The sequence below is a fragment of the Camellia sinensis genome, chromosome 12 (genome assembly GCF_055761805.1).
Source record: "Camellia sinensis isolate YWXY chromosome 12, ASM5576180v1, whole genome shotgun sequence".
Classification (NCBI taxonomy): Eukaryota; Viridiplantae; Streptophyta; class Magnoliopsida; order Ericales; family Theaceae; genus Camellia; species Camellia sinensis.
This window is the reverse complement of record NC_138972.1, coordinates 156790919-156863007: the sequence shown is the minus strand read 5'-3', so window position 1 is coordinate 156863007 and position 72089 is coordinate 156790919. Positions and strand designations below refer to the sequence as shown.

At 36.7% G+C, this 72089-nt stretch overlaps 3 protein-coding genes across 5 annotated transcripts; 2 read left to right on the top strand and 1 right to left on the bottom strand.

The window, feature by feature from the left end:
• Positions 1 to 33635: 33635 nt before the first annotated feature.
• On the top strand, positions 33636 to 35249 carry LOC145803998 (uncharacterized). Its single transcript, XM_082897405.1, has 4 exons — positions 33636 to 33670; positions 33846 to 34293; positions 34696 to 34938; positions 35007 to 35249. The coding sequence occupies exons 1-4, from the start codon at positions 33636 to 33638 to the stop codon at positions 35247 to 35249; spliced, it is 969 nt and encodes a 322-aa protein (XP_082753531.1).
• Positions 35250 to 50185: 14936 nt separating this feature from the next.
• On the top strand, positions 50186 to 52919 carry LOC114294414 (DNA topoisomerase 2). 3 transcript variants are annotated; one of them, XM_082900216.1, is made up of 3 exons: positions 50199 to 50392; positions 51712 to 51849; positions 51969 to 52919. In XM_082900216.1, the coding sequence occupies exons 1-3, from the start codon at positions 50377 to 50379 to the stop codon at positions 52187 to 52189; spliced, it is 375 nt and encodes a 124-aa protein (XP_082756342.1). In that variant the 5' UTR covers positions 50199 to 50376; the 3' UTR covers positions 52190 to 52919. The 3 variants fall into 3 exon arrangements, 2 of the variants coding, with proteins under 2 accessions (XP_082756342.1, XP_028094345.2); XR_014347570.1 differs by lacking the exon at positions 51712 to 51849 and having other exon boundaries at positions 50186 to 50392; positions 51969 to 52166; XM_028238544.2 differs by lacking the exon at positions 50199 to 50392 and having other exon boundaries at positions 50821 to 51849.
• A 4448-nt stretch (positions 52920 to 57367) lies between these two features.
• LOC114299342 (agamous-like MADS-box protein AGL62) lies at positions 57368 to 57985 on the bottom strand. The gene has a single exon (XM_028244061.2). The coding sequence runs from the start codon at positions 57983 to 57985 to the stop codon at positions 57368 to 57370; it is 618 nt and encodes a 205-aa protein (XP_028099862.2).
• Between the last annotated feature and the right edge of the window lie 14104 nt (positions 57986 to 72089).

Sequence of the window (72089 nt, the reverse complement as noted above, 5' to 3'; positions counted from 1 at the left end):
GTTGTGGTCTTATGCCTAGTCAATGGGCTATTGCATTGAACATGCTTGTCTTGGTCTTCATGCCTTAGTTTGTCATTATGGCCACTGTTTTGGGCATGGCTGAGGTCTGTCCACATTCGGTTTAAGTCCATTGAGTGTTGTGTATGCAATGTTACATTGCATTGTGTATGCCATGTTGTTTGCATTGTGTATGCCATATTGTTGTTTGCATGCTCATGTTATTTGCATGCTTATGTTGCATTGCATTATGACTAGCATATTTGTTCCTTGCATGTTGTTTGCATACTTGTTCCTTGCATGTTGCTTGCATGCTTGTTTTATTGTATTGCATGTTTGCATGTTTGAGTTGCATTGCATGTTTGCATGCTTGATGTTGCATTGCATTGTGTATGCCACGTTGCTTTGCATTTTGTTTGGATTAAGTGTTAGTCCAAAGACGAGAAACGAGAGACGTTTCATACTTAGAGTGATGAAACATGCCTTAATTCTCGGTCGCCGACGCTCTTGATCATACATGATAGAGTTCAAGGCTTTATGTGTTTATGTGTGCATTCATTTCATATTGAATTGTGCAATTTGGCTTCTCGGCCATCATGCATTGAAATGCGCGATTGGTGGCCCGAGGGTCGAGAACCACAATCCCTTGAGCTCATGAAATGATAGGGAGGGTGGTTGTGCACACATACCTTGCAAATACATTACCATGCCCTTTCTTGCGCTCTGTTGCAGCAAACTGGAGAAGTGCAGCAACAACTGGTCGGCCAACCAGAAAAACTAGCTGGCCGACCACTTTTTCTGGTCTGCAGCAATGGAAAGTGGTCGGCCAGTGGCTGGAAACACCCCTAGGTGGTCGGCCATGCTCCTACAGGTTCCCAAGGTGAGTTAGAAGCTATCTGGAGCTTGGTGCAAAGTTCTAAGAACAAATGAGAACAGAGGCAAGTTAGGGCATCGCGACAGATTTCCGAACGAGGCGACCGAGCATGCATGCACTCCTTATCCCGAGGACCTCTGTTTACTGTTTTCCTTAGCTTGTTTGTGCTTTGGTTCTGTACTTCAGTAGTTAATGCATTTAGCTGCTTATTTGTGTTGTAATAACTAGTTAGTTAACTTGTTAGTTAATTAGCTTTGTTTTGTACTTAATTAGTTAGCTTGTTAGTTAATTAATTTTGTTTTGTAATAATTAGTTTAATTAGCTTAGATTAGCTAGTTAGCTTTTTATTCGGACCCTCCGTCGAGAGGGCCAATGTTGTAATAAGCGTGCGTGTGTTTGATACATGTCTTCCAACCCCCATTTCTTTCTCCCTTTTACTTATCCGCCTTCAGTAGTTAGTTTTAGGGCATTTTTCATTTAGCATCCTTATGCTCGCATGTTTGCACCCATTTATCTCTATTGCATGCACCGGGCTCAGCGCATCATACTAACTGCATTGTATTTCAATACATTTAGTTGAATACGTGTTCAACAGCATGTTACCAAGTTGCATTTCACATGATATCTTAGAATAGACGAGCCTATCTTGGTTGCATTTTCGCATGTGTCGCATTAGCCATCTTAACATGAACTACGATCATGCATGATTTCTAACTAGTTCTCTGTTTTGGCTCGGAGTACACTGTGAGTGTTTACGCTTTGGCATACTGCATGTGTGTAAGTGTTGCCATGTTAGCATGCTTGCCATGAGGCTAACTGCTTAAGAGTTTAACTGCATGAATGCCTGTGGATGAAGGTTGGATTGCTTGAATTGGAACAATTCATCAAAATCCTCGTCTTAGCCTACTTGCGAGTAGCAAACTTTAAACCATTTTCAAACAAACGAACATGCAATGTTTTGTTCCAACTTAGGCGATCTAGTCTATACTTGTATGCTGTGCGCATCACATAGTAATTCTAGGTTAATAACTAGAATAAGAACACATGTGTTTTAAAAAAAACAACAAATCATGTTAGTAAAGGCCGATCTTTAATCGGGCGAGCGGGGGTGCTCATTGCATGACCTTCCCCTCTCGTACCTAAGTTCTCGAGCCGAGGCAACTTTGGTGATGACGGACACGTGGCCTTAGGCACGAGTTAGGGTTTCCTAAATTTCCCAAAATAAAACATTTAGGTGGCGACTCTGTATCTGGCAAAGCAGTCCATGTTTGGCACTTCTTTATAAAAATCAGTTTTCCAAAACGATTTGCCGGATTTGGACTCTTTGGTGATTTGTGTAAAAATCAGTTTTCCAAAACTTCTTGCGCTCGAGCGAGCTTTGTGTAATCTGTTCTTCGCTCGAGCGAGGCTTTCTACGCTCGAGCGAGCCATGTGAAAATGTTTCTTCGCTCGAGCAAGGCTTCTTGCGCTCGAGCGTGCGTTTGCGTTGGGTGGTAGACCTGAAGTTTCTCATTCTACGCTCGAGCGAGGCGACCTTGGTGTGTCTGGTCACTCGAGCGAGAACTCCTTCGCTCGAGCGAGCCTGTGTATATCAGATTATAGTAGTGATGTTTTACATCACTTTTTGATTTCATTTCTTTCCCAAAACCCTAATCCGGCTGTCTCTCTCTCTAAAACTCACATTCTCCCTAAGATTTCATCTAGATCCGTTGTGTTCTTGACCCTAGTGTCTTTGAGAATAAGGTAGAGGGCTTCAAGAGCTTTGTTTTGATCCAAGAAGTAATTGATTTTGTCATTTTTGAAGTTCCACCTTGTTCCTTGGGTTTCTACACTTGAGGTTGGGAGTTTCTACACTCTAATATGATTTTTAGCTTAGTTATTTGCTATTATGAATAGATGATGAGATTTGGTTGTGGTTTGGACAAATCTAGGATTTGGGTGTGAAATGAAAAGAGGGGTTTTGATGAACATGAGGTAAATGAGTTTGAGGCTTGAATATATGATCATGTTGTGCCAAAATAGTTGATTTTGGTGTTTGGGTTGATATTTGGAAAGAGGGAGATTTTGCCCTAGTTTTGATTAAATTATTATTTTGTATAAATAATTGGAAATTTGCATTGAAAATGTGAAATTGGAAGGTTATGGATATAGATGGTGATATTGGATATGTATTATCTCACCTAAGTAAGTTTTGAATAAAATATTTATTTTGAGATTGAACATCTCTTTAGAGATAATTGTATTGGGCTATTGGTGGAGGATAGCTATGATTGTTGTAGAAATTGCATGAGGATTAGGCGATTCAATGCTAATCAAATGTTGGTTGTCATTGCATATGACTATGTTTATAAATACATTGTATATGTATGTTTATTGGGAGAAGAAAGGGGATTTACTCCATATATGATTATGCTTATAAATACATTGCATATGTATATTTGTTTGGGAGGAGGAAGGGGATGGACTCCATTGAAAACGAGTTGGCCAGTGTGTCCTGGGTAAAAGACCCGAAATTTCACATACAAGTGGGTGCTGATTCCTTCGGACGAAATATCTGTAAAATGGCAAGATTTGAAGTGTTCATGTGTGTCACGCCCTAAAAAAAAAAAAAAAACCCATAATATCATACATTCTAGATACCGAAAGGAGATATAATATTACAATCATCAGAGTATTCTTACAAGATGTATTACATATTGACTACAAAAGTAAACGCCCTATGGGCATACAACTTTCCAAGTTAGCACTTGGTTACAGAAAGAGAGTACTAACTCTATACAAAGAAGCCCTTGGCTTGATATACATGTAATACAACAAACAACAAAAGGTAGTCTGACAGCCTCAAGCCTCCCAAACTACGTCCTTGGAGGTGGCATAATGCCTGTACCTGAAAATGATGTCCCTTATAGGGTGAGCCAACGCCCAGTAAAGATATGCTAAACATAGTATGAACGATAATTAAAATGTTAGCAATTGATAAATGTTTAACTCTTACACCACAACTTATGACCCATTTCGATCCCATGACTAATATGCACATGTTCTATTCCAGTTTCCATTTCTTATCAAATTCTCAATTCAAAATTATAACTCAGAACTTGGCCAATCAAATTAAATGAGATCACATCTCATGTCAACGGTATTTCTATTTCAGGTGAAATAATGACTTATTTTAAACATTTCATACTTCATAGTAGATACACATTTTGGTGCTGTATCAAAGTCTAACAAAAACATTTCTATACTTCTCAAATGATATACATTTTAGTGCTATATCAAATCAAACAAATACTTCCATACTTTTCAAATGATATACATTTTAGTGTTATATCAAATCAAACAAACACTTCCATATTTCATAAAAGATACACATTTTAGTGCTGTATCAATCTCAAACAAAAACACTTCTATACTTCACAAGTGATACACATTTTAGTGCTGTGTCCATCTCAAACAAAAAAATCCGGTTTAGAGGTCCATCCCCCATCTTCCAATAAACTATGGAGTACATCCCCCATCTCCTCCCACACAAAACAATGGATATAAGCAATTATCATATACAAATTCAATCAATCAATACAAAAATTTGATGTATTATACCAACCGCCATATTCAATAGCATACTCAATTGATTAGTTTTAGGTTGCCTAATCGTCATGCATTGTCTACAACAATCAAGACTACCCTCCACCGGTAGCCCAAAGCAATTATTTCTAAAAACAAAATAAATGCACTAACAGATAAGTTGTCAAAGAATGCACAAGTGGGTGATTATTAAATCCAACACCGCCATTCTAACTCATAGTGAGCCTATTTCATTTTCCTCATCTCAATTTCATATTTCCACGACAAGTGACATTAATTACACTAACAACCCAAATATACCCAAACATGGCATTTTCCCCATTTTCTCAATCTTGACCCTAAGGGTCCAAATATTACCAACAACATCAATATACTCATTTTAAAACCCAAATACACATTTATGGTTCAAAGGAAACAAAACTCCTCTTTTCGAAATCACACATTTGAAACCCTAACTTCCAAAATCCAAAACCATTTATACAAAAGCTCAAAATCTAGGTCAAAGCCCATAAAAATGAGTAGGAATCCCTATCTCAAAAGATGAAACCCAAAGGAGGTGATGGAGAAAATGAAATTGCTCCAAACTTCGAGATCCACGGATCAAAATGTAGCCCTCGACGATCAACACACTTTTTACAAAGGCCGAAGGGTAGGAGAACACTCTAACTAGATCAATCCCTAGAGAGAATGTGGGTTTTTATTGAGAGAAGCTCTCCAATGGATGTTTTCGAAAAGTAAGAGAGAGAATGGAAAGTGAAAAGTGATTCAAAAAGGTGAGATCCCAAAGTGATATACAACAGGTCCGCTCATGCGGATAATAGGACGCTCGAGCGTAAAGCACAAAAACTGGACCCGCTCGAGCGCAAGAAGACCCGCTCGAGCGCTAAGACACAGAAACAAAATACACCCGCTCGAGCGCTGAAGCAAGTCCGCTCGAGCGTAGATTCTTCCTCCCCAGTATTTTCACAGACCAAGAACACCCGCTTGAGCGCAAAGAAGCCCGCTCGGGCGTAAAGGAATCCGCTCGAGTGCGAAAAACACAATTGCAGTATTTTTGCAGAGGCACGAAATGCTGAGAGCATGCAAACTCCGCTCGAGCGGACCACCAACAAGAACAACTCCGCTCGAGCGTAAGAAGTCCCGCTCGAGCGTACCACCAAAAACCTGGGCAACAAGGAATGGGACCAAGGCTCAACCAACCTGTAACAACTCTGCCCGAAACACCCTAAAACTCAAATATAAAGTATTGAAGGACGGAAACAAGATACAATCAACAGTCAATACTACAGATCCCAAGTCCAGAACACTGTACATAAAGGGGTAGAACACGGGATCACTATAGAGGGAGTTGATCTAGGATTTTTGAGTGAAAAAAATCAAAAATTGAAGTAAAAATGCACTGCTGTGAATTGATATACGCGAGGCTCGCTCGAGCGCAAGAGTTGTCGCTCAAGCGACCATACACAATAAGTGTTCTCGCTTGAGTGAAAGAAGCGTCGCTCGAGCGCATAATACAAACTTTCAAAAGTTTTACAGATAGAAGACCGTCGCTCAAGCGCAAGAGTTCTTGCTCAAGTGAACAACGACACCATCCCAGTATCTCTGTAGGCCTGAGAAAATACTGGAAGATCACAAAGCTCACTCGAGCTCAAGAAGCCTCGCTCGAGCAAAGAAGGCAAAATCTGGGCAACAACAATCTAGACCAACTAGCAACCAACCTATTCCAAACACTCCCAAGACATTCCAAAACTCAAACTCAAAGGGTGAAAGGAGGGAAAAGACATAAATAACAACATTAAACCACGAGACTCGAGTTCGGAATACAACAAAGGTCTGGTCAAAATCGGAATCGCTATTGGAAATTTGAGAGCTCATTTTTGGTGGTGGTGGGTATGACATGACAACATGGCGTTTTTGATAATTATTCCCAAATGTGACACACTAATGTGACAGATTGAGTCCACAAAGCCTAAACATCATTTCAAATTAGGTAAATTATAAATACACCTATTGAAATTTTCTTAAAAAACAAATCGCCCTTGTAATTTTAGAACATACTTTTCACCTCCTGAGATTTATAATTTCATAACAAATCATCTAATTTATTAATAAATCATCAAATTAATTAATAATTTTTAATGATATTATAAATATATTTTAATTAATAATTTAGATAATTTAGTACACTTTCCCTAATGTGACAATGTGGCTGGTATGATGTGACACCTAAAAAAATAAAAACTCTTTAGTGTACTTTTTCCTAATGTGACAACGTGGCGGATATGATCTGACACTTCAAAAAAAATAAAAACTCTTTAGTGTACTTTTCTCAAACGTGACAACGTGACAGGTATGATGTGACACTCTAAAAAAAATATACTCCAATCTGGCAAGTATTAATGTGACACTTCAACAATGTGACACAACAAAAAAATAAAAAACTCCTTAGTGTAATTTTTCTAAATGCGACAACGTGGCAGATATGATGTAACACTCAAAAACTCTTACTCCAAAAAAAAATAAAAACTCTTTAGTGTACTTTTTCTTAATGTGACAACGTGGCGGGTATGATGTCACATTTCAAAAAAAAAATAAAACTCTTTAGTATACTTTTCCCAAATGTGACAACGTGGCAGGTAATATGTAACACTTTAAAAAAATTTAAAACTCCTTTGTGTACTTTTCTCAAACGTGACAACGTGGCAGGTATGATATGACACTCTAAAAAAAATTAAAAACTCCTTAGTGTATTTTTTTCAAACATGACAAGTGACACTCCAACGTGACAGGTATGATGTGACACTTTGAAAAAATTAAAAACTCTTTAGTGCAATTTTCCCAAATGTGACACTCTAACATGACGGATCGGGTAATGAAGGGGGAGAGTGGTCTGTGTGTCACATGCAATGCATCAACCCATAAAGTAAAAAGTATAACAACCTTAGTGTACTTTTGTGTTGTGTGTCACCCAACCACGCTCATAACGTGGTAAGTTTGAAGCATACCCCGAATAAAAACCTTACATAAAGTAGCCCTTGATTAACCCAATGACACTCGTGTCTTTTCCACAATAGAGAAGACCAAATGGATCAGAAGAAAAAAATTGGGACCAAATGGAATACAAGATCAACATTGTCACGTGACACATAACAATTTATCTTGTATTTATGGGATTTAATGTAAATAAATTTAATGATTAAATTCACAAAAACTCTATAACTATTATTTTCTAACGGGTATTATATTAAATATAATTTATTTGACGTGTCATGTTGATGTGATTTAGAATTTTCTTAATACTCAATTTAAAATTACGTATTAATATATTTAGTAATCCTTCAGAAACATCTAAATTGAGTCCACAAAGCCTAAACATCATTTCAAATTAGGTAAATTATAAATACACCTATTGAAATTTGCTTAAAAAACAAACCGCCCTTGTAATTTTAGAACATACATTTCACCTCCTGAGATTCATAATTTCATAACAAATCGTCAATTTTATTAATAAATCATCAAATAAATTAATAATTTTTAATAATATTATAAATGTATTTTAATTAATAATTTAGATAATTTAGTATACTTTTCCTAAATGTGACAACGTGGCGGGTACGATGTGACACTTCAAAAAAAATAAACACTCTTTAGTGTATTTTTCTCCAATGTGACAACGTGGCGGGTGTGATGTGACACTTCAAAAAAAAATAAAAACTCCTTAGCGTACTTTCCTCAAACGTGACAACCTGGCGGGTATGATGTGACACTCTAAAAAAAATATACTCCGATGTGCTCTAATGTGACAGATCGGGTAATGAAGGGGGAGAGTGGTCTGTGTGTCTTGTGTAATGCATCAACCCACAAAGCAAGAAGTATAAAAAGCCTTAGTGTGCTTTTGTGTTGTGTGTCACCCACCTACGCGCATAACGTGGTAAGTTTTAAGCATACACAGAATAAAAACCTTACATAAAGTAACCCTTGATTAACCCAATGGTACTTGTGTCTTTTCCACAATAGAGAGGACCAAATGGATCATAAGAAAAAAATTGGGACCAAATGGAATAGAAGATCAACATTGTCACGTGACACATATCGATTTGTCTTTTATTTATGGGATTTAATGTAAATAAATTTAATGATTAAATTCCCAAAAAATTCTATAACAATTATTTCATAACGGGTATTATATTAAATATAATTTATTTGATGTGTCAAGTTGATGTGATTTAGAATTTTCATAATACTCAATTTAAAATTACATATCAATATATTTAGTAATCCTTCAAAAACATCTAAATTGAGTCCACAAAGCCTAAACATCATTTCAAATTAGGTAAATTATAAATGCATCTATTGAAATTTGCTTAAAAAACAAATCGCCCTTGTAATTTTAGAACATATATTTCACCTTCTGAGATTTATATTTTCGTAATAAATCATCTATTTTATTAATAAATCATCAAATCAATTAATATTTTTTAATGTTATTATAAATATATTTCAATTAATAATATAGATAATTTATACTTCTCCTAAATGTGACAACGTGGCGGGTATGACGTAACACTTAAAAAAAATAAAAACTCTTTATTGTACTTTTCTTTAATGTGATAACGTGGCGGGTATGATGTGACACTTTAAAAAAATAAAAACTCCTTAGTATACTTTTCTCAAACGTGACAACGTGGCGGGTATGATGTGATACTCTAAAAACATTATACTTCAATGTGGCAGATATTAATGTGACACTCAAACTATGTGACACTCAAAAAAAATTAAAAACTCTTTAGTGTACTTTTACTAAATGTGATAACATGGTAGGTATGATGTGACACTAAAAAACTTTTACTAAAAAAAAAAAAAAATCTTTAGTGTGCTTTTTCCTAATGTGACAACGTGGCGGGTATGATGTGACACTTCAAAAAATAAAATAAAAACTCTTTAGTATACTTTTTCCTAATGTGACAACATGGTGGGTATGATGTGACATTTTAAAAAAATAAAACTTCTTAGTTTAATTTTCTCAAACGTGACAATGTGGCGGGTATGATGTGACACTCTAAAAAAAAATTAAAAAACTCCTTAGTGTATTTTTCTCAAACGTGGCGTGTGACATTCCAACGTGACGAGTATGATGTGACACTTTAAAAAAATTAAATTTTTTTTACTTTTCCTAAATGTGACACTCTAACGTGACAGATCGGGTAATGAAGGGGGAGAGCGGTCTGTGTGTCACGTGCAATGCATCAACCCACAAAGAAAAAAGTATAACAGCCTTAGTGTACTTTCGTGTTGTGTGTCACCCAACCACGCTCATAACGTAGTAAGTTTTAAGCATACACCGAATAAAAATGTTACATAAAGTAGCCCATGATTAACCCAATGGCACTTGTGTCTTTTCTACAATAAAGAGAACCAGATGGATCAGAAGAAAAAAATTGGGACCAAATGGAATACAAGATCAACATTGTCACCTGGCGCACATCAATTTATCTTGTATTTATGGGATTTAATGTAAATAAATTTAATGACTAAATTCACAAAAACTCTATAACTATTATTTTATAATGGGTATTATATTAAATATAACTTATTTGATGTGTCACGTTGATGTGATTTATAATTTTCTTAATACTCAATTTAAAATTACGTATTAATATATTTAGTAATCCTTCAAAAACATCTAAATTGAGTCCACAAAGCCTAAACATCATTTCAAATTAGGTAAATTATAAATACACCTATTGAAATTTGCTTAAAAAACAAACTGCCCTTGTAAGTTTAGAACATACGTTTCACCTCCAAATATTCATAATTTCAAAACAAATCGTCAATTTTATTAATAAATCATCAAATAAATTAATAATTTTTAATGACATTATAAATATATTTTAATTGATAATTTAGATAATGTAGTATACTTTTCCAAAATGTGACAACGTGGCAGGTACGATGTGACATTTGAAAAAAAATAAAAACTCTTTAGTGTGTTTTTCTCCAATGTGACAACGTGGCGGGTATGATGTGACACTTAAAAAAAAAATAAAAACTCCTTAGCGTACTTTTCTCAAACGTGACAATGTGACATGTATGATGTGACATTCTAAAAAAATATATACTCCAATGTGCTCTAACGTGACGGATCGAGTAATGAAGGGGGAGAGTGGTTTGTGTGTCATGTACAATGCATCAACCCACAAAGCAAGAAGTATAAAAAGCCTTAGTGTGCTTTTGTGTTTTGTGTCACCCAACCACGCGCATAACGTAGTAAGTTTTAAGCATACACCGAATAAAAACCTTACATAAAGTAGTCCATGATTAACCCAATGGCACTTGTGTCTTTTCCACAATAGAGAGGACCAAATGAATCACAAGAAAAAAATTAGGACCAAATGGAATACTAGATCAACATTGTCACATGACACACAACAATTTATCTTGTATTTATGGGATTTAATGTACATAAATTTAATGATTAAATTCACAAAAATTCTATAACTATTATTTTATAACGGGTATTATATTAAATATAATTGATTTGATGTGCCACGTTGATGCCATTTAAAATTTTCTTAATACTCAATTTAAAATTACGTATTAATATATTTAGTAATCCTTCAAAAACATCTAAATTGAGTCCACAAATCCTAAACATCATTTCAAATTAGGTAAATTATAAATACACCTATTGAGATTTGCTTAAAAAACAAACTGCCCTTGTAAGTTTAGAACATACGTTTCGCCTCCTGATATTTATAATTTCAAAACAAATCGTCAATTTTATTAGTAAATCATCAAATAAATTAATAATTTTTATTGATATTATAAATATATTTTAATTAATAATTTAGATAATTTATTCTACTTTTCCTAAATGTGACAACGCGGTAGGTACGATGTGACACTTCAAAAAAAATAAAAACTCTTTAGTGTACTTTTCTTTAATGTGACAATGTGGTGGGTATGATGTGGCACTTCAAAAAAAAAAATAAAAACTCCTTAGTGTACTTTTCTCAAACCAATTTATCTGTTTGATAAATTTATTATCTGTTTAGAAATAATTGTTTTGGGCTATCGGTGGAGGATAGTCTTGATTGTTGTAGACACTGCATGTTGATTAGGGAAAACTGAAACTAATCAATTGAGTTATGTCATTGACTATGACGGTTGAATTAACACATTGAATATGTGCCTGGATTGGTCATTGTATATGATAAAATGTTTGTATACATAGTATATGTATCTTGCTTGGGAAGAGATAGGGGATGTACTCCCAAACTTGTTCGGGAGGAGATAGGGGATGGACTCCATGGATAACTAACATGGCCGGAGTGTCCAGGGTGAAAGTCCCGAAACCTTAATTACGTTTGCATAACGTAGATGATTGAAGTATTGAAGTATTAATATTATGAGATATAGTCTCATTTTGAATTGTTGATGAATTGAAGTTTGTTTATATGAGTTGTAGCCTCATTTCGAATTGGTAATGATTGAAATGTTGTTAATATGAGTTGTAGTCTCACATTGAAATATTCGAGTGAATAATGACCCATGCTTATGAATTAACTTAGGTGGATGAATAGAGATGGATTTAAGATATGGATGTACTTGTTGATAACTTTGGTAAATGGTGTAATTTGGCTTGTAAGTGTTAACCATTTATCGAATGCTAATGTTTTAGTTATTACTCATATTTGGTTTAGTATATCTCTACTGGGCTTTGGCTCACCCTATATGGGATGTCATTTTCAGGTACAGGTGATATGCTGCCTCCAAGGTTGTAGCTTGGAAGGTTTTAGAAGCTGAAGGCTTATTTTTGTAGTTATCTTTTGTATTAGATGTAAATCAAGCCAAGGGCTTAAGATGTGTAGAGTTAGAACTCTCTTTTGCTGAAACCAAGTGTTGACTTGGAAAGTTGCAAGCCCATAGGGCATTTACTTTTGTTGTCAACATGTAATACCCTTTGTAAGAAACACTCTGATGAATGAATATATTTTACTGTCTCATGTCTATGGATATTATAAATGATTGGTTTATGTATTTATTTTGAGGGCGTGACAAATTGGTATCATAGCGTACCGGGTTTGAATACTTTGGGTATGTGGGAAGTGGTTAGTACCACAGTGGGTTCGTCTCACTTGTTAGAGACTTAAGTGTAATGCATGTGTTTATTTGATAACATGCTTATGTGACTAGATGGGTATGGAATTTAGTTTCTCGGATGTTGATTGGATCCTTGGGTTTTTGGGAGTCCTGTTGGAAAGGCACTTGATCACTGTCATTTCTAACCGGAACTCTAGCAACGCCATGGGACAGTCATTATCCGGAAATGAAATTCGTAAGTGCTTATGTGATTATGTGCTTACGTGGAGTGAATTACAGTTGTCCATTGTATTATGATGCGAGTGAAATAGCTTCGGCATATTTGTGAATGTACTAATGTCTTTGTTACCTTTGTTAGGATGTCAGGACATGGACGTGGTGGTAGGCGTGGTAGGCCTAGGAGGCAGAAGATGCCTATACCGGAGGAAATTCTGGTGCAGGAGGAGGGTGTTGGTCAGGCCAATGTGGCCGAGCCAGTAGGAAAGCAGGCCATAGGCGCCTTAGCCCGCGAGATGGTTGGAGCTTTGAGAGAATCTATGGAGATTCTTAGGGCTGAGAATCAAGTCCAGGCCCATGTAGCTGAGGCAGGGCTGCCTTTTCTGAAGATGGAGTTTTTTCAGTCGAATTCGGACGAGTTTTTGGGCGATCCGAAAGAGCCACTGAAGGCCGATGAGTGGCTCGAGCAGATGACGAAGATGTTTGAGATGTTTGGCATCGAAGACGGAGGGTTGAGGGTGACCTTGACGTCCTTCCAGTTGAAGGGAGACGCGGGTCAGTGGTGGAAGTTTGTTAGAGGACGTATTGGAGGGACTTGGGAGGCTTTCGTTGATGCCCTTTAGGAGAAGTTTCTGCCTCCCACTGTTAGGGAGAAGTTGAGGGACCAGTTCTGTCAGCCCAAGCAGCTAAATACACCAGTGGCAGAATTTGAGGCCACCTTTACCAGTTTGTTGAGGTTTGCACCAGAGTTGGTGGCGACTGAGAAGCGTCGGTGCTTGGAGTTTGAGAAGAAATTGAGGACCGGACTCATGTTTCAAGTGGCCGGGTCCATTACAAGGGAGTATGTGTGCCTTGTGCAGGCTGCAGCTTATCTTGAGACTATCATGCAGGCAAAGGAGGAGAGGATGAGGGGCTCTAAGAGGAGTCAGGATGGTTAGGGGTTCAGCAAGAGACAGAGGGGTTCTAACCCTCAGCAGTCCTAGGGAGCACATTCTAGATCCACCTTTCCAGTGCCGAGTTTAGGTTCTGGGAGAGGCGGATAGGGAGACATCACTTGTTACAAAAGTGCTCAGCTGGGCTACAAGTCCCCAGCTTGCCCGCAGAGGGGAGAAGGGTAGAGAGCAGCTTCATCTTCGGCTCGTCCTCAGAGCCAGAGTCAGGGTAGAGGTCAGCCGCTCACTTGTTACAAGTGTGGGCAAGCGGGGCACCTGAAGAGGTTTTGCCCGCAGTTGAGTGGCACATCTGGTGCATCTGGTTTGAGGCAGGCGTAGAGTTTTCAGCCAACTCAGTCAGTTCAGGCCTCGAGGGCCAATTAGGGAGCCTCTTCGGCTCAGTTTGTGCAGCAGTCTTATGCTCCAAGAGGTGAGTAGGTAGATCAGAGACCTACAGGACACGTGTATGCTGTTACAGTGCCAGAGCTGGTGCTGGCTCCATCAGTTGTGAGAGGTACCCTTTTGTTTTGCAACTCGGTTGCTAATGTGTTGATTGATACGGGTGCATCCCATTCCTTTATATCTGCTGCATTTGCATCTATTTTGGGGTTGGAGTTGGCGTAGTTAGCTTATTCTATTTGTGTTGTATCACCCATCGAGGGCGAGTTGATTTTGAAACAGAGGTGTCGGGGCTGTGATATAGAGGCCACCGACCGCCGACTTCCATTTTCTTTTGTATTGATGGATATGTCGGGTTTTGATGTGCTTTTGGGTATGGACTGGTTATCGTCATACCGGGCTATTATTGATTGCTACCGCTAGAGGGTTACTGTATGTACCTTAAGCGGGGATTGTTTTCATTTCTTGGGAGATCGAGTTGGTAGAGTCTTGTCACCAGTGTATGATTTGCGAGGGCGGAGTGAACTTAGTTGTCTTCTCGCTAGCTGTATAAGTAGTAAGTGTGATGAGACCCAGACTGAATTGCCGAGAGTGGTTTATGAGTACTCGGATGTTTTTTCCAAGGATCTCGTCAGTTTACCACCCCATCGAGTGATTAAGTTCTCTATTGATCTATTGCATGGCACTGCACCGATTTCTATGGCCCCAGCTGAGTTGAGTGAGTTGAAGATTCAACTCCAGGAGTTGCTAAATAAGGGTTTTATTCGTCCTAGTACTTCGCCTTGGGGAGCACCGGCCCTGTTTGCTAAAAAGAAATATGGGGCTTTGAGACTTTGCATTGGCTATCAAAAACTGAATCGGGCTACGGTTAAGAACAAGTACCCTATGCTTCGTATAGATGATCTGTTTGACCAATTAAAAGGGTCCCGTTGTTTCTCTAAGATAGACTTGAGATCAGGTTACCATCAGTTGAGGGTCAGGGAGGAGGATATCCTGAGACGGCATTCCGTATGCAGTATGGCCATTATGAGTTTCTGGTGATGCCTTTTGGGCTCACCAATGCACCGGCTGTGTTTATGGACTTGATGAACCGGATCTTCCTGAAGTTCTTAGACCGCTTTGTGGTCGTCTTTGTGGACGACATTCTAATTTATTCACCTTCTGAAGAGGAGCATGAGGAACGCTTGTGAGTGGTGCTTGAGTTGCTTAGAGCCCATAAGTTGTATGCTGAGTTTGGGAAGTGTGAGTTTTGGCTAAGAGGGGTTAAGTTCTTAGACCACGTGGTATCCGGGGAAGGGGAGACTGTAGATTCATCCAAGATAGAGGCAGTGCAAGACTGGGCACAGCCTAAGAGTGTTTTTGAGATCCGCAGTTTTCTGGGATTGACCGGTTATTACCGTCGGTTTGTAAAGCATTTCTCCAAGCTAGCTTCATCGTTGACTGGATTGACGCGGAAAGGGGTGAAGTTTGTATGGAGTGAGACTTGTGAGGAGTCGTTCAAAGAGCTTAAAGTTAGACTTACCACCGCTCCAGTTTTGATTATTCCAGAGAGGGGTTTGGGTTATGTAGTGTATTGTGATGCCTCACGAAAGGGTTTGGGTTGTGTGTTGATGTAAGAGGATAAAGTAGTAGCCTATGGCTCGCGGCAGTTGAAAACACTTGAGAGAAACTACCCTACTCATGACCTAGAGTTAGCAGCTATGATCTTTGCCTTGAAGATTTGGAGGCACTACTTATGTGGTGAGAGATTCGAGGTGTTCTCGAATCATAAGAGTCTGAAGTATCTATTTACATAGAAAGACTTAAATCTGAGGCAGAGGAGGCGGATGGAGTTCATAGAGGATTACGACTTTGAGTTGCATTATCACCCAGGGAAGGCCAATATTGTGGTTGATGCCCTTAGTAGGAAATCCATTGGCGATGTGGCTTGTATTGCTATCCGAGAATGGGAGATGTTGGGTGCTCTTTGCGAGTTCGACTTACTTCTGGGTGAGTCTGTTGAGTCTGCAGCCTTGTTTTCTGTGGTTGCACAACCTACGCTTGTGAATCGAGTGTTAGAGGCACAGAGGAGTGCCTTTGAGATAGAATCCCTCCGGAAGAAGATCTCTAGTGGAAAGGTTGAGAAGGGTTTGACTATGTATCCTGACCTGAGTGTGAGGTACCGAGACCGCTTGTTTGTGCTGGAGTCTTGCGGAGAGGAGGTACTCCGAGAGTTTCACCATTCACGCCTTGCGGTGCATCCGGGAGGTACTAAGATGTATCATGATTTGGGTTGCCAGTGTTGGTGGCGGGGTATGAAGAAGGATGTGGCAGTTTTTGTGTCTAAGTGCCTTACTTGTCAGCAAGTGAAGGCCGAACATCAGAGGCCAACGGGTTTGTTGTAACCCTTGCCTATAGCTAAGTGGAAGTGGGAGCATGTCATGATGGATTTCGTTGTAGGTCTTCCGAGGACTCAACGGGGTAGTGATGCTATTTGGGTGGTCGTAGACCGGTTGACTAAGTCGGCGCACTGTATTCCTATGCGCGTAAGAGATTCGGTAGACCATCTTGCCGACTTGTATATCTAGGACATAGTGAGGCTGCACGGAATCCCAGTGTTGATCGTCTCAGATAGAGATCCGCGCTATACTGCTAGGTTGTGACAGAGTTTGCAGAGTGCCTTGGGCACTAAGTTGACTTTAGCACGGTTTATCATCCTTAGATTGACGGGCAGTCCGAGCGTACCATTCAGATCCTTGAGGATATGCTTCGAGGTTGTGTCCTTGACTTTAGGGGGTCGTGGGAGAGACACTTGCCCTTAGTGGAGTTCGCTTACGACAACAGTTTCCAATCGAGTATTGGTATGGCACCGTTTGAGGCCCTGTATGGCCGACCATGTAGGTCTCCAGTGTGTTGGGCCGAGGTGGGTGATGTACCTTTGTTGGGCCTGGAGTTGGTTCGAGAGACTACGGAGAAAATTGAACTTATCCGTAAGAGACTTGTTACAGCCCAGAGTTACCAAAAGAGTTACGCTGACCGTAGGAGGAGACCCTTGTCATTTGAGGTGGGTGATCACGTCTTTCAGAAAATATCACCTAGACGGGATTTGATGAGGTTTGGGAAGAGGGGAAAGTTGTCCCCTCAGTTTATTGGCCCTTTTAAGATCCTTGGGCGGATTGGGGAGGTTGCATACCGTTTAGCATTATCGCCGCAGTTGTCTGGAGTGCATGACGTGTTTCATGTTAATATGCTTCGGAAGTACGAGTCGGATCCATCGCATGTATTGGATTGGACCGACTTAGAGGTAGATGAGGAGGCCTCGTATGAGGAGAGACCGGTGCGGGTCTTGGATAGGCGGGACCAAGTCTTGCGAGGCAAGACTATACCCTTGGTGAAGGTCTTGTGGAAACATCACGGAGTGGAGGAAGCCACTTGGGAACGTGAGTTAGAGGTCCGAGGGAAATATCCGGACTTGTTTGTTAATGTTTGACCTTGTATTAAGAATTTTGTTTTGTTGGTAAACTCTAAAAACATTGTATATGTCTTGGTTTATGAAAATATTGAAATTGTTGAATACATTTCGGAACTATGAGTTTAGTTTAACATTGCATATGTTGAATGTGTGGTAAAAATGCAAATATATCATTAACATTGAATATGTTATAGAATGGTGGAATATATGTGTTGAAATTGATGAATTTCAAAAGAATGCATGTTGATAATGCGCATTGAGCTATATTTGTAAATTGTCCTCTTGAAAAGAGATGAAATGATCGGTAGTGGTTTATGTTGTTAAAGGTTGTATTGTAATTATGTTGAGAATTGAAAAGACCACAATTTTGAAACTTATATCAAATTTCGGGGATGAAATTCTTTAAGGGGGGGAGGGGGATGTTATAACGATCTCGGTTTTCCCTCCATTGTTTATTGTATTCCGGACTTGGTTCCGTGGATTATTGTTGTTGTCTGTATCGCATTTCTGTCCTTTAATTCTTTGTATTTGAGTTTTGGGATGTGTTGAGCAGGTTTTGTAACAGATTGGTTGTGTTTAGAAACAAATAGCAACTGCCCAGATTTTGGTCTCCTCTCTCGAGCGGGACTTTTAACGGTTGAGCGGGCCCTTTTTCATTTGCTGCTCCGCTCGAGCGGCCAGTTTAACGCTCGAGCGGAATTCTTCAGCCTTCAGTATTTTTTCGCAGGTCTGCAAAAATTGGAAGTGTGTTTTCGACGCTCAAGTGTCCGTTTTCACGCTCGAGCGGGAGTCTGTGTCTGACGCTTGAGCGGGGCGTTCTACGCTCGAGCGGACTGTGTGTATTTCAGTTCGAGAAGAAGCCATTTTGAATCACTTTTTTCGGCCCACTCTCTCTCTAAAGTATTCCAAAACCCTAGGTTGAGAGTTTCTCACTCTAGAATACTCTCTCTCTCTCTCTCGCTCTCTCTACATTTTGATCTTGATTTAGTGAAACCCAACCCATGTGTCTTCATTAAAGTGTTGGAGCTTCTCAAGACCTCCATTTCCATCCGAATAGAAGTTGATTTCGCAACCTTTGGAGTTCACCACTTGCTTGGTTCATCTTCTCCTTTGAGCTCAGAAATTTGAGGTAGGGATATTCTACTCTCCTCTTTGAGTTTTAACATAAGTGTTGGTCATTTTATATAAATAGTGGTATTTGGGGTTTTTGGGTGAAGTTAGGGTTTGAAATTGAAATTATGAAAGAGGGGTTTTCTATTTTTGGGGTTCCAAGTGTATGTGTGGTCCCTAAAATGAGGTTATTGTATATGATTGATGAAATTTGGCCTTGGGAACAATATTTAAAAAAAAGGGAGAAAATGCCCTAATTAAGTTTTAATAATTAATTTGTATAATTAATTGGATGAATTGTGGGAATATGAAATTGAGTTGAAAATCATGAAATTGGGAAACTATGAGTTGGAATGGTGTAGTTGGATTGATTAATCACTCACCTATGAAATTGTTGACAATTTATCTGTTTGATAAATTTATTATCTGTTTAGAAATAATTATTTTGGGCTATCGGTGGAGGATAGTCTTGATTGTTGTAGACACTGCATGTTGATTAGGGAAAATTGAAACTAATCAATTGAGTTATGTCATTGACTATGACGGTTGAATTAACACATTGAATATGTGCTTGGATTAGTCATTGTATATGATAAAACGTTTGTATACATAGTATATGTATCTTGCTTGGGAGGAGATAGGGGATATACTTCATGGTTTGGGAAAAGATAGGGGATGTACTCCCAAACCTGTTCGGGAAGAGATAGGGGATGGACTCCATGGATAACTAACTTGGCCGGAGTGTCCACGATGAAAGTCCCAAAACCTTAATTACGTTTGCATAACGTAGATGATTGAAGTATTGAAGTATTAATATTATGAGATGTAGTCTCATTTTGAATTGTTGATGAATTGAAGTTTGTCTATATGAGTTGTAGCCTCATTTCGAATTGTTAATGATTGAAATGTTGTTAATATGAGTTGTAGTCTCACATTGAAATATTCGAGTGAATAATGACCCATGCTTATGAATTAACTTGGGTGGATGAATAGAGATGGATTTAAGATATGGATGTACTTGTTGATAACTTTGGTAAATGGTGTAATTTGGCTTGTAAGTGTTAACCATTTATCAATGTTTTAGTTATTACTCATATTTGGTTTAGTATATCTCTACTGGGCTTTGGCTCACCCTATATGGGACGCCATTTTCAGGTACAGGTGATATGCCGCCTCCAAGGTTGTAGCTTGGAAGGTTTTAGAAGCTGAAGGCTTATTTTTGTAGTTATCTTTTGTATTACATGTAAATCAAGCCAAGGGCTTAAGATGTGTAGAGTTAGAACTCTCTTTTGTTGAAACCAAGTGTTGACATGGAAAGTTGTAAGCCGGTAGGGCATTTACTTTTGTTGTCAACATATAATACCCTTTGTAAGAAACACTCTGATGAATGAATATATTTTACTGTCTCATGTCTATGGATATTATAAATGATTGGTTTATGTATTTATTTTGAGGGCGTGACATTATCTCTGGAATACTGGTACGTAATATGTTTATCCTCTCTTGCCATGCTATATCTACGTATACTCTGTTTTTTTTTTCTAACTAACCAACTAACAAACTGTATATTTTTATTCAGAATATCTGTTACTATTAAATCAATGGCCGAAACTACTACTACAATAACAACACCTCTGCACAACACACACTGTAACGCCCCCCAAAATATTACAATAAGGATAACTCATATGCGGAATAAATATGAGAAACAACATACTTTCATACATCAGAGTTCACTGTTTCACAACCAGTTAAATGCCATTTAGGCTTACATCTTTCCAAGTCATTGCTTGGTTACACAAATTGAGTCTCGCTCATTACATCTTAAGCCTTTGGCTTTACAAATAGCAAACATACACACATAAAGCATAAATAAGAAGCTCTTGCTTCCTGAAAGTCCATCCATGCTATTGCCTTGGAGGAAACATCTCACCTGCACCTGCAAAATGATATTCCCCTATAGGGTGAGCCAACAGCCCAGTAGAGATAATCTAACACAATATATGAAGTTTAGCAAAGGTATAAATACCACGTGCATAAACAATACCGATATGGCCGTATCGACAAGGCGTACGTATCTATATGCCACTAAGGCCAATCTCATTCTATTTTCCATCAATTCATTTCCAATTCATATATATACTACTTAATTCATGAGTTAAATTCATTATCTTTCAACAACCAAAATGAGACTACAACTCAATGGTTCCCAATTATGCAAACACCATAATCACTTCAAATCTGCCATTTTACAAAAAATTCGTTCGCGGGAATCGGCACCCATGTATATATATATATATATATATATAATTTCGGGTCTTTCACCCAGGACACTCTGGCCAGCTTGCTTTACATGGAGTCCATCCCCTTTCTCCTCCCAAACAAATATATATATGCAATGTATTTATAAGCATAATGATATATGGAGTACATCCCCTTTCTTCTCCCAATAAACATACATATAGAATGTATTTATAAACATGGTCACATACGAAGTACATCCCCTTTCTTCTCCCAATAAACATACGTATACTATGTATTTATAAACATGGTCATATTCAATGATACCAACAATAGATTAGCATTAAATTGCCTAATCCTCATGCCATTTCTACTACAATCATGGTGTAGATAAGCCCAAACGTCACAGCTCCGCGCGCGAAGGCGCGAAATCATTTTGTTCATTAGCTACTACAGTTTAGACTCAATGTCATGGTTCTGAATCTGATCTCACAAAGTGCAATGCAAGACCGATAAATCACCAAAGAGTCCAAATCCGGGAAATCGTTTTGGAAAACTGATTTTAATAAAGAAGTGTCAAACATGGACTGCTTTGCCAGATACAGAGTCGCTACCTAAATGTTTTATTTTGGAAAATATAGGAAACCCTGACTGGTGCCTAAGGCCACGTGCCCGTCATTACCAAAGTTGCCTCGGCTCGGGAACTTGGGTACGAGAGGGGGAGGTCATGCAATGAGCACCCCTGCTCGCCCGATCAAAGGATCGGCCTTTACTAACATGATATTTTGTTTTTGAAGACACATGCGTTCTTATTCCGGTTTATTAGCTAGCTTTACTACGTGATGCACACAGCACACAAGTATAGACTAAATCGCTTAAGTTAGAACAAAACATCTCATGTTTGTTTGAAAATGGTTTGAAGGTGTTACTCGCAAGTAGGCTGAGACGTGGATTTTGCCATCCTCAAGTAGGCTTAGAAAACATGATTTTGACACCTCAAGTGGGCTTAAGACACACATTTTGATGAATTGTTCCAATTCAAGCAATCCAACCTTCATCCACAGGCATTCATGCAATTAAACACTTAAGCAGTTAGCCTCATGGCAAGCATGCTATCATGTCAACACTCACACTCATGCAAGATGCTAAAGCATAAACACTTACAGTGTACTCCGAGCTAAAACAAAAGCGAGTTAGAAATCATGCATGATCCTAGTTCATGTTAAAATGACTAATGCAACACATGCAAAATGCAACTAGAAATAGGCTCGGCTATTCTAAGGTGGCATATGAAATGCAACTTGATAACATGCTGTTGGACACGTATTCAAGTAAATGTATTGAAACACAATGCAGTTAGTATGATGCGCCGAGCCCGGTGCATGCAATACAGATGAATGATGCAAACATGCATAGCATAAGGATGTTAATTAAAACATGACCTATAACTAACCATCGTAAGCGGTTAAGTAAAAGGGAGAAAGACGTGGGGTTGGAAGACATTCACACACTCACGCACACTTATTACAAAATTTGCCCTTTCGACGGAGGGTCCGAATGAATAATACAAACCAACTAATTAACTAACTATCCTAGCTAATTAATTATTACAAAACCATTAACTAATTAAACAAATTAATTAAGTTACAAAAGAAGCTAAGTAAGAAACTAAAACAGGATGCCACAGCTCTGCCTCGAAGTGATGAATGATGCATGCTCGATCGCCTTGCTTGGAAATCCGTTGCCATGCCTCATGTTGCCTCTGTTTGTACCGTTTTGCACCTCTGAAAATTGTACAAATCTCCAACACACTTCTGCTTCACCCCATGGATATGCTGAGAGGCCATCGGCCAAATAGTAAGGTCATTGGCCAAGAGATGAGGGTCATCAACCACTTATGAGTCCATCGGCCAAACATTGATAGCCGATCGGCAGCCAAAATGGCCGGTCGGCCACTGATTTCTGCAAACTGCTCCTTTTGCTATAGCAGAGTACAAATAGAGGCATGGCAATACATTTACAAGAAAATGTTTTGCAACTACACTCCTTATCATGTTTGAAGCTCAAAGGAGTGTAGTGCTCGACTCTTGAGCCATTAATCGCGCATTTCGATGCATGATGGCCAAAGAGGCCGAGTCGCACAATTCAATGTGAATGAAATACACAAAAACACATAAGGGACCTTAACCTCTATCATGTTTGATCAAGAGGCAAGGCATGGACACACAATGCAATGCAACAAGCATGCAAAATCATGCAATGCAACAAGCATGCAACAACATGCAATGCACCAAGCATGGAATAACAACAAAATGGAGTAAGCATGCAACAACATGCAAAGATGAACAAGCACGCAACAACATACAAAGGTAAGCATGCAACAACATGCAAAAAGGAACGAGCATGCAATAACATGCAAAAGATGGACTTAAACCAAAATGGACAGACCTCAGCCATGCCTAAATCAGTGGTCAAAGTGATGAAATGCAAGACACGAAATGCAAGACACGCATGCGCATGTAATGGTCTAAAATTAAGGCGTAAAGAGGACAACTCTCAAGAGCACTTAAAGAGTGAAAAGCATGCAAGTGTGACAACACTATAGGCCCTGAAATCATGCATGGAATGGTGCCAAACCACTCTAACAAGACATGCATAGCATGCAAGAAAGTTCAAAACTTGAAACCAACAAAGGGACTTAAGCCATGGCCATGCAAAACAAGCCCCAAAGGGGCAAGGGCATCCAAAATAGTCCCAAGGTAGGTCAATACAAGACCAAAAGCATGCTTGAACCTAGCCAACACAAACTAGAACAAAAAAAAAACCAAAAGCATGAAGCATGCGAGGCCACAAAGGGGTATTATACTACACCTATCAAAACCAAATATGGCATGACTTAACCAATAAAAATCAAAGTTATGGCATGTCAAAATAAGCCCAAAAACCCACTGAGATAGCATCCTAAAGGCCTAAGCATAGAGGCATGCACAATGATCTACTCTTAAGGCATGAAACACCAACTCTTCAAAGCATTGAAAGGATGACAAAGGCAAGTGTTTGACCATGAAACATGCACTAAAATATCATTTCGAACGATGCCAAATCATGAGAATATAGATGCTAGTGACTTGGACACTCAAAGCTAACAAGCTAGATTGAACTACGGCTATACAAAACAACGCATGCATGACTAAAACAACACAAATCAGAGCTTAAGCATGGTAAAATAAGGCTAAAAGCTTCTTTGAGTTGAGCCAAAACATGCAAGAATGATGGTCCAAGCACAAGATGCATGTTAAGGCAATAGAGAGGATTACACTACAAGTGCATGGTGCATGTAAGAGGCTATCAAGCCAACCTCAGACAGAGGTATAGCATGGCAAAATAACACCAAACACTTGCTAAAATGGAGCCAAAACAAGCTAAGCAAACATGCTACTATTATGAGCCATTTATACTAGCATACAAGACATTAGGAGAGGGGATGACCCTCTCCAATTTGGGACCTCAAAACCACATTTCCACCACTAAAAATCCTCTGGATTTCAGTGGTGAGAAGGTCTAAACAAAGTGGTCCCAATAGCTCAAAAAGGAAGGCAAAAAGCAAGGCCAAACAAGGCCTAAGAGGGGGTAGACTACCCCAAACACAAAAGTGACCTTAAACAAACATCACAAGCATGGAAAATCAGAACTTTTTATAGTAGAAAGTTAAGCTTAAATCAGCATGCAAATAGGTCTAAAAGCTTAAGCCAAAACAAGGGATTAAAAGGTAGTTTACTCACCCTTGAAGAACACCTTCAAGAACACAACTCCAGCACTCTTCTTGGATCAAAACCAGTCCAAAACAACCGAAAACAACCTTAAGAAGCCTCAACAACAAAAGGATGGTGTTCTAGTGGGTGATTTAGTGCGAAAGTATGAAGAAATTACACTTTTGAGCTCAAACTCACACAAATATAAAGAGAGAGAGAGAGAGATATAGAACTTGTATCTCAAGATTTCAGAACCTCTGGAAGGGGAGAGGGGTCTCATTTCTTATAGACTTTCAATTCTCAGGCTTGTTGAACAAGCTTGAGTCTTGATGCAATCCCTCCATACACGTGTATGGAGGATGAGAATTGTGCTCACCAACTGTCACAGCTGGCACAAAAATATCTGCAAAAGCAGGTGGAAAGGTCTCGGCTAGAAAATATGGCCGATCGACCAAAAAGAGTGTCGATCGGCCACCACTTATGGCCGATGGCAAGGAAACATGGCCGATGGTGCAAGACCTTAGTCGATGGGTTGCGGGGATGGACAACAAGCCACCCCCTTCCCTCAGAAGCGAAAACCACAAGTCCTTGGTCCACAACCAAGCACAAAACAGACAAATTGAGAGATCCTAAGGCAAGGCGCGCAGCCGAGACCTTCGGAAACTCAAAACGAACACGAGCATGGATGATCATCGAGTGTTCAAACGATGATGTCCAAGTCTTGAGGACGGTCAAAAGTTGGGTGTCTACACATGGCTATCCTCAACCGATAGCCTAATACAAAAATTTCTAAAGAGATGTTCAATCTCAAACAAATATTTTATTCAAAACTTACATAGGTGAGATAATACATATCCAAAATCACCATTTATAATCACAACCTTCCAATTTCACATTTTCAATGTTTATCCCAATTATTTATACAAAATAATAATTTAATCAAAATTAGGGCAAAACCCCCATTTTACCAAATATCAACCAAAACACCAAAATCAACTATTTTGGCACAACATGATCTTATATTCAAGCCTCTTACTCGTTTACCTCATATTCATCAAAACCCCTCTTTTCATTTCACACCCAAATCCTAGATTTGTCCAAACCACAACCGAATCTCATCATCTATACACAATAGCAAATAACTAAGCTAAAAACCATATTATAGTGTAGAAAATTCCTACCTCAAGTTTGAAGAAGAAACGAGTTGAAACCCCAAAATCAACGATGCCTAAACTCGATCTCCACTGCACACAACGTAGGCCTCGCCTAGATAACCAACTTTGATGAAGGACTTGGATCTAAATCCCAATGGATTTGGAGAAATCAAAGATCTTGTGAGGTTTTTGGTAGGAAATGTAGAGAGAAGGGAGAGGAAATATTTTTAGAGAGAGAGAGATATACAAAAAGTGACATTCAATCAGCCCAAAGAGAGAAGAAAAAGAAAAAAATTCGGGATCTACCTAACTTCCCGCACCTCCAGCCGCACTTGCCTTTTTAGCAGTGTGCTTCAGCCCCCTGCCCTGTTTTCCGCACGTGCGGCCTCATTCCCCACACGTGCGGACAAGCAACTTCGAATGCGTTTTGCATTTTTGTTTTGAGGGGCGCTGCCCTTGGACCTGCGAAGGGGCGCTGCCCTCTCGACCCCCGATCAGCCCAGTCGAAGTGGCAAAACATAAAAGAAGGATCGAAACCGAGATTACTACACACACAGAAACTTCTTTGGACATATCAACGTTCTGATTATCAGCATGAGATACTACTTCTCCCAACAACAAGAAAGCTCAATAACTTGTCTTCCTGTCACACTGTTATAGCCTTTATCGTCCCGGTGCCACTCAACTTTCTGCAACTCATGTATAAAAAACTTGAAATATCCCCATTTGAAACTCACCACAAATGAATTAGTGTTGCCATTACTAGTTTGCTTATGTATTGCTTAGCCTACGATGCTGAACTGAGATTTTCTGCAAGTCAACGTACTCAAACTTATGCTCGCCGTGGGGTGGTGGTGTTTGGTTGGCTTGGTTTGGTCTCTCTAGCTTCAATTCTTTTGCCAGACTCAGTTGGGTCTCTTCTCTACTCTCTCTACGTGTTGTTCTCTTCAGGTGAGTTGTTGAGCCGCTGACTTCAGATGTTGTGGGAGTGGGTGCATCAGATAATAATGGGCAGAAGAGTTCCGTTGATGCTTTCGAGTCGGCTCACTGCTCATTCCTTTTCCAACATAGGAGCTATGCCTCGGCCTCGTGTCTAACTCAACCAAATTAAAACAAGTGAGATCTTGATCAGCATCAGCTAATGGTTCCTTTTTACGTGTCAAAAAATAATGTTTGTCTCATTATGATGCAGCCATATATATATACTTTTTTTTTCTTGTTCTTTTTTTTTAAAATTTTTTATTTTAAAAATCATATGTAGCTGCCAATGTTGTTTAACAAAAATGATAGTACAGTACAATACGTGGTACGTAGGTTGTTCTAACTTGCAAGCACTAAGAAACAAAATCAATTCCTGATTTACTTAGTTTTTTTAAGAAGGTTGTCAATAACCAGAATTGCAAGTGCTATTGATGTTCATAGAGTTTATCATAGGTTTTATTTTGATAATTTAAATGGTTCTTTTTTTTCTTCGTATATATCATCTACAAAAAAATAATAATAATAAAAAAAAAGGTTGATCTAATAATCGTAACAATTTAATTTATCACATTTATTATAAAAAAAAAACACAATTGTCGTTTATTTTTTTTGTGATAAATACAATAAATTAAATATATTATAATTATAAGAATAATATGAAGTACCCAATAAAATAAGTAAATTGGATCATTGAAACATAACACATAATAAGTCTCACAGACCCTTGTTAATTCCTTCACCAGTTCGAAACATTCCTTAGCCCATACTCAATCCTGTTTCAGCAAGTTATCCTTGACACACTGATCAGCTCCTAATGAACACCCGTAATGAACACCATCCTCCAATCTAGAACACAGACTGGTACCTGAATTATTAAAACAGAACCCGTAATGCTCGGAAAAAGGAGGAGCCTGTAATTGTGTTGCCTGTCAAAATGATGATGTCTGTAACAAAAAGCCATAGCTAGGGGTGTGCACTGGTCGGTTCGGTTCGAGTTTGCTATTGGCCTGTCAACCGAGCCAAATCTCTCTGGTTGGAAACTTCACATCTATTCTCGACCTCCTACTCCTTCGAAATCGACTGAAACAAATCTTCAGTTTGGCAGTCGATGTCGATTAGGTGCAATGAAGAACACATCAGTAGGAGTGGATGATGATTTAAAAAAAAAAAAAAATCCACACATACAGATCTACTATATGTCAAAATAGTTACAAATCTAAGAGATATTGAACACCACAAAATTTCGTAATATAAATCACAAAATAACAAGACTTTTCTCATCACAAAAAAGGATAACTTTTATGATAAAGTGACATAGTTTTGCTTTTCATAATTTTAGAGTGTGCATCATAACTTCACCATTCGTAACTTTTATCATAATATGGCATAACAAATCATAAAAAATCATAACTTTCACCACAAAAAATCTAAACCTTTTTTTATGATGTGCGTCTTTTTAAGGGTGCATGTATTAGCCTTTCTTCTTATGGCCACACCCCACTCCTCCCGAGGAGATTTATGTTCGTCTAAAAGATCTTTCATATTGTGGCCAATCCCAATGTTTGTTCTATACATACGAATTATTACTCAAACAAAAATGGATTAGGCAAATGAAACAAGAGGAAGGGAGTAATTACATATCCTTATGTATCCCATATAATTAATATATATAACTATATATTTTGCAAATCCCTCAGTGTCATATCCTACGCTACATTTTTTGAAACATATCTTTATTGTGTCACATGTCACATGCCTGTGTTCGTTTTTCTTATATCCTGGCCTAATATTGTACATATGTGTGCTTACGTCTGTATTAATATGTAAGGAATTTGAAAAAAAATCACTTTGCTTGCTTGGGTTTTCTAAAAACACTTTTTAGAAAATTATATTTTCTTCGTATTTTTTTGTTTTTATTGAATTTTTTTAATATTTTAAACAATTTTTTTTTTAATTTTTAGACACATCTAACATAAATACACTTAAATAGTATAATTTTTGTGAAAAAAATCTTTAAAAAATTCACTAAATACCAAAAATACAAAAAAAAATGAAAATTCAATGTATTTTTCATATTTTTGTGTATTTATTAATTTTTAAAAATATTTTTTCACAAATATTTTACTTTCTAGATATGTCTAAGTAAGATGCATCTAAAAAAGTAAAAAAAAAAATACTTAAAATTTTAAAAATATTCACTAAAAACAAAAAAAATACAAAAAATAAGAAACTCAATTTAAAAAAAATTAATTCAAAAAATTCAAACTAAACATTCTTTTTTTAAGATTCTTGACAGGAAGTACTTCTACTCCTTGGATTTTGTCAAGTATCGCTTATTTCTTTATTTATTTACTTTTTATTTTCTTTCAAAGTAGAACCTACAGCCCCATTTGATGTAACTGTTAAAATAGCTTATAGGTTATAGCTTAACAGATTATAGATTATGACTTTAATCAAAAGTTGTTAATCTATTTGGTGTAGCTGTTGGATTATAGATTTAAGTTGCTGAGTAGTATTTGTTAAATAAGCTGTGAAATAGCTTTTTCAATTAATTTTTATTTTTTGTTATTTAATACTTGTCTACATTTCTCATTAAAAAAATAATAATCTATAGTCAATTTGGATCTTTTTCTATTTAAAAAAAAATAATAAAAAAAAAATCTAAGAGTATAACCATAAATTAACATGTCCATAGCAAAAACTGATAATCAGAAGCAAGGGGTGAGCAGTTTCTCAGAATCAGCTTTTTTGAGTTAAAATAAGCTATTAGAATCAGAAGCTGTTTGAAATAAGTTTAACCAAACAGTCTAAAATAACTTTTTCAAAGCTAAAAGTTATATGTTAGCTTTGAAAAGCTTAAACAAACACCCCCATAAGATACAACTTTAAACTTATTGTATTGATCTTCGAGGGATAGAGAGGACAGTACTTGAAGCAGCTTGCTCAATTTTATGGTTCGCCTTTGTAAGATGTAGCCCGATTGATGTGAAAATTTTGTTGGCTGATATTGGTCACCAACTCTGCACAAATTGGAAAAATGCCATGGGGATAGCCAAACAATGATCTCAAAGGCCTGATGGCGCACTTGTCTCTACAAAGGAGAGAGGAGGAAGAGAAGTTCCATATCTGATGGAGATTTGCAGTTACATGGTAAAGACTATTTTTTGGGGAAGAAACTTGTGACATCCTTACCAACTGATATAGTAGTAGTAGAGAGAGAGAGAGAGAGAGAGAGAGAGAGAGAGAGAGAGAGAGAGAGAGAGTAGATATGAAATTAGAGAAAGAAAAAGTTTAAATTAGAAATAAAAACGGAGAAACACTTTTGAGGCATTCAATCCATGAAATGTTTTATTCTCATGATTTATCCAAAGCCCATGAATGCAAGGAGCTGAATATAAAAAAGAATTCTCTCTGTATTATACTATTTGCCACTGTTGGGGCAAGTCTAATGCTGGAGAAATTGCAGTTTTATTTTTATCTTGGTCATCAACTGAAATATGGATTGCTTTTGTTGAGTCAATGATTGTGGCTGGGTTATGAATGTTGGAAGTTGGATGTTCAATTGTAGTTGTTTCATGAGCCACTTGAAACCTTATCGAGACTCCATCAACTTTATTAACCAGGATAACCTTTGGGAGCTAAGTGATGATATTGATGGTTTGCTGAGTGGTTGATAAACTGTAAAAATGATATTGTAATAATATCTATCATGTTTTGTTTGTCTAATATAAGTAGTAAAATGTTTAAGATTGGCTCAGATTTCTTTGTCAACGATGGCTATTGATTGAAGAAAAAATGAAGAAGCTAGACATGGTAGGGTGGCTCATCTTGTTTGTGGTTGATTGTTGATGGTTGCCATGAATGTTATTGGTGGCTTGTTCAAGGCTTTGGCCCTCCCATTTCATCTATAAATGGTTACTGAATGGGAGGGGTTCAGTGTGGTGAGTTGAAGAGAGAATACAGAGTAGAAAGAGAGAATTATAAAGTGTGAAATTCTTTGTTCCAAATATAGTGAAATCCGCTGCCTGTGGACGTAGGCGACTTGCCGAACCACGTAATTCTTTGTGTGTTCTTGCTTGTGTGCTTGTGTGTGATTGTTTTCTACCTCCTAGGCACAACAAATTGGTATCAGAGCATCGTTATGCCAAAACAAAGCATCCGTAACTTTTGTTTTCTGTAAACTGAAAAATTCGAAGTTGTCAAAATCAACTTCTGAATATACCAGGAGGTCTTTCTCGATGAGAGAAGTCTGGAACCAGCAAAAACGGCCAAAACGGACTTTTGGGTGATCTACACGCACCGGTCAAAGTGTGGCACGTAAAGTCAACTCTTAATCAGAAGACCCACGCACAGCAAGAGGTAGAAGACGACTTTGTGGAGCCAAAATATATACTTCAAATATATATTTGAAGAGAATACCAACACCAAGTGAAGCTCTGTCCAAGTGGTTAAGTTTGAGCATTGCTCTCTCTTGGCCAAGCTTTAAATCCTTAAAGCAACAATATTACAAATTATTTTTGCAACACTCCACATTAGCGCCAGGTGTCAGCCTAGTCACTGCCACGTCTGAAACCACATGTCTACTAAGTCACTGCCACATGTGAAGCCAAGCCAGCAACAACTCAACTGCCACGTCATCGACACGTCAGCATATGTGTTTGCCACGTCAGCACATCTGACATGTCATCAGCCTAGTCAGCCAAAATTTCTAAAATTGTAGGAAGGCCCCTGAAAGTTTAAAAAATTGTATTTCAGCCCCTGGTCTTGCTAAAATTTTAATTTAGCCCCTGGAACTTCTATTAATTACAGTAAGGTCCCTAGAGTTTTGAAAAATTACAATTTGACCCCTGGATTTGAAGAAATTTCATTGAAGTCCCTAGAGAGGTAGAGAAAGTGCTTTCCTAGCTAAATCAACCATTCCGGACACAAATGCGGATTTCATTTTTTGAGATTTGGACTCGAAATTTCAGTGAAGGTTTCGAGAGCTTAGAAGTTTTCGTGTCTTTTACATTTCAAGCATCTGCTGTTGTTGTGGTGGAGTTTTTTTAAAAAATCTCAATGACAGAATCTACAGAGAGGAGATCAGCTGAGTCCATAAGCCGCCCCGCGGTTACAAGCAGCTCTGGGCGTTGGACCCCTGTGTCCCACGCTAAGTTCGAGGTAGAGAAGTTTGATGGTAGCAGTAACTTTGGCATGCGGAAATGTGAAGTTAAAGATATGCTTGTCCAGATGAACCTGCACTTCACTCTAGGAGACAAACCAAATGACTTGAATGAGATAGAATGGGAGAAAGTGAATCTCTTGGTCTGCAGTTCTATCCGACTTTGCCTTGCAAAAAAGGAGAAGTATGCCTTCACAGAATATGATACTGCGAAGGAGCTTTGGAAGGCGCTAGAAGATAAGTTCATGACAAAGAGCATTGAGAACCGGCTTTACTTGAAGAAGAGGTTGTTTCGTTTCGACTACAAGAGAGGTATTTTGATGAACGAACACCTGAACAATTTTAACAAAATTATTGCCGATTTGAAAAACTTAGATGTTCAAATTGATAATAAAGATAAAGCAATATTATTGTTGAATTCCTTGCTTGACACATATGATCATCTCACCACCACTTTATTGTATGGTAAAGAAAATGCCTTGGTAAATAATGAGTTCAGAAGGAAAGATAAGTCTGCAAACAGGGACTCGGCATCAGAGGCATTGACAGTCAGAGGCAGGACAAATAACAGAAGATATACAGGGCGAGGAAAGTCTCGCTCAAAATCCAGAGGGAGATCATCAGATAGAAGACATCTTGAAAAAGACGAGTGTGTTTCTTGTCGCCAGAAGGGGCATTGGGCAAAAGATTGTCCCAATAAAGACAAGACAGAGGAAAAAGGTAAACGTTGCACGAGATGAAGATAATGGTGAAAGATCAGCCTTCACAGTTTCATCACTTGGCCAGTCTGATGAATGGATTCTAGATTCTGGATGTTCCTACCACATGTGTCATAACAAGCAGTGGTTCTCGAGCTTACGAGAGTTCGATCGAGGAGTTATGTTGATGGGCAACGACCAAGCTTGCAGAACAAAGGGGATTGGAACAATTCGACTAAAGATGCATGATGGAACAATTAGAATTCTTGAAGATGTTCGGTATGTACCAGATTTGACGAAGAATCTCATCTCAGTGGGAGTTTTAGACTCCAAAGGTTACAGAGTAATTATGGAAGGTGGAGTCCTCAAAGTTGTTAGAGGAGTATTTGTTACAATGAAAGGTACTCGAAAGGGAAATTTATATTTCCTAAACGACTCTACAATCACAGGGAGAGTGGCTGTCTCCACCAGCTTAGAGGATTATGCGTCAGACCCTGCCAAACTTTGGCACATGTGCTTGGGGCATACTGGAGAAAAGGCTTTACAAGGGTTGGTAAAGCAAGGACTGTCGAAAGGCGCCAAAACATGGAAGCTTAAGTTCTGCGAGCATTGTGTACTAGGCAAGCAAACAAGAATCAAGTTTGGTACTGCCATTCATCGTACCAAAGGGATTTTGGACTACATTCACATAGATGTTTGGGGACCTTCCAAGAATGCTTCTTTAGGAGGTAAACACTACTTTGTGTCATTCATTGATGATTTCTCAAGAAGAGTATGGGTTTACACAATGAAGCATAAAGATGAAGTATTAGATATATTTCTTACGTGGTAGAGAATAATTGAGACCCAGACATGCAGGAAGATCAAGAGGAGTATGGGTTTACACAATGAAGCATAAAGATGAAGTATTAGACTTTCTTACGTGGAAGAGAATGATTGAGACCCAAACAGGCAGGAAGATCAAGAAGCTAAGATCTGACAATGGCGGCGAATACACATCAGATCCCTTTTTTGAGGTTTGTCAAGGATAGTGAGACATTTCACAATTAGTGGAACACTGCAACAAAATGGAGTTGCAGAACGCATGAACCGCATTTTGGTGGAGAAAGTCCGATGTATGCTGTCACATTCAGGATTAAGCAAGGCATTTTGAGGCGAGACATTGAACTATGCTCGTTATCTTGTCAACAGACTACCTGCTGCAGCACTAGATGGCAAGACTCCCATGGAGGTATGGTTAGGAGCGCCAGCTACTGATTATGATCAGCTACGTATCTTTGGATGTCCAGCTTATTTTTATGTTACAGAATCTAAATTGGATCCTAGAGCCAAGGAAGCTATATTCTTGGGCTTCAGTGATGGTGTCAAGGGATATAGACTCTGGTGCCCTGAATCAAAGAAAGTTGCCACTAGAAGAGACGTTACCTTTGACGAGTCTACAATGCTTAAGCAACCAAATACTCAAGAAAATGATGAAGCATTGAAGAAGTCAGTGCAGGTGGAGTTTGAGACTCCAGCGAAGACTGTTCAAACAGGCAACAATCCTGAAGAAGTTTTAGTTTATAGCTCTGAAGAAGATTCTGAAGAAAGTTCAGATGAAAATGAAGATCCAGAGGCCCCACAACAGTCAGAACCCATTGTAATCAGAAAAGAAAAAAGAGTTATTAAGCAACTCTGTTGGATGATCGATATGGTGGCTTATGCACTTCCAATCATTGAAGACAATGTTCCTTGCACTTTCAAAGAAGCCGTACAGAATGCAGAAAGTGTCAAATGGAAGGAGGCTATGGATGAAGAGATCGGGTTACTCCATAAGAACCAGACTTGGGAGTTGGTGTAACTTCCAAAGGGTAAGAAAGCAATTGGGTGTAAGTGGGTTTACACCAAGAAGGAAGGCATCCCAGACAAAGACAACATCAGATTCAAAGTTAGATTGGTAGCTAAAGGCTATGCCCAGAAGGAAGGAATAGACTATAATGAGGTATTCTCACCTGTTGGAAGGCACACGTCTATTCATATCTTGCTAGCTTTGGTTGCACAGTGTGATCTCGAGCTCGCCCAACTCGATGTCAAAATTGCCTTCTTATATGGAGATCTTGAAAAGGAGATATACATGTCCCAGCCAGATGGATTCAAAGTTGCTAGAAAAGAGGATTGGGTTTGCAAATTAAAGAAATCGTTGTACGGGTTGAAGCAATCTCCAAGACAGTGGTATAAACGATTTGATCGGTTCATGACAGAAAAGAAATACATAAGAAGCCAGTATGATCATTGTGTATATTCCGTAAGCTTTCCAATGGCTCCTTCATCTATTTGCTCTCATATGTTGATGATATGCTGATTGCATCTAAGAGTAAGGTGGAGATTAATAAACTCAAGGCACAGTTGGCAGGAGAGTTTGAAATGAAGGATCTTGGCGAAGCAAAGAAAATTCTTGGCATGGAGATCAAAAGAGACAGGAAGAAGGGCACGATTTGTCTGACACAAACCCAGTATCTGAAAAAGGTGTTAGACATATTTAGCATAAATGAAAAAACAAAAGCTGTGAGTACACCATTGGCTCAGATTTCTTTGTCAACGATGGCTGCTGATTGAAGAAAAAATGAAGAAGCTAGACATGGTAAGGTGGCTAATCTTATTGGCAGTTGATGGTTGATGGTTGCCATGAATGTTGTCGGTGGCTTGTTAAAGACTTTGGCCCTCCCATTTCATCTATAAATGGTTAGTGAATGACAGGGGTTCAGTGTGGTGAGTTGAAGAGAGAATACAGAGCAGAAAGAGAGAATTATAGTATGTAATTCTTTGTTCCAAATATAGTGAAATCCGCTGCTCGTGGACGTAGGCGACTTGCCGAACCACATAATTCTTTGTCTGTTCTTGCTTGTGTGCTTGTGTGTGATTGTTTTCTGCCTTCCAGGCACAACATAAGATTTGTTGGAAAAAAATGATTTTTGGGGACTTTAATTTAATATTAAAGTGTGGTGACTTTAATTAAATATTAAAGTGGGTCCTAACCATTTATTGTGTTGGGTCCAAGTGAGCCAAAAACCATTGGGTTTTGAATAAGAAATTGCCAAGAAATTGCTTCATGATGTTAGATTCATGAATAGGATTTTAAAGAGTATTTAAATCTTTTTTCTTGGCTAAAGGGTGTGAATCCTTTGGGCATCCATACTTTTCATTTTGTGGAAAGGGGTTATGGATGCTTGGTGTTTTAATGACTAGCCTTAAAGGCTGGAGGCTCTTCCTCTCTCCCCTATACATGTATAAATTGAGACCCTCCTGTCAAGTTTCAAGATAGAAATTTTTGCTTCCATTTTACAAGTCAGTTTGCTTGATAGTTCCTATTGTGAGAGAGTGCTGCCATTGTTTTGTTCGCTAAGCTAGTCAGATAGTGCTTCTGCCGTAGCTGGTTTTGACCGTCATATCCTGGGAGACAGACGCCGGGTTTCCTCAAGCACTCGGCCCGTGAGGCGGCGAAATCTGTTTTAAGGAAACTGCTTCCGTGCAGGCTTCGGTTTCGTCTCTTTACCCTTTTATTGTTTTGTGTATTTCTGTTGAAATTTAATTGTAATTTTCAGCATATGTTCTTGGTATATAATTTGTTTTCTTCATAAATCTATTTATTTAATTTCACAATTTTGAACAACAAGCTTAAAACAGATTTTATATATATTTTCTATGAAATTGATCGAATAGATTTATATAGACTATTAGGTTAGTTTTGTATAATGTTACTACGAATTGTTGCGGAATTGCTCACTATTTCAATAATTGTAAATTATGCAATGGTACTCTCTAATTGCTTAGTTTAATTAGAATGCTCTATTATAATTTGCATACGTAATTGTATTAGTATGATCTTGTTTTATGCGTATGGTTCATCATTTCCCTACCATGATTTGCATGAATTTTAAGGTTATAAAATATAATTTATGGATGTTGCAATTTTGATATGCTAATTCTATTCTATTTTTTAATTTCTTGCATGCTTATTATTTTCTAGGCTAGATTACATAATTTAATGTATTTGGAGTTATAGAGTTTTATGAATTGTGTACATGATTAATCTAAATTATCTAATTGGGTGCATTCATGTGAATTATTTAATTAGGTGCATTAATCTAAATTATCTAATTGGGAGCATTAATCCAAATTATCTAATTGGGTGCATTCATGTGAATTATTTAATTAGGTGCATTAATCTAAATTATCTAATTTGGTGCATTAATCTGAATTATTTAATTGGGTGAATTAACTTTGAATTTAACTTATTTATTTGGAGTTATTAGTTTAAATGCTTATTATGAATTAATTTCATTCATAACTCATGGGTATTGAACTTTATTTTAAAGTTTTAATTTAATTGGCATTTTAATGCATTGGTTACTTATATAATTAAAAGTTCGCTAGATGGTTTCAATTATTTATTATAATTAAATTTTAGATTATTTGTCTGTATTTTGTTGTGGTTTGCTACTAATTTTCTTTGTAGGGATACCAATGCGAAAAACAAATATAAAACCAAATGAATAGTATTTGGGATGTAAAAACAAAAATGTTTGGACTACTAACTTTTGTATTGAATAGGAATACCTAAGCGTGGAAAGGCTTTTGGACTAAATAGAATCCTTATAGATTGGCTATTTTATTTAAATGTTTGAAGCATGTTTTGCTTGAGATTTAGTTGGTTTGTTTATCAATTTGTGGTAGCAAGTTTATTTTCTTGTTTTATTAGTAGCATTTTATATGCATGTATTTGGTTGTAGCAATTTTTAAATTGTTTGTAAATTTGGAATTTGGTTTGGTTTTCTGTAATAGAAACCAAAGTGTTTAGCTTTGGCTAAAGAGTACTTCTTATTTGTTCAGAAATGACAACTAAGACGGATTTGGTTTCAAACCTTTGGAGTTTGAGGAAGTTTTTGGGTTTAATCATTTTATTCCCAAAGTGTTGGAAAACCAAGTTTGGAAAAAGTCTTTGGTTATAATCTGATTATGTCCAAAGTGTTTTGGTTTTGAGAAAGGAAACCAAATTTTAGCATTATCTAAAATATTTCTGATTTTGTTCAGAAAAAAAAAATGGGCTTAGTTCCGGGAGTACCGGTTAACTTTTATGAGTGGTGTAATTATGGTAGCAAATTTTATTTGCTTGGAAATCAGTTTGTTATAACCTGGTTTATCCCCTGGAAATCTTAGTTTTAAAATTGTTTCCTATGGACTAGGAGTCAACATGCTCTTGAATGTTTTGTCAAAAGGTTAACTGGGTTTTAAGTGGGACCGATGTGACCCCTCCAGTCTTCCTGGGAACATTCCTGACCATGTTCGATTCTAGGTTAAATGGTGAGACTAGTTTTGAATTAAATTTCCATCTGAGGGATTTTCTAAGGGTTAAGTTTAATTTCTGAAATCATAGAAGTGAAATTCAGTTGTGATGTTTCAGAAATGGCTTCAAAAGATGACAAACAGAAATGTTATTCCACCTGACAACCTTTGCCTCACGAGATTCTTAAAGGAAGATCTTGAGAGATCAAGTATGATTAAAGGAAATCATAAGATTGCTTTAAAATATCTCTGAATTGATCAGAGGCAACTAGTATGGTATCCTTGTGTTATTTATAGCATTTATGATTGCTATGTAACTTTGCTTGAAAGCAAAGTTGAGACAACCTGTTATCGTGGGTGAATATTTTTTAGATTTTTAAATTCCAAATATTGTTAAATTGGTGGCTCCTAGTGAGTTCAAGATCACTGATCACATAGATAGAAAACTGGTGGTTCCTAGGGGGTGTTAGACCACTGGCTACACAGTTATGAGATTGTGATTCCTAGTAGTAAAATGACTACTGATCACAGGTTAAGAGATTGTGGTTCCTAGTAGTGAACAGATTACTGATCACATGTCAAGACACCATGATTCCTAGTAGTGGAGAGGCTACTGGTCATATGTCAAGACATGATGATTCCTAGTAATGAAAGAGTTTATTGATCATATGTCAGGACGTTGTGATTCCTAGTAGTAAAGTGACTACTGATCACAAGTTAAGACATTGTGATTCCTAGTAGTAGAAAGTCTACTGACCACATGCTGAGAAATTAATGATTCCTAGTGATAAGACTACTGGCCATGTTATGAAGTTCCGAATAGTAGACTATTGAACACTGGATTTGTGTTTCCTAATAGTAAGACTATTGGCTTCAGAGTGATAGGTTGGACCAAATATATTTGGGTGCCTAATTCGGTTGATGACATTCTGGGAATGTATTTACTGTGATATGATTTTGAGAGTTTCATAATCATTGTGACACAAGGATTTGTTTTAGACTTTGTTTAAATTCTACAAAGAAGACTTAATTATCCGACTCTGAATTGAGGAGGATAATAGAAAGAAAGGAGGGAGTACCTCCTCAGTAAAAGCCAATGTCGTAGAGCATGGCACATCTTCTGGGGTAAGGAAGAAGCCCCCCCGTGAACAAGGGCTCTATGCTGGGGCCAAGGGGTGGTGTTGCAAAGAAGCTGGCATACAAGCCGCGGGAACCTGGTTATAAGTCCTTTGGGAAGTGCTACAACTGTGGTAGCGAGGCTTTTAGCTTTACTAGGGCTACACGCCACATTTGCTCCTTGAAGGAGCTGTTTACAATTTTCAAACCGGTTACAAACAGTGAGAAGTTGTTTATGAGAAACTCTACTACCTCATTTGTTGAGGGAAAGGTGGTCCTGAAGTTAACCTCAGGAAAAGAGCTAACTTGAACGAAGTCCTGTATGTTTTGGACATTTGTTAGAATCTTTTCTCAAGGTCCCTTCTCAATAAACATGTTTTTTGCATGGTTTTTGAGTCCGACAAGGTCGTTCTGATGAAACACAAGTGTGAAACTTATGTTGAAGCGAAGTGGACAAGATCCCGTATGAGTTATGGAAAGGCGTTAAGTCTTTTATAATTTCTTACGAATGTGGGGGTGTCTTGCAAAAGTGGCGATTCCTACACCCAAACGGGTTAGGATAGGCCCGAAATTCGTGGATTGTATATTCATTGGTTATGCACATAATAGTAGTGCATATCGGTTTCTTGTTCATAAGTCTGAAATTCCAGACATACACAGGAATACCATCATGGAGTCAAGGAATGCATGTTTCTTTGAAGACATTTTTCCTTGTCGAACCCATGCAGGGGTTCAAAGGTCTTTGGAGCAATTTGATGAGCTTGCTAGTGAGAATGATCATGTTGATGATCCAGGTGATGATCAAATTGAGGTTTTAGTTGAGCCCAGAAGGAGTAAAAGGGCTAGGACATCCAAATCTTTTGGTCCAGACTTCTTGACTTATATGGTTGAGAACGAACCTCAAACTTTCCATGAAGCTGTGACTTCTCCTGAGAGTCATTTTGTGGAAAGAAGCGATCAAAAGTGAAATTGACTCCATCTTACAGAACCACACATGGGAGTTGGTAGATTTACCTCCAGGTTGTAAGCCTTTAGGCTGCAAATGGATTTTTAAACGAAAGATGAAGGCCGATGGGCCTATTGATAAGTATAAGGCGAGGCTCGTTATCAAAGGGTACAGGCAACGAGAAGGCCTGGATTACTTTGATACGTACTCACCTGTAACTATGATAACATCTTTTTGCATGGTGATTGTGTTAGTGTAGACGTCCCCGAATGCCCCGGGGAGGGTGCGACTCCCCCCCGTTCTATTCATTTGGGGTCACTACAGCTCAGGACTCTTAAATGTCACGGTTCTTAATCTTGAACCAAAGAGTCCAAATCCGGCAAATCGTTTTGAGAAAAAATAGATTTTTTGAAAGACGTGCCAAACATGGACTACTTTGCCAGATACAGAGTCGCCACCTAAATATTTTATTTTTGGGGAAATTTAGGAAACCCTGACTCGGTGCCAAAGGCCACGTGTCCGTCATCACCAAAGTTGCCTCGGCTCGGGAACTTGGGTACGATTGGGGAAGGTCACTTCGTGAGCACCCCCGCTCGCCCGGTCAGAGACCGGCCTCTACTAACCATGATATCAAGTTTTGAAAATATTGTGTGTTCTTATTCCGGTTATTAGCCTAGATTTACTATGTGATGCGCACAGCATACAAGTATAGACTGGATCGCCTGAATTGGAACAAAACATTTCATGTTTGTTTGTTTGAAAATGGTTTGATGGTGCTACTCGCAAGTAGGCTAAGACGTGGATTTGCCACCCTTAGGTGGGCTTAGAAAATATGATTTTGCCACTATCTAGTGGGCTTAAAACACACATTTGATGAATTGTTCCAATCCAAATAACCTAACCTTCACCCACAGACATTCAGGCAGTTATATCACATAAGCAAATAGCCTCATGGTAAGCATGCTATTTATGGAAGCCCTCACACGCATACAAGGATGCTAAAGCATAAAACTCACCGAGTACTTCAAGCCAAAACAAAAGCTAATTAGAAATCCATGCATGATCCTAATTATACAGAAATGCCTAATGCAACACATGCAAAAATGCAACTATAGCAGGCTCGGCTATTCTAAACATGGCATATGAGATGCAACAGCTAACAAGTATTCAACTTTGAAATTGAAATACAAATGCAGTTAGTATGATGTGCCGAGCCCGGTGCATGCAAGACATATGAATGAATGCAAACATGCTATCATACTGTATGTTAATTTAAACATGCCCTAATCTAACCATCATAAGCTGGTAAATAAAAGGGAGAAAGACGTGGGGTTGGAAGACATACATCACACTCACGCACACTTATTACAACATTGCCCTCGCGCAGAGGGTCCGAATAAATAGTACAGTCCAAATATGTACAAATTCCTAATTAGTTTACAAATTAACTAAGAAAAATAATAAACTGGCATGCAAGCCAGGGACTGCCTTGACTCTTCTTCAGATGATGGATGATGCATGTCTGGGCTGCCTTGCGCAAAAATCCACTGGGATGCCCCAATTAGCCTCTGTTTTGCAATGATTTCTTGGGAAACGCGCCAAGCTCCGGAAGACCGCCGATTCTTGATTTGCTGCAACAGAGAGCAGGAAAGGGGCATAGCAATGTATTTTCACAAATGTATGCATGCCTCGATCCTTGTGCCACCAATCACGCATCTCGATGCATGATGGCCGAGGAGTCGAATTGCACAATTTAATATGAAATGAATGCACATGAAAACACAACAAGACCTAACTCCATCATGGATGATCCGGAGTGTCGGTGACTAGGGAATTGAGACACGTTCCGTCACTCGGAGTATGGAACGTACCTCGTTTCCCGTGCTCGAGCTAACTCCTATCCCAAGCACAATGCAATATGTATGACATGCATGAATGCAAACTAAGATACAACCTAACATGCACAATGTTATGAAATGGCACACACGATGCACGAGGTAATCATGGCATACACAATGCACTAATATACAACCTAGCATACACAATGCTATGAAATGGAATGGCATACACAATGCAATATGGACTTACACCAACACAAGTGGACCTCAGTCACACTCACATAGGAGGCCATCAGATGAAAACAAGACAACTCGAGATGCGTGCACGCGTGCACGCAAACCGAGGACCGACCCTCAGGCACCGAAATGCCACTCTAATGAGACATGGCAGAGACATGGAATATGATATGCAAACATGCAAAAATCAGTAGCAAAATGAGCGGGAAAAACAGCCCCGAAACAAGGCGAAATGACATCCGATGCATGGAATTTCTCCCGAAATGCAAAACTAGGTACATGAAATGGCTTACAGCTATACAAAGCATGCATAATTGGTACATAGAATGAAGAGACAGAAGCAAGGCAGCCCCAAAATAAGCATTTTTACAGTTCAAAGCATGGCCAAACAGTAAGCACAAGTGGGACTAAATTATCATACAAAAAATGGCCCCACAAGGGAGGCAATGAAGCAAGTGGTAGATGCAAAGCCCAAACAGAAAAAGACTTTTCTACAACACTGTAGAGGGACCAAAAATATGACTACTTACAGTTTATGGCAACCCCCAAAACAATATACAAGTATGCTCAAAATGCCATGCAAGGTAGGGCCCAAAAGAGGTCAAAACACAAAGTATACAAAAAATTCATCAAACGGAAAAAGACCCTTAATGAAACATGGCAAGGGGGTCAAAATATGGCCACTTTAAGTTCTGAAAAGAGCCCAAAAACAGAAGCACAATAGGCTAACAAATCATGCAAGAATATGGCCAAAAGAGAGATATAATGGAAAGTGATAAATGGAGGCCTCAAACAGCAATGAGCCCTTCAACAATGTTGAAGAAGGGCTTAAAATAAGCAACTTTTCAGTTTATGATGGAGCTCAAAACAGTTTATACTTAGGCCAAAAATACTACACAAGATAATGGCATGTAAGAAGGATAATGAAACAAGTGCATCAAGGGGGCCTCAAACAGTGAGGGACCCTTAAACAAAAGTGAAAAGGAGCTCAAAAAAATGCCACTTTAAGTTAGGGCCGGAGGTCAAAACAGCAAGCATGTATGACTTATGTATTGAACAAAATATGGACCAAAAGGAGGAAATGGAGCTTACACTTGAAGCCTTGTCTTTGGCAGATCTTTTGGCTTGATTTACAGCACCCCTAGGCCTTGAAGAATCACCTCCAGCGGCTGGAATGAAGGATGGGAGGGTGGTGCTAGGTGATGGTGTGAAAAGGGGGATAGGACTTGAAGGATTGGATCTTGGAAGAGAGGGGAGAAAGAGAGATACAACAATGGAGCTTAGGGGGGATTTTTTTGTAACCCTCAAGACAGAGCTGGAGGCTCTGTTATGTAGACAAAAATGGGGGAGAAATGGAGGGAAAAAGTGGGGGGAAAATGGATCAAGTTTCCCCTCAAAAGTTGTCCCCCCCGGATACAGATTTTTGGGGAGAAAAAAGTATACAACTGTAATGTACTCACCATGAGGAGCAAGGCCGGCCAGGTTTTGGAGCTGCAGGTGGCCGGCCGGCTACTTGCCATGGCCGGCCGGCCAAGGGTCAAAAGGGTCAAGTGAATTTTCTGGCCGGCCACCACAAATTGGTGTCCTCCTAGGTGCCCTCAACACAACCCTGTGGTTCAAAATTGTCAACTGTAAAACAGGAGAGAGAATAGGCCATTTTTAGGAAGGATTCAAAAGGGTTAGGTGGAATTACTGGCCGGCCACCAACTTTTGGTGTCCTCCCATGTGTGTACAACATAAATATGTGGTTAAAAGTTCAAGAAAATGGCCCAAGGTTGTTCAACATTGGCTTTGAAGTGAAGAAAATCGGGCGACGGAGGGCGATGAAGGGATAAAGTAGGCTGACAGAATAATTACTGGCCTCCCACCCTCCTACAGCCTTCTTACCAATGAAACAGAGGTCCCTGCCAAAAATGAACGAAAACCGATGCAAAACGAATGTTCGGGGGCCGGAACGCGCAGTTCGAGGTCCCGAAAACTAGCTGTTAGGCACCGGGAGTGATGTTCGACCACGAAGTCGGTTTCCCGGGCCACAGTGTCCCTCAAAATGGAGCAAATAAGAAGTATGCCAAAAACCGGAGCAAATGGAGGTGGTTAGTCGGTCCCGAACCGAGACACACGGCCAACGGCTCGAAAAACCGGCAACCGGACTCCAAACAGGCAAAAATGGCCTACGACCATGAAATGTAGCCTACGGCCACTGAGAAATGGTCTACGAGACCTCTCCCTCCCTTCGCGAAGAGAAATAGAGAAAACCGAGCCTGGTTCGCAAACCGAGGCAAAGCATGAAAGAGTTCGGAAGTCCGGAGGCAAGGCTCGCAGCCGAGACTCTGAAACTTCTGAACGAGCACGATATGCAATATCACCAAGCGCTCAACTGGTGACGTCTGAGTCTCAAGGTCGGTCAAAAATGGGGTGTCTACAGTTAGCAGATTTGCGCAATCTGGAAATACACCAGATGGATGTAAAGACAGCTTTCTTAAATGGGGATTTGAATGAAGAAATCTACATGGAGCAACCTGTAGGGTTTTCAGCTCCAGGGCAAAGCAAGAAAGTCTGTAAACTTGTCAAATCATTGGATGGTTTGAAGCAAGCGCCTAAACAATGGCATGAGAAGTTTGACAATGTAATGTTGTCAAATGGGTTTTGAATCAACGAATGTGACAAGTGTATTTATGTCAAAGACACTGACAGAGGTTATGTCATTTTGTGTCTATATGTTGATGATATGCTCATTATAGGTAGTAACGATGAAATGATCAAAACTACCAAGATGTTGTTAAACTCTAAATTTGACATGAAGGATATGGGCATTGCAGATGTTATTCTGGGAATTAAGATTACCAGAATCTCTGGCAGAATTGTACTTTCTCGGTCTCTTTATGTTGATAAGATACTTGAGAAGTTTAGTGGATCAGATACGAGTGTGTCTTCGACACCTGTAGACTTAAGTCTACATTTTACCAAGAATAATAAAGAGAGTGTCTCTCTGTTAGAATATTCTTGGGTAATTGGAAGTTTAATGTATCTGATGAGTTGTACTAGGCCAGATATAGCTTACTCGGTTAGCAGGCTTAGTAGATACACAAGTAATCCTGATGCTTCTCATTGGAAGGGCATTGTGCGGGTGTTAAGGTATTTACGCTACACTCGGGATTATGGGCTGCATTATACTCGATATCCAGCGGTGCTTGAAGGATATAGTGACGCGAATTGGATATCAGATATAAAGGACTCAAAGTCCACTAGTGGATATGTGTTCACTCTTTGTGGGGCAGCTGTGTCTTGAAAATCTTCCAAGCAAACGTGTATATCTAGATCAATGGTGGAATCAGAGTTTATTGCTTTGGATAAAGCAACGGAAGAAGCTGAATGACTTCGCCATTTCATTGAAGATATTTCACGTTGGTCTAAACCTGTGCCAGCTATTTGTATTCATTGTGATTGTCAATCTGCAATTGGTAGGGCACAGAGTAATATGTATAATGGAAAGTCTAGACATATCCGTCGTAGACATAATTCCATACGACAACTACTCTCGAATGGAGTTGTCTCTTTAGACTATGTAAAGTCTAAGGACAACATTGCGGATCCGCTAACCAAAGGGTTAAGTCGAGTGTTAGTCAAAACGTCGTCAAAAGGAATGGGGTTAAGGCCTTTGGAAGTTACCGGAATGGAAACCCAACCTAGTTGACTGGAGATCCCAAGATCTAGGTTCAATGGGACAACCTAATTGCGTGTAACAGTGGTATGTCACTGAGGAGGTTAAACCTCCAGCCATTCCTTCTATCAGTGATACCTGCAAGTGTAGAGGATAAGCTGAGCTTTTAATGACTCTTATGTGTTAAGCTGTTGAGCTAAGTATTGCAGGATACTTTAGTAGAGTCACCTATGTGAGTTTGAAGTGGGGCCGCTTCTAGAAGAATTGTGCAGGCCAAGATTCTTTGAAACCACTCGCTGAACCAGGCTAGTGTCTAGGGCCACACAGGGCACACCAGTGAGAACATAATGGTGGTAGGAGTAATTCCCGTGTGAGATCTATTGTCTCAGTTTACATAAACGGTAGAGCAGTTCAAGATGTCTTATTCACTGATCTGCCAGTAAACTCGATAGGTTTTCACTGGGAGAGGTTCAAAGCCAAAAGCTACCTTCTCTGTTGTTGGGGTTAGTCCGTTGTACTCTCTCTCAGTCTTTATTGTTGAACGATGTCCGTTTGTTGAATCTTTCGGTCAATTTTTATTCATGTGGGGGATTGTTGGAAAAAATGATTTTTGGGGACTTTAATTTAATATTAAAGTGTGGTGACTTTAATTAAATATTAAAGTGGGTTCTAACAATTTATTGTGTTGGGTCCAAGTGAGCCAAAAACCATTGGGTTTTGAATAAGAAATTGCCAAGAAATTGCTTCATGAATCATGATGTTAGATTCATGAATAGGATTTTAAAGAGTATTTAAATCTTTTTTCTTGGCTAAAGGGTGTGAATCCTTTGGGCATCCATACTTTTCATTTTGTGAAAAGGGGCTATGGATGCTTGGTGTTTTAATGACTAGCCTTAAAGGCTGGAGGCTCTTCCTCTCTCCCCTATACATGTATAAATTGAGACCCTCCTGTCAAGTTTCAAGATAGAAATTTTTGCTTCCATGTTACAAGTCAGTTTGCTTGATAGTTCCTATTGTGAGAGAGTGCTGCCATTGTTTTGTTTGCTAAGCTAGTCAGATAGTGCTTCTACCGTAGCTGGTTTTGACCGTCGTATCCTGGGAGACAGACGCCGGGTTTCCTCAAGCACTCGACCCGTGAGGCGGCGAAATCTGTTTTAAGGAAACTGCTTCCGTGCAGGCTTCGGTTTCGTCTCTTTACCCTTTTATTGTTTTGTGTATTTCTGTTGAAATTTAATTGTAATTTTCAGCATATGTTCTTGGTATATAATTTGTTTTCTTCATAAATCTATTTATTTAATTTCACAATTTTGAACAACAAGATTCATTAAATCAATGTAATTTTAACACATGAGAATGTAAACACAATTTAATAAATAAATATGATCATTTTAATACTATTGTTAGTCTATTATTGGATTGTCAACTTCTTGCCTCTATGTTACTGAATAAACCTCAAAGTAAAGGGTTGCTTTGTGTATTTTTTTTTTTTTTAGATATTGAATACATTTGAAAAGTTCACTAACCACATAAGAAGATCTGCTTGTTGTAGGCCATTGTTCTTATGGAATGTAAGCATATTTTTACTTACAACTTTGTGTAACAAGATTACTGATTCCTAACAAGATTACTTACAATTTTGTCTGTCAACCTTGTGTAAATGCTACAAATTCTAGTTTTTTTTTTAATTCTTTTATGTCACTCAATAGTAAATAAATTCATAACATGAACATAAAAATTTAAAGCTTTTAATTGGCATGGTTGTAAATGATTGTTCATTCAGTTACTTCACTATAATATTTTTAGGAATATTTACCAATAAATCCCATCTCACAAACTGTTAAACCAATCAGTCCCAACTTTATTCTTTTGTTCCGGTAAGTCCTACTAGTGGGGAGGTTTGTTTCTTTCTGATCCTATTTTCTATATTTGGCGTCATTGTGTGGACGGTTGTACCCTTTTTTGTTATGTTTCGATCTTGTGTTGCAGGATCACGTCATTCTGTGGATTTTGTGGGTGTTACAGTTTGTAATTTTAATGTTATGTGTATAAACGTTTCAGCCTTTTGGACTTAGGCACTACAAGAATTTACACATTTTGCGACCACTTTTGCCGACCAAAAAAATTTTGGTCGCAAAGAAATGACATTTGGCGACCAAATATTAATTAGTCGCGAATGATGTTTATTTTTGGCGACCAAATATTATTGGTCGCAGAAGGTTATATTTTGGCGACCAAAAAATGAGTTGGTCGCAGAAAGTGGTATACTTTTGCCGACCAACTACAAATTTGGTCGCGGAAGGTCACATATTTTTTGGCGACCAAAAATTTGGTCACCAAAAACTTATTTTTAGCAACCAAAAAAAATTAGTCGCCAAATTTATACTTTTAGCGACTAATATTTTAGTCGCCGTTGATTGAGATTTGGCGACTAAAAATATTAGTCGGCGAAGGTACCTTTTCTGCGACTAATATGATCTTTTGGTCGCCAAAAGTTTGGGAGGCAAATTTGATTTTTATAGAGGCGATAATTGAATTTTTTTTGCGGCAAACAAAATTGGTCGCCATTTTAAAATGAGGTCGTTTTGTTCCACGCATTCACCTTCACATGCTCTCTCTCTCTCTCTCTCTCTCTCTCTCTCTCATTTCCTTTTGTTTGCATCGCTCTCCTACTACTGATTACCCCAACCCACTCCATCCACCAGCTCCAGCTATGAAAAAGCATATACATACACTTTCAAAACCCATATCATAAATTTCTAGGGTTTGAATTTTCAAATGCAAATCCATTCTTCTTCGTAGATCAGAGAGAGAGAGTGTGTGTGTGTGTGATAAATTCAAATTGATAATGCCAAGGCAGAATCGGGTTGTGGAGGGTTTGATTCCCGGATCCTGCAAGATCCGAAAGGGGGGTTGCTCTTCGTCTTCGTCTTTGTCCTTTGTGTTGCAGAATTACCGATTCAAGCGGGCCATTTTGGTGGGTAAGCCTCGGGGATCCATATCGAGCACTCCGGTTCTGTCTTGGAGGACGACGGCGGCGGCTTTGGATTCTCCCAAGTACGCGCCATCGCATAGTGGTGGTGGGAGGTCAAGGCCGGTGTCTGCGAGGAACTTGGCGGCGACGCTGTGGGAGATGAATGAGGTTCCGTTGACTAGGCCGGTGTCTTCCAAGCCCTCAATGCCCAAGGTGTGGGAAACAGAGTTTTGATGTTTCAGGGGGTGTAGCCATTCAATAAATCTAGGTTCATTTATGTTTTTTGTTTCCTTTTTATGATTTTCTTTTGCCAAGTAAAATAACACCTTTGCTTTGTTTTGCAGGCATACGATATGCGTAATGCTGGTGCTGTTATTCATAGTCATGGAATGGAATCTTGTCATGTGACAATGATAAATCCTTTAGCAAAGGAGTTTCGAGTAAATTTTTGAACTTTAGCTCTTGTACTTGAGTATAAACAATTCCAATAACTTTTCCACAATCTATTTTTTCATATGTAATCCCCAATCTAACTTGATTATTGCTCTTAATCAAGGAATCCAGGTTCTAGAGTAGAAATGTCAACCCCTGTAGGGGATTCCTGCACCTAAGATGGGATTTATGTGCCACTAAAAAAAGAAAAAAATTCAATTTGTACCACTCTTGGGAACATTTCTCCCCAAAAATTTAGAGCATCTACAAGAGTTTTATGGAAAATAGAAAAGAAATTTCTCCCTGTAATATATATTAATTTTTGGGTTTTAGAAATGGGCATCTTTTTTCATTGCAAGAGAGTTATTCTGATAACTGTGGTTGGGGAATTATCTCATTACGAAATAATAATCGAGGCTATTTTGACAACAGCCAGCGTTAACAGATGGTTCCATCAACTTGTTGAAAATTGACTTTTGCTTGGTCTTGATTGGGTCTTCCATCTCATTATTGTGCATTTTTTGTTTGATTACAGATTACTCATATGGAAATGATAAAAGGAATTCAATGGCATGGTTATTATGATGAGCTTGTTGTCCCAATAATAGAAAACACCGCTCATGAGTGGGAGCTAACAAATTCTCTTGCTGAAGCTGTATGTTCTGTTTATTCATTTAACTTAGCAAATGCATTACTTTTTGAGTTGAAATGCGGATTTTGCATGATGTTGAGTAAAGAAAAGAAAAGAAAAGAAAAAGATATCTATATGGGTTTCAATTTGATTGATGGACTTAGATCTGAACAAGAATGACATGTGATTGCATGGGTTTGTAACTTTGTATCTCAGAATACTATCAGCTTCTTTAAAAAGCTCGCTTTGCTTACTTAGCTTTGTTGAATTTTTGATATATGTGCAGACTAGAAACTATGAACAATAACAAACGATTGTGTAAATGTGCATGTATCTGACAATTATATCAGCTTCTTTTCAAGTGTTGGTTTGAGATTAATAAAGTTATTGTTTCTTTAACTACGATGCACTTGATGAGATGGGCAGTCGGATAGATGAGTTGGAGCAGAGCATCAATGATTTGAGGGCCGAGATGGGGCAAGAGCGGATTCCTTCTCCTTCCACTTCTCTGAAGCCAAAAGAAGACCCCAAGGCAGCTGATTCGGCATAAGATTTTTCACAGCATGCTATGTTGGATTCACTAGGTATGTTTGTCCTGGAAAATTCGTTTGCTTGTGACTTTTGAAGTATTTGAACTGAAAACCATTGTTCTACTTTGAGATCATATGAATATTGTTGAGGTCTGTAACTGAGGTATCTTTTGGTGCCTAATTTCTAAGAATTATAGAAGTAGAACTTGTGAGGTGTGATGATCATTTGTCTGATTTCGGTCTCAAACAAATTTATTAGATCATATGAATATCTTTCATTTTAGTCTCATAAACTGTATGCAGAAGTTGCACTCTGTTTGGTTTTTCACTTATTTAGAAACTGCAAAGCAGTTGGCACTCCAAGAGGGTTGGTTGGTTAGTATTTCTTGTCAATTTTTAAACCATTACTATAATTCGAGAGGAAACGTTAGATAATGGACAGAATTTATGTTTCTTTGGTTAGTAGTGTGTTTAAATTGAAGTTATACATAATTAAGGAAAGAAAGATGACAATGAAATCTATTTGGTGGTTGGGATTGCATAAAAAATAAAGTAACACAATTTGGAATTATTTTTATTGTGTGTAATAGTGGAAAACAAATGACATGATAGCCAATTTTGATGCACCATTCTAGAAAACATTTATTAAAATTTTCTTGAAAATATGTTTACTCAACAAAATATTTAAGATAGTTTTTGGTTTGATAATGGACATTAGAAGCAAGATCACATTTAAAATAGTTGAGCAAAATCATCTCATGTGTTATCTTTATTTTGAAATAAGGTGTGCCATTTCTGACATAACATCAACGGAGAAATTCCCTTTTTACTAAACTTGGACAGATTCTGACCCTTTGTGTGTGGATATCGTAAAATATCATTCAAAACATAATAATAGCTATTGATACCCTTTTCTCATTGTCTTTCCTTTGGCTTTGGCCTTGGTTGCCTTCACCTTGGGGTGGCCGTAGCTTGCCTCGACCTAGTGATGGCAGATGTTGATTGGTTGTTGCATAGGATTCAATACTAATAGTGATTGATTCCCTCACTTCCTCATGAACTCTTTTAATATGATCTGCAAAAGCCTAACTCAAGCTAGCCTCATGTTAAATGGTTACTAAATTAAGAACATGTTGATTTGTCTTTCATGCATTCTGCATTCTGCAGAGTGATGCAGTGGTAACATGTATGATGGATTGTCCGCTTATACAAAATATTTCCTATGGTCATAAGCAGAAATGTTGATTTGGTCATAAGCAGAAAGATAATTAAGGGTGGGACTCATGTTGATTATGTTACCAACCAGATTACAAACTATGTAATGAGTATTGTTAATAAAAAGAATAAGAATGCTAATCTCAAAGCCCACGCAGTGAAGAACCATCTATGGGTTTTTGTCAATGCTCTTATTGACAAGCCAGCTTTTGATTCTCAAACCAAAAAGACTTTGACGATTCGCCAAAGCAGTTTTGGGTCAAAATGTGAACTTTCACAGGAGTTCTTGAAGAAAGGTTTGTTCTATTATTTTGAAATCTTTATTATTATTATTATTATAAATTTTAAAAAAGAAAAGCTGTTTACTCCTTTTGTGAGTGTAATTTTGATGCTTTTGTGGTCAATTCTCCTGCAGTGTCCAAGTCTGGAATAGTGGAAAGTCTCTTGTCATGGGCAAATTTTAAGCAGAGCAAGGATCTTAAGAAAACTGATGGGACAAAGAGACAGAGGATAACTGGGATTACCAACCTAGAAGATGCTAATGATGCCGGAGGGAAGAGCTCTGATAAATGTACCTTGATTTTGACAGAAGGTGTTTCAGCGAAGGCACTTGCGGTAAGTTGTCTAGCTATTTAAGTAGTTTCAGTTGAGTTTAGTTTTTTTTTTTAGAGTTTTTAACTGATTTGAGTATATACAGATGGCACGAAAGGATATATGAATTTGGGATTAGACTGTTATAGGTTGTGAATCAAGCCACGAAAGGATAAAACTATCTACTTATGTATTTTTTATTTTTATTTTTTGGGGGTGAGAAAGAATGTTGAGTAATTTACATGGTTAGTTTTAATTGTAGTTTTTAATTAAATGAATTTATTAGATGCAATAGAAGAATCAGTAGAGCTAGAAGGTTTTATAGTTAAAGCTCAAATTTTCTTTTGATCCCCTTGTGGTAGGGTTTCTTATTTGTTGATCTTTTATTGTCTTTTAGAGTTTTTGTGTTGTTTAATCCTGGGGTAATGCCTAATGAGTGATGGCTGAGGCTGTGTAGTTCATCTCTCTGTCTAGTACTTGTTGAATTTTTATGTGAGTCAGATAGAAAAAGATGAGACTTTCACCTACCTCCTCTGTGGTTTGGCAATTAGGCAAAAAACCCCTAAGGTTTGAGAAACCTACAATTACCATGATGGAAAGCTAATGGACCAATGGCAAAATGGTAAAAATATATGAAATAAAAAGAGAATAGAAAAAATATATGGTCTACGGTTGACAATTTCTAGTTTATGGTGGCTTGTGATGTTACGTAGTTGATGGTTGACAATTTTCTAGTCTTTGGTGCATGTATGTTTGGTATCATATGGTATATTTATAAGGTATCATATGGTATATTTATAAGGTTTTATAAGGTGGCTTGTGATGTTACTAAACCAATTCTGTTTCTTTATTAGGTGCCTTACATCACTACTGCTTTGATGGATGCGAAGCTTGGCACGGAAGGCCGCAAGGATCTTTTTGATTGGCTATCAAGGCAACTTAGTGGATTAAGCAATTTTCCTGATGCTGTAAATCTGAATTATGTATTGTTTCAAATTGTTAAGCGAGAGAGATGTGACTTGTGAATGAAAACTTAGAATAGTAATATTGTGTTGAATGTTAATGAATTATGTATTGTGTCGAATGTTAATGATTCAATTAATTTGAATGATGCTTTAAAATTATATGCTTATTATGGATTGAATGAATTATTAGGAATTACAGGTGTATTGTTTTCCTGCTTTGGCGACCAATTTATTAGTCGCGACAAATAAATAATTTTTTTTTCGCAAAAAATGACAATTGCCGACCAAGAGTTTTGGTCGCAAAAAATACATCTATTGCCGACCAAAATAGCTCTTGGTCGTGGAATCTCACTTTTGCCGACCAAAAGTTTTGGTCGCGAAAAGTAACAAATGGCGACCAAATTTTTTGGTCGCGAAATGTGATAATTGGCGACCAAAAAATTTGGTCGCGAAATGTGACAATTGGCGACTAAGAAATTTAGTAGGGAAAATATCACTTTTCGCGACCAAAGTGTTTTAACGACAAAATAAATTAGTCGCGGTAATTAAATATTTAGCGACCAAAAATTTAGTCGGCAAATCCAACTTTTGCCGACCAACTAAAATTTTGGTCGTGAATTACTTTTGCCGACCCTCAATTGGCGACCAAAGTAGCGACCAAAAAAATTGGTCGCGGATAACTTTTGCCGACCAAAAATTGACTTTTAGCGACCGATTTTTTTGTTGCCAAAAGTGTTAATTCTTGTAGTGAGGGTTTTCAGTGGTGTGGGTGGGTGATTTAGTGGTGGCTGTGTGACGGACTGATACAGAGAGTATAACCAAAGTTGGTACGCTGTTGGTTCAAAGGTTTGTTTTCTTGTTTGGATAGCATTTACGTTTTATATCGTTTTGGGTATTGTATGTATTGGTGGAAGGGGCTGCTGTACAATGCGTGTGGTAGGGGGTTATATGGTGCATTTTTTGGGGTTATTTTTTGTGTTACAAAGGTATGTCCTGTTATTTGTATATTTTCTGCTATGGGTGTGTGTTGCATTATGTATTGGTGTAAGGGAGTTCTTTACAACGGGTGGGGTGGGGGGTTATGTGGGGCATTTTTTAGGGTTGTTTTCTGCACTGTGTGTAGGGATGTGGACGTAGAAATCAGGTTATGTTTTAATGGGTATGGGTTTTCAAGATGTGGATTACGTGGCAATCAAAACCCACATCAGTCTTCTACAAAAACCCTTAGTGAACTTTTTGGGTGTGTGACAATCAATTGTGTGGCATGTGACCCACCACATGCCGTTTTACCTTATCTGTGCCACACGCGCATACGAATGTACAACAAACATTACACAATAACTAATGGCTATTGCGTCCTTTGACAACAGATTGGACTAAACGGAGCACTAGAAAACATATGGGGCTAATTGGATTATAAGATCAACATTTAGGGTATACTGGTAAATTTCCATACTCAAAATATTTATTGTATTATTCTGAACTAACAGCGAGTCTACACCCAAAGAGCTGAAACACTTACATATACTCATTGTATTTATTGTATTAACATACAATAAATATTTACTGTATTTATTCTATTAACATTTTATTGTATTTATTGTATTTATTTTATTAACATACACTCACATATATGTCTCTAAAGAAATCCTTCACCAACCCCAAAAAATTTGAGAAACAAAAAATTAAATTAAATTAAAACATATCACAAAGGGAATCAAAGTGGAGGGAAGAAGAGGTACTAATTAGGTAAACTTGGGTCCATTAAATTTTATTTAGGACGTTGATTTTAAAATCTGTATAATTTATTTTACAAAAAGGTTTTGCTAATTATCGTTCGAAGGCTGTTGGTTAAGAATATAATATGAATTTATGACAAATTTATGACAAGATGTGCCTATTATTTCTCCTTTTATATTTTTATTTCTCCTTTTATATATTTCAATACATATTTTATCAATTAATCTTAACCAACCCTCGTTGGCTAGCATTCACCTTTATAAAAATACCAAAAACTCCTCCAAACTGGGGGGAGACTGCACCTTTTTGATTCTTTACTTCCTTGCCATTAACCGCAAAGGAATATTTGTACATTTGATGGGCTAATGACCAATGTTTCTGTGATTTTTTTAAAAATGTAATCTGATTTCATTTACACCAATAATATTCTTCTCTTTATAAGAGTAATAATAATATAGAATACACATAATAAATACATATAACTGTTTGGGAATGGCTTTGTAGTTTGAAAAGGTTGCTCCACTAGTTGAGCAACTCCAACAATACTATGTATTTTGCTTAGTAGAAATACATTAAAAAAAAGAAAGAAAAGAAATACGTTCTGTATTTTGTCCAATCATTTTATTCTAACAAGAATTTACTTAACCATATAAACTAAATAGGCTAATTTTTAAAAGAAAATTGCTAGTACCAAATTTCGTTCAAAAAAAGAAAAATTGAGTACCAAATATTGAATATATAAGTATTAATGCATTAGTAAGATGTATGTAAGGTTGGATCAAAATAAACAAATATATTAGTGACACATTAAATAATATTCAAGTTTTGGCATCCGAATTTAGATACTATATATATAGCGTTATTATTTTGATATGAAATCCATTGGATTTGTCTGATTCATGTATGTGATGTGAGAGACGAAATTGCACTAAATTGGTTTGAGACAAACAATTCTTCTTTAGGTGATATAGAATTTGACTATGATAAATAATGTCAGGTGCCAGGAGAGAAAGTTTAAGGCTGAAAACGAAAAATATAGTGATACTTAAGGAGAGCAAAATATAATTTATTCCAAATTAGATAATAATAATAATGAAATATTATGTCACTCACATAACATTTTTTGTATAAAATTGAACGAAAGTTAACTATTGAATTGAATTGGAAAAAACAAAACCAAAAAAAATAAAAATTAAGAGGGTAAACTATAATTTGCCCACACAAAAATTGAGCAATGACATTAAAAATAATAATAATAATAAAATTAATTACACTTTTTACTCATGTCATTTGACTCTAATTTTATTTTAGTTCCTATAGTTTTAATTTGAACATTTTGTTTACACACTTTAAGTTTAGTTTCTATTTAGTCACTCCATTTAAATTGGAGGTTAAAATTAATAATTTTGAGACACTTGTCAATTTTTTAAAATGTATACGTAGACAAAATTAACAAAAATTTAAATGAAATGAGCAAATTGAAACTATACTTAAAAGTGGCAGGATCAAATTGTTCAAATTGAAAATTTATTGACTATATTGAAATTTGGATTAAAATATAGGAATGAAAAGTGTAATTAACTATTTAAAAAATATATTAAAAAAATATTTTTTTAAAAAAAGTGTTCCTTGTCGAGTGTAGATTGTATCTCGTTGTTAGGAAAAATTTGGTTTGAAGTAAATCGGTAGAGAAAAGTCGACAAGATAAAATCACTTTCAGAAACAACAAACAAATCAAGCGATGTAGTTGATGTCTTATACTTTGACAGATTTAAGGATTTCTTTGGAGATTATCGATAGAGAGAAACAAACAAAAATACATAATAATCATAATATTTTTTTACTAATTACAAGAATTAGAAAACAAGTATAGAACTATTAAATTAAAACTACTCTTGAAGATAAGGCATACCCAAACTCACCAGCTAGGTTAATTTCCTTCCTCTTGTCATATGCAAAACATTTGGAATCTTATGAGCTGGATATGACTTATTTTTTTAATTTTTTTCCAAAAAAAAAAAAGTGTAAAAAAATAAAGAGGTAATGTGACATAAATTAGACAATAAGTAATTTATTTGGCTTATTGCCAAGCTAGCTTTATGTCTGCAATGATTCATAGCACTAATAAAAAAAAAAAAATTATTTTAGAGAGGAGGAAACCATTATGTGATTCACATTAATATCACATACTTTACTTTCTTATTCATCTAAGTATGATAATAAAAAAATTATTTGTCCATTTTATCTATTTTAATTTTAGAGATGAGGAAACCATTTATATCACATACTTTACTTTCTTATTCATCTAAGTATGATAATAAAGGATAAAGATACCACAAACATTTATTTTATTTTCATAAATCTGTCACAAATATATCAAATATTTGTCTGGAATCCAAATATATCAAAGACAGACATGAAAATAGATAACTAGATATATGTAGTTATCTATGAGTAACGAATACATTGAAAAAGCATAAAAGGGAAGAAACGATTTTTATTCAGATTGTTTCATTTCTCACAACCTTAACCAATCATGGGGAATAGTAGAAAGATCATTGTCATTTATTTCAGTGTTTTCCACTTGCTCTTCTTCTTGTGCATGCTTGGAAGAACCCTCCGAATTCAATTCATCAACTCTCTGAGCCACGTTTTTCTTAAGCTCCACCACAGACCTTTTTAATTGTTCAAGCTGTTGCAAGTCGGCCTGATTAACATATGCATCAAACCTACAACTTAGCAAGCCATAGTTGTTGTTACTCATGTTTTGAACAATTTTCTCTTTCTTTTTCTCGGCTTTCAATCGCTTTCTCAGCTCATGGAATTGCTGGTTGAGTTGGTGCACTGTGGCATCATCGTGCTGCGTGGCATGGCTGGAGACGCCTTCACTTGGTTGCGCATTTTGGTTCAGAAAGCGGTCTACAACCGAGTCAACATTAGGTTTTCCAAAAGAGAAAGCCTTGCCTCCAATGGAGAAGAGGACAATGGCCATGTCTACGCCAAATAAGGTACAGAGTTTGCTTGCTTTGTTGAAAATCCCATTTCTACGCTTTGAGAAGGTAATCCTTCTTGCGTTTTCATTGGCAATCATCTTCATTTCAATCTTCTTTCGGCCTTGGGTTTGCTTCCTCTCCATGATTAAAGAAAAAGCCAGAAAATCTTTTTTGAAAAAACTTCTCAGTAAGAAGCATGAGATATATGCAAGTATACGCAAAGGGGGTTTATATACACTTAATGGAGATACCAAAATTAATATAGCAAGATTTTCAGTTTTTTTGTCCACTCCAAAATTAATATTGCAATATTTTCAGTTTTTGTGTCCTTGCTGGAGATAGTGATGACTTGGGAGATTTTGGTAGGAAGTTATGACCAAATCATAATCTTAATGCCAAAAGAAGCACTATAAATTTTTACTTTCATTGCAAATTTTGTTGCTTAAGGGCTATATATTGTCATTGTTGAACATGATTTTATATTATAAAAACCGTGATTAATAGAAGGTAGAATTCTCTGTACAAATCTTCTCCTATCTCTTTATTCTAAATTATTTCTCTATCACATAATGAGTATCTCTGATTTAATCATGTGGTGATCTTCTCATATCTCCTTGTTCCAAGTCATTTCTCTATCACATGATGGACATCTCTAATATAATCGTGTGGTGGAGAGGAACTTCACAAAAAAAAACATGGGAGATTCAAATATAGAGAAACATAGTTACACTTGGTGGGATTTCTCATTTGTTTAGAAATGAAGTACTCAAGCCATATTTAATCTGATGATATCTTGGATTGGAGATATTGTCCTTGGTGCAATTGAGACAATTTAATGTGTGAGTTGTGTAAAGTATATTTTGTTTTTTATTTTGTAACAGTTCCATTAATGTTTTGATGATAGAATAATGTGATTAAATATCAAGTATATTGGTTGGTTTTGTGACATAATTGCTTGCCTGAAGCTTATCATTCATACAATAAAGTTTACGAATTAATCTTTACACTTTTGATTTTGTTACAGTCCCATTAATGTTTTGATGATAGAATAATGTGATTAAATGTCAAGTATATTGGTTGGTTTTGTGACATAATTGCTCGCCTGAAGCTTATCATTCATAAAATAAAGTTTACGAATTAATCTTTACACTTTTAATTGTAATTTTTTTTTTTTTAGTAAAAAATTTTATGGTAATCAAATTTGAGTACCAAATTTCGTTCAAAAAAAGAAAAATTGAGTACCAAATATATTGAATATATAAGTATTAATGCATTAGTAAGATGTATGTAAGGTTGGATCAAAATAAACAAATATATTAGTGACACATTAAATAATATTCAAGTTTTGGCATCCGAATTTAGATACTATATATATATAGCGTTATTATTTTGATATGAAATCCATTGGATTTGTCTGATTCATGTATGTGATGTGAGAGACGAAATTGCACTAAATTGGTTTGAGACAAACAATTCTTCTTTAGGTGATATAGAATTTGACTATGATAAATAATGTCAGGTGCGAGGAGAGAAAGTTTAAGGCTGAAAACGAAAAATATAGTGATACTTAAGGAGAGCAAAATATAATTTATTCCAAATTAGATAATAATAATAATGAAATATTATGTCACTCACATAACATTTTTTGTATAAAATTGAACGAAAGTTAACTATTGAATTGAATTGGAAAAAACAAAACCAAAAAAAATAAAAATTAAGAGGGTAAACTATAATTTGCCCACACAAAAATTGAGCAATGACATTAAAAATAATAATAATAATAAAATTAATTACACTTTTTACTCATGTCATTTGACTCTAATTTTATTTCAATTCCTATAGTTTTAATTTGAACATTTTGTTTACACACTTTAAGTTTAGTTTCTATTTAGTCACTCCATTTAAATTGGAGGTTAAAATTAATAATTTTGAGACACTTGTCAATTTTTTAAAATGTATACGTAGACAAAATTAACAAAAATTTAGATGAAATGAGCAAATTGAAACTATACTTAAAAGTGGCAGGACCAAATTGTTCAAATTGAAAATTTATTGACTAGATTGAAATTTGGATTAAAATATAGGAATGATAAGTGTAATTAACTATTTAAAAAATGTATTAAAAAAATATTAAAAAAAAAAGTGTTCCTTGCCGAGTGTAGATTGTATCTCGTTGTTAGCAAAAATTTGGTTTGAAGTAAATCGGTAGAGAAAAGTAGACAGACAAAACCACTTTCACAAACAACAAACAAATCAAGCGATGTAATTGATGTCTTATACTTTAACAGATTTAAGGATTTCTTTGGAGATTATCGATGGAGAGAAACAAACAAAAATACATAATAATCAAAATATTTTTTTACTAATTACAAGAATCAGAAAACAATTACAGAACTATTAAGGCCAAGTTTGGGTACTTTCAAAAAAGTCAAAAAGTCAAAAAGTTACTCAAAAAGTAAAAAAGTTAACACTATTCATCAAAAGTTAACAATTACGGCTGCACAACTCCCAATTCAAATTTTTCCCTACAAATCAATTTTTACAATTTTTTATTACACATTTTTCAATACAAAGTCAAAAAGTTAACCCAAACATCCATATTTTCAACCTCAATTTTTTAGTCCAAAAAGACAAAAAGTACACTTTTTTAGTCTTCCCAAACTTGGTCTAAATTAAAACTACTCTTAAAGATAAGTCATACCCAAACTCACCAGCTAGGTTAATTTCCTTTCTCATGTCATATGCAAAACATTTGGAATCTTATGAGCTGGATATGATTTATTTTTTTAATTTTTTTACAAAAAAAAAGTGTGTAAAAAAATAAAGAGATAATATGACATAAATGAGACAATAAGTAATTTATTTAGCTTATTGCCAAGCTAACTTTATGTCTGCAATGATTCATAGCACTAATTTTGATACTCTAATAGAGCACTAATGACATGACAACGAGGAAAAAAAAAAAATCAAGATCAAAACATCACATCAGAGTAGGTGGAACCCACTGCTAGCTCATTAAAAGTAATTTTAGAGCTCAAAAATTAAAATTCCAAAACATTTTTCAACTTTAAGTGTAGTCAATTGTAAAGTAGTTATCCTATTGGTCCACGTCACCGTCTGCACCACCTAATTTCTGTTAAGTTTTTTAGAATTTGATCTTTTTATTATATCACCCAACGATAGAGGTAAATATTCCGAATTATTTGTGGTAATAAAAATTACAAATTATTTTGATAAAAAATTCATATATTTTAATTTTTGTTATGAAACATTATAATTATTAGGGTGGTTAAAAAAAATAGAAAAAATTGACCAAATCGATTGAATCTGACCAAATTGGCTATATTTGGTATGTTTTTTTTAATAAGAATCAGTCTATGTGATTTTTTAATTTGATTTTTTTTTAATTTTTGGTTCGGTATTGGTTCAAGCACATTGTACACCGAACTAAACCCGAAACCAACCATTTCAACATATATTGTATTTAATATATATATATATATAATTTAATAATATTAATAAGTATAATAAATTATTATCCTTAATTAATTAATCTTATCATCTCTATAACCTAAGTTTGTAAACTATTATTATATATAATCTTAACTCTAACTTATTATTCTTCAATATTTTTTAACTTTTTTTTTATGTTTGTATTTTTGTTAATTTAAGGATTAAAATGTATTTATTAAATAGATGAATTGAATATGTTTGAAGTGTTGTTCAATGTTTTTATATAAATTAATGATTATACTAAAAAGTGGTTCAAGTTTGAAATGGCTTAAATGATTAAATTAAACCAAACCAAAACCATTTCAATTGGTTCAATTTGGGGCGGTTTGATAGAAAAAATGATCTGTATCGATACTCAAAATAATAAAACCAACATTATATATTTGATAATTTTTTCTACCTAAATATCAACCATATCAAACCGTTTACCCCCTAATAATTATGGTACACGTGTCATGAAGGAATGCACATGATTGTGCCTTTTAAGAGCAATAACTCTAAAAAAATCATTTTGAACTCTGCCGTTGAAGAAAGAAGAAATCAAGTCAATCATGTCATTACACAAACTCAAAACCAAATATGAAATTGAAGCAAATAATGATGTTTGGTTAATCAGAAAATATGAAAATATATTATAGATAAAATTATTATTTATTATCATAAATAAATAACTATTTTATAAAAAAATAAATATTATTTACTTTTATTTTATTGAACTCAACATAATGATTGAACGATTAAATAAATCTTTCCAATAGCCGCGATGCTATCCTGTAATTAGGGGTGTCACTGGAACCCACCGTAGGAAAGAATATTTTTTTTATTATCATATAAATATTGGGATTTTCAAAAAAAAAAAAAAAAATTAAGCATGATTTTTTTTTTTTACCATCCTGACCACTATCATTTTTTTTTAATCTACATTCATGACCTGACAAGGCTAAGATCTGACTCATGTTCTATAAATTATAAATACTCTCTGTTATAATATTTTTTATAATTGATCTAATAGGAAAAAAAAATTTACTTAAATAATCACTAATATCAAAATGAAATTATTATATTAATCTCATTGTCATTCACTTACCCCTCAAATTCCTCTCTAAGGTTGGGCAAAGTCACATTACTCTAAGGTTGGGCAAAGTCATATTACTAGTTGAGAGAAAATGAAATTAAGGAAGGCGAGATAGGAAAAAAAAAAAAGAAGAAGAAAATAAAGTCTTTCACTTCATAAATGTTAATATAGGTATTTTTAAAGTTTTTTTTTTTTTTTGATTGCGTCATACACTCTACTAGTTTGAATTAACGGTTGATTAATGAAAGAGACCATTTATTATGTAATTATTAGAAACTTCAAAGAATGGGATATAATTTCTCAAATATAAAGGAGGAATTTGTATTTTTAATAAATTTTAGAAGCGTATTTGTAATTTATCCAAGAATTAATTAAAAGAACATGGTAAAATTATATATTTGCACCTTTTATAAAATCTTCCTTTGCCCCTCTCTCTTCCTTCTCCCTTTCCGTCCACACCCTTCCCAATTGTCGCCAGCATCAACCCCACCCTCCCTATTCCCTCTTCTACCCTCCTTCAACCCCATTTTCCTAACCTCTTTCTCTAGTCCTTCTTCTACTATAGCTAGGATTGTGCAAAATATCGTTCAATTGTAAAATTGCACTGATTCGCATCAATCCGCACCGCTCTATCCGCTAATTGCGATTTGAATTTTAAAATTTATAATCCGCCTTCGAAACCGCTCCGCTCCGCTCCGCTATAATTAATACATATATTTTTTTTAATCTATAATGAAACATCAAAGTAAAAATGAGTGTGAAAGAGATTTAATATGTGAAATTTATTATAAATTAGTAATTATATATATGGAAAATATTATGTAAAATTAGTTTGTATTATATATATGAAAAATATTATGTAAATTAGTGTCATATTATACAAAGGTTTGATAATTAGTTAGAATATTCTTTAATCCGTCAATCTGTCCAAAATTGCTTAAACCGCAATTTGCAAATTCGTCAATCCACTAATCCATTTGGTTTATACTTTTATTTCCAAACTGTCTGAATCGCACCGCACACACCCCTAACTATAGCACCATCTTTCTCTACCACCACCTTGGCAAAAATCATAATGATAAATGTTAAACATATTGGATTTTGATGATTGTTTTTGTTTTTGTTTCAATTCTATTTTGATTTATTTAGAAAAGGAAAATAGATTCAATTCTTATAATCTATTCCATTATATTTTCATCCATGTTTATATCCTAATCATGCCTTTCTTGAGTACAAATGAGACTTAAACTGGTACCAAACCAGTGCACCAGAGCAGCATAGCACACCCAGCCAACACAGAACTCACCGGTTGTCAACCTAGTAGTATGCTCCTTGATGACTGGGACCTCATGGGACATCCCGGCAGACGATCCATAGACAAAGAACTTCATTTGGGACATCCGGATGGACGTCCATTGTAGAGAATTCAATATATCAGAAAGATGCTAGAAGCAAAAAAAAAAAAAAAAGGTTTTGGATCAAACACCCATCATTCAATGGGCAAAACTCACATGAACACCTAAGATTATCTGAACATGAATTGTTCATCATCCTTAGCCATTACAATCCCATCTCTTCAACGGGAGGAAAAGAACGGGCATTGTCAGAGCATAACAGAGTAGCATCTCTGTTATATATAGAGCTTTGCATAAGCAGCAGACAAACACACTAATACAGAGCAACCGATACAACGTGCTATACACATTTTTTTCATCATTCATCACTCTAATCTTTCTCTGAAGTGCTCTTGAACAAAGACCTCTTTTTCCTTCAGAAAAATATAGAGCTTTAGCTTTAAACTTATCTTACATGTTGAGGTTTACTGATATATTCATAGAGCTTTAGATTGTATATTTATCTTTAAGAGATAACTACTGTAGCTTTTTTTGAAAGCAAAACAACTTTATTTCAATCTTGTAAGAGTGTAGTACACTCAGTGTTCTTGACTCTTTGAGTGTGATTGAGAATCAGCTAAAGAGGGCAACGTTTTGGACTTGGAAAGTCTGTGAAAATTTGTGGAGGATTATTTCATTTTTGAAGAGGTTGCTAGCATCCCTGTGAAGCTAGAAGATAGTTGAAAATCTCAAGTGAAACTTGAGGAGTGGATGTGGGCTTGGTTGAAGCCGAACTACTATAAATCTGTTTGCCTCTTTTTCTCTTATCTCCTTTATTTCCTTACTGATATAGCAATTTGATATACTCACTGTGTTGATTTTGTTATTGATATACCTGTCATACTATTTGCTATTATTGTGCTAAATATCTAATCCTTGCAACTAGTATAGCTATCTAATATTTTGTGTTTTCTACTTCACTTCATTTGACAAAATCTATGTGTTAACCTTACTTCACTGATATAGCTTTCACAGCATTAGTTGTTTTTGTGCAAATCATCAAACCACTTTTCTAGCCTCATATAGCTATTTGTTATCCTCTTTCATTATGTGTTAATGTTCATAACTTATTCATCTAAATCATCATCTGTTAAGGCAAAACTCATTTACTACATTCTTGTTTGGCTACCTCACTGTTAAAGTCCTCATTGTGCTCAATCAATTCATTAGTTATCCATTTTATATATGTTGATCATCTACTACTAATTGTAATTTTTATTGGGGTAATATTAATTGTAATTTTGTAAAAATCAAATTCATCCCCTCTTAGGTTGCTTTTTGGTTAACAATAAATATAGAGAGAAAGAAAGACGATGATGCAGTAAAAGAAAGAAAATAATGATCACAAAGACCTAAGGTTTTAGAAAAGGGGCTAAGGGTGTCCTATTGGTCTAGAAAGAGGGTTAGGGTGTCATGGTGGCAGTAGTGGTGGAGGAGGGAACTAAGGTAGGGGGATGGGTGAAAGGGGGGTAAGTAAAGGTAGGGGATGGTGGCATGAAAGGTGGCTGGAGTTGAGAGAGGATGAGGAAATGGCGAAGAAAGATATGGGGTTAGCGAAGACATGAAAAAGGTAAAGGACAAATAATGGATGATTGAGAAGAATAGGAAAATTTAGACAATGGCTAAAGAAGATAGAGAATGGAGAAAGAAGATTGAAAAAAAGGAAGAGATGATAGTAGAAGTGAGGGGGCAAAAATGTAAATCTTAGTCTTTTTTCTTTAGTTTTCAGATATCTTTAAGGGAAAAATGAATAAAAAATAAATGGGCATTTACACACAAGTCCTATTTTATGAACTTATACTCCGTTAAGTTCTAATTAAATTTTTTTAGACTTTTAAGTCCCATTAAATTTTATTAGTCGGAATTGCCCTTTAAATAATGATTGTTCATCATTTATGATTATCTATAAAGGAACGTGATAATTTTACATTTATTTTGATTTTCAAAACTTTAAAATATCAACTTTAAAATTGAAAAAACTAAAAAAAAAATTATGTTTTTGAAAAAATTAAAAAAAAATGAATTATTTTTTTGTGCAAAACTGAAAATTTTGTATTGATAAAGGAGCATGGTGATAGAACATTGATGTGCAAAAATGAAAAATAAATTAAAAAAAAAAACTTAAAAAAAAAACTGATAATGTTATTAGTTTTAAAACTGGAATAAATTGATAATGTTCACGGTTTTATTGGATAGTTGAATCAAACCAATAAGTAGAACAACAAAAATGTTTAATCTCATACGGTTATTTTTTCATCAGTTAGTGAAACAATTATTTGGAATATTACTATGTAAAATTAATAATGTTCTTAGTTTTAAAAATTGGAAAAAACTGATAATATTCTCAGTTTTACTAAATAGGACTTATTGGTTCAAAAAATTATAAGTAGGACCTGATGAGCTACTATAACATTTCTAAGTAGGACTTTTAAGTAATTAACTCAAAAGAAAATTATATAATCTCTTTCTCATTTTAAGTTACTAATTCTTGATACAAGTTTGTTATTAAACTGACAATGCAAATCAAACAATGGATAAAAGAATAATTTATCCTACTAATCTAATTGGATAGTGAATACCATACTAATTTGATGAGATTATTAATACTTTCACAATGGTTGTTTGGAATGTCCTAAATAAGTGCACTTTTTGACTTTTTAGACTAAAAAGTTGAGGAAAAAAATATGGTTGTTTGTGATAACTTTTTTGGCTTTTTATGAAAAAAATGTGTATTAAAAAATTATATAAATTGGTGTATAGGAAAAGATTAAGAAAGAATAGGCAGTACTGTAGGAACCCGCATTTTATGTTCTCATCATGTTCATGAGCATCTGTGTGATTATGACTTGTTAAGTTTGCATGCGTATGTTGTGATTTGTTTCGCCTGAGCTAATGTGATCCATGCCTTGTTTTGAAGCCTTGTGATTTGTCTAAGTGTAGTATACTTGTCTTGTTCCTTCCTTGATGTGAAACTTAGGTCACGCCTTGCCTAAGTTATGCTAGCCGATGTTATTCCAAGCCGAGGTCATCCTCAGTCTAGAAGCATCTTGGAACCCCTTGTCGACCTCCGTCCTTGCCTTGATCACATTTAGCCGAGATGTTACCTTGCACCCAAGTGATCTCGTCCTGGAGTGGTACGACCTAGGCCGAGGTGTGGCGCATCTAGGCCAAGATGTGGCACAGCTTAGTCAAGTGTTGTCCTTCCTAGCCGAGGTCATTGTCACCTTAGTTGCCGAAGTCCTTTGTTAGCCGATGTCACCCCTTGCCGGTGTGCCATTCCGTATAGCTTGTTAGATACGCCTTGTTGTTAGCCGATGTCATAGCCCGTCAGAGAGCCCATACCGCTTTGCTTGTTGAACACCCTTCCATCATGCTTTGTCTGGCCTGTCAGCCACCTTTTCAGGTAGAACCCAACCAGTCGCCGCCACGTGTCTCAGCAGAGGGTTAACCCCAGAACCGGGTATAGAAAGCTATCATTTGGTGTCATAACCTTGTCTTGTAGAGAGAGAAGCTCTAGGAGGAAGAAAGAGTTTTAGAGTGAGGAAGTAGATCTTCAAGCTTGATTCCTAGAGATCCGACCGTTAGATCCGCGTTCTAAGGTTAGATTCTTGATCTGCTCATGATGTTCTTTATGTTTATGTTATTGCATTGCATGATTGGAAATGATTTGTAAGCCATGCATCGTTTTGAAGCTCGATTTTAGAAAGAGAAAATGACATTCATGTGTTCTTCAAGAAAAATCTTGTTTTGATCCGAAAGCTTGCATAAAGAATCATGTTTTTGTGTTTGTTTCCGCAAGAATTCCAAGTACGGGTACCCAGGTCCATGTTTTCAAACTCATAGCACGAAAACCCCAGATTTGTGATGACAGATTATGATGGAACATCCATATTTTTCATGTTTTCACACTCATGTTCTTCACGTTCATCAGCAGAGGGATACCCAGAGTTTCCCGACCTCTTTTCCTTGCATGAGGCCCTCGGGAACACACCTCGGCGAGGAGGTGTGGAACCTCGGCCTAGACCTGGTTGGTGCCCAGCATGTTTTCCGAAATCATTTGTGTACATACGAAACTTGTTGAAGGTGCATTCAATAGGCTTTGCCATGTGTTTGTAGGACTTGGGCTTGTCTCGACCCCGACGTTTGAAGAAACTATGTGAGTGGTATTTTTAATAAAGCTATGTTACACTTGCTTTCATAAAACCTCGTCTTGCCTTGTTTTGAAAAGTACTTGATCTAGCATGAATGACTATCCCTACTTGTATATTAAACACTATCTTGTTTTGATGACATTTCTTGAAAGTCTTTAGTTGCAGGGGACTATAATGCAACTGCACTCTTGTCTTGAAAGTCCTTAGTTGCAGGGGACTATAATGCAACTGCACTCTTGTCTTGAAAGTCCTTAGCTGCAGGGGACTATAATGCAACTGCACTCTTGTCTTGAAAGTCCTTAGCTGCAGAGGACTATAATGCAACTGCACTCTTGTCTTGGAATTGTCATCACCCCCTTGTATTAAGTAGATGTAATAACATCCAAAGAACTTGAAAGGCCGGCAATGAACTTGATTTCCCTCTTGATTGTAAAGTATGCTATGTATTGTTTTGAAAGAAATCTTGGATATCAATCATGCAAAACCTTTATTTCTAATATCATTCACTGAGTATCCAAGCTCACCCTCTCTATATATATGTAGGTGACGAACAAGAAGGCATTGAGGCCTAGACGTGATGCCGATGTGTTTTTTGGGTGCATTGCCGACATGTTTTGGATTATCATTTTGTACCGTCACCCCCTTGTATTAAGTAGATGTAATAACATCCAAAGAACTTGAAAGGCCGGCAATGAACTTGATTTCCCTCTTGATTGTAAAGTATGCTATGTATTGTTTTGAAAGAAATCTTGGATATCAATCATGCAAAACCTTTATTTCTAATATCATTCACTGAGTATCCAAGCTCACCCTCTCTATATATATGTAGGTGACGAACAAGAAGGCATTGAGGCCTAGACGTGATGCCGATGTGTTTTTTGGGTGCATTGCCGACATGTTTTGGATTATCATTTTGTACTGTCTTGAAGATCATGCTTCTCGGCTTGTTTTTCATTTGTACTTGTATATGTCGGCTTGAGAAGCCTTTTGGTCAAGATGTGTATTGTATCTCTTTTCATTATTGTATTTAAGTTGTAAGACCTTGTAAGGATGTATGTCATTTCATTGGACTTAAGCACGGCTCTCATGGACTATTTAGATTATGTATATGTATATATATTGCTTCCGCACTCGTAAGCCCCATATTTTATACTCTGATTGTGTGTGATTTTGTAAGTCGGCTTTCGGTAATCTCGGATTACTGGCCATCACGGCACCCAAACTACTAGGGGCGGTTTGGGGGCGTGACAAGTACGGTGGATGTCCTAGCTGGCAGCGTGTGCAGAGTAGTGTATATGAGATGGTTGCCTCATTTTCGGGCATTGAATTGGATGTTGTTCCGCCCATGGAGGCCGACCACGGGTCCCGTTTTGATAATCGAAACCGTTCAATATGTAGAATTCGTCAACTACTATATGCTTGTAAAACATCATGTTGATCGGATATTGATAGCTATCTGATCATATTAGTATTTTGTCAACTGTTAACTATAACACCATCCATTTTTTATACAAAACTGATTTGATCATGTAGTTAGCAATATCCGATCAACGTGATTTTTTAAAATCATATAGTATTTGATGATTTCTACACATTGAACGATTCAGATTATCAAAACCGGGCCCGTGATAGGCCCCCACAGGTCGAACAATACCATATTGTTTGCTTCTCCGCCTGTTCCCTTTGTATAAACAGTAAAGTACAACTCACGTGACATGTGAGTTATACTTTTTTTTTTGTAAAATTAATTTTTTTATATTTTTTTTGGTGAATAGTGAAAACTTTTTAACGTTTTTAGTAACTTTTTGGCTTTTTGGCTTTTTTGAGATATGCCAAACCAGCTAATGAACAATTTTTTCAAACCCGGACCGGCCCAACTGGTTGAACCGGTTGAACTGGGAACCGGGCCTTCTAAAGGTTTGAAAAACCCTTTAAACCCAGACTAGGCCAAAGATTGGCCTTATTTGCAAAAACCAACGGTTCAACCGATAAAACCAACGAACTGGTGCCAGTTCTTGACCAACTCGGTTTTTTTTTCCCCTTTCTTTCTTATATATTTATATATATACATCAAAATTTTGCCTAAAACTCTTACTTCAAGTTTCCTCTCATAAAGAGGAGTCTCATTAGAAGTTTGTAAAAATTATAAAAGTCTATTCCTATTTATAGGAAAAAAAAATTGTTCAAAGAAAAGCTAAAAATTTAATATGGGATTCAATCAAATTGTTTAAATCATATTTGATTCAAGGGAGAATTTAAAATTTTATTTCCCACCAAAATTAAATCTAGCATTCAACAAATTTGTTTGGAGGCAATGTTAAATTTTTTAAATTTCTTTAAAACTAGTGTCTTTTTTTTTTTAATTTATCAATTATGAATTTATTAAATATTATTAGTACATATTATGCAACACCAAGTCAGAAAGTACAATAAACAGCATTTGCACATTGCTCAAAATAGTGCGTGCCATCCCCAAATCTGGAGTAGACTAAGTGTCATCAACAGGTGGTTCATCCCCCAATCACATAGTCACATTATCCCCCAAATTCATCGATCCAGTGTCAATAGACTTTGCAAACCTAGTGCGACGATGACCTCGTTGTCAATCAGATCTTGTATTTCGTGGTGAAGACGAAAACAACCTATCTCGACCCAAACCCGCCCCTGTGGGTTAAGGACGTAACCGGCCAGTAATCATGATATTACCTACGGCCTCAAACCAAACCAAACGTATTTTAACAGAGTTAATGGGGGCCAAACGGAAGCAATTTAAAACTTTGTCTATAGAGCTGTGCTTATATGCACGTCATAACATTCAAGACATATGTACGTTAATAGCTCACGACAGAAACATAGTGACATAAGTTCTGTACAAACAAGATCATTCAAAACTAAGTCAACCCATCACAGCTATGTATAGATATACACAAAGTTCTCGCCAACATGACAAAATATAAACACATAACAAAAGGGCGAAGACGGGTCTCGTACGTGAGACACGAGGGCTGACTCTCCAAAACCTTTGTTGCTCCTCACAGACTTCACTAGGCTGGGTTTGGACTTCTCTTGGCTCACCTACAAACACATGAATGAGCGTGAGCGAAAGCTTAGTGGATAATATCAAATCAAATATAGAAGTTACATAACAATGTAGAACAACATGTTCCAAACGGCCTTGGGCCCAATTCATATTTCTATTTAACAAATATATAACTATACAAAATTCAAATCAAGTGACTGTAGTTCCAAACATTCTGGCCTTTGGCCCATTCAGATTTCCATTCATGTCAAAACGGCCTTCGGCCCATTCATTTCTGTCAAAACGGCCTTCGGCCCATACATTTCTGTCAAAACGGTCTTCGGCCCATTCATTTCTGTCAAAACGGTCTACGGCCCATACATTCGTGTCAAAATGGCCTTCGACCCACTCATTCATGTCAAAACGACCTTAGGTCCATTTATATATGTCAAAACGACCTTCGGTCCACTCATTTCTATCAAAACGACCTTCGGTTCGTTCATATATGTCAAAACGACCTTCGGTCCATTCGTATAGGTCAAAACGACCTTCGGACCGTTCATATATGTCAAAACGACCTTCGGTCCATTCATATAGGTCAAAACGACCTTCGGTCCGTTCATTTTTATCAAAACGACCTTTGGTCCATTTATGTTTATCAAAACGACCTTTAGTCCATTTATGTTTATCGAAACGACCTTTGGTCCATTTATGTTTATCAAAACGACCTTTGGTCCATTTATGTTTATCAAAACGACCTTTGGTCCATTTATGTTTATTCCTGTCAGACTTTTGTCCACAATCCCAATTAGCAACTCATAAAGCTTATAAGGGAATAATAATTGGACATTCACAATCATTCAAATATCGATATTACTCACAGTGATCGGCTTGTGGATTTGCCCTGGAGCTTGACCCTACACATTTCATGAACACAAAAGGGTCACTAACAGTTCAATCCGTTCTTTGATTCACATATTCCTCTTTAGGCTTTATTCTTATCTCATTAACTCATTTACAATGCTTAACATATGCCTAAGAGTGCTTACAAGTGAAAGAGAACGGAAAACAAAACACAGAACGAGCATACAAAAT

What these genes read in the sequence shown, in the direction of transcription:
- LOC145803998 (XM_082897405.1), top strand. Translation starts at nt 33,636, where the DNA reads ATGGCGGCGAATACACATCAGATCCCTTTTTTGAG. An exon ending in CATCAGATCCCTTTTTTGAG is followed by an intron (nt 33,671 to 33,845) that starts GTTTGTCAAGGA and finishes TCTTGTCAACAG; the next exon opens with ACTACCTGCTGCAGCACTAG. An exon ending in CACAACAGTCAGAACCCATT is followed by an intron (nt 34,294 to 34,695) that starts GTAATCAGAAAA and finishes TTGGTTGCACAG; the next exon opens with TGTGATCTCGAGCTCGCCCA.
- LOC114294414 (XM_028238544.2), top strand. Translation starts at nt 51,561, where the DNA reads ATGGTCATAAGCAGAAATGTTGATTTGGTCATAAGCAGAAAGATAATT. An exon ending in ACAGGAGTTCTTGAAGAAAG is followed by an intron (nt 51,850 to 51,968) that starts GTTTGTTCTATT and finishes ATTCTCCTGCAG; the next exon opens with TGTCCAAGTCTGGAATAGTG.
- LOC114299342 (XM_028244061.2), bottom strand. Translation starts at nt 57,985, where the DNA reads ATGGAGAGGAAGCAAACCCAAGGCCGAAAGAAGATTGAAATGAAGATG.